The sequence below is a fragment of the Nicotiana sylvestris genome, chromosome 3 (assembly GCF_000393655.2).
Source record: "Nicotiana sylvestris chromosome 3, ASM39365v2, whole genome shotgun sequence".
Classification (NCBI taxonomy): Eukaryota; Viridiplantae; Streptophyta; class Magnoliopsida; order Solanales; family Solanaceae; genus Nicotiana; species Nicotiana sylvestris.
In genome coordinates, this window is record NC_091059.1 from 164,027,476 (window position 1) to 164,099,564 (window position 72,089).

At 39.8% G+C, this 72,089-nt stretch overlaps 2 protein-coding genes and 2 long non-coding RNA genes across 8 annotated transcripts; 2 read left to right on the forward strand and 2 right to left on the reverse strand.

The window, feature by feature from the left end:
• Window positions 1-13,108: 13,108 nt before the first annotated feature.
• LOC104219854 (uncharacterized) lies at window positions 13,109-16,526 on the forward strand. The gene is made up of 2 exons (XR_709384.2): window positions 13,109-14,926; window positions 15,937-16,526. It is a non-coding gene; the product is annotated as an uncharacterized lncRNA (long non-coding RNA).
• An 8,642-nt stretch (window positions 16,527-25,168) lies between these two features.
• Window positions 25,169-36,464, forward strand: LOC104219850 (uncharacterized). 3 transcript variants are annotated; one of them, XR_011406233.1, is made up of 4 exons: window positions 25,169-25,504; window positions 26,309-26,425; window positions 26,516-26,585; window positions 27,999-28,214. It is a non-coding gene; the product is annotated as an uncharacterized lncRNA (long non-coding RNA). The 3 variants fall into 3 exon arrangements; XR_709383.2 differs by lacking the exons at window positions 26,516-26,585; window positions 27,999-28,214 and adding an exon at window positions 36,313-36,464; XR_011406232.1 differs by lacking the exon at window positions 26,516-26,585.
• On the reverse strand, window positions 28,640-32,511 carry LOC104219851 (protein REVEILLE 7-like). Of its 3 annotated transcripts, none has more exons than XM_009770602.2 (7): window positions 32,282-32,511; window positions 31,602-31,667; window positions 30,722-30,835; window positions 30,502-30,613; window positions 30,314-30,375; window positions 29,773-30,198; window positions 28,640-29,692 (listed from the first exon to the last, which is right to left on the reverse strand). In XM_009770602.2, exons 3-7 carry the CDS (start codon window positions 30,797-30,799, stop codon window positions 29,018-29,020), a joined length of 1,353 nt encoding a protein of 450 aa, XP_009768904.1. In that variant the 5' UTR covers window positions 30,800-30,835; window positions 31,602-31,667; window positions 32,282-32,511; the 3' UTR covers window positions 28,640-29,017. The 3 variants fall into 3 exon arrangements, with proteins under 3 accessions (XP_009768904.1, XP_070027236.1, XP_009768903.1); XM_070171135.1 differs by having other exon boundaries at window positions 31,602-31,708; XM_009770601.2 differs by lacking the exon at window positions 31,602-31,667.
• A 2,183-nt stretch (window positions 36,465-38,647) lies between the features above and the next one.
• On the reverse strand, window positions 38,648-40,319 carry LOC104219856 (zinc finger BED domain-containing protein RICESLEEPER 1-like). Its single transcript, XM_009770605.1, has 2 exons — window positions 38,975-40,319; window positions 38,648-38,703 (listed from the first exon to the last, which is right to left on the reverse strand). The coding sequence occupies exons 1-2, from the start codon at window positions 40,317-40,319 to the stop codon at window positions 38,648-38,650; spliced, it is 1,401 nt and encodes a 466-aa protein (XP_009768907.1).
• Between the last annotated feature and the right edge of the window lie 31,770 nt (window positions 40,320-72,089).

Here is a 72,089-nt window from a genome sequence, read left to right on the forward strand (position 1 = left end):
TTTCACTGAGAACATGAATCTTTGCCAAATCATAGATTATTGACCTCTGAAATAGCAGTCTTTTCTCCCTCTAGTTAGTTGATCTTTGTTTCTATTCTATTGTGGCTATAAGTAACTTTGATTGAAGCTAAGTTCACACTCTGTTTCTTATAATCACTTGAAGACGTGTGGGTAAAGCAGTCTTAATTAGTCTATTCACAGTTGTCGTATTGGTTCTTCTCTGCTACTATGTTTCTCGGAGGAACTCAACTTGCGGAAATGCCTTTCATTGGGACCCGAAATATATATAGGCGGCAAGGGATGTGTCGTCGACTGTTGTCAGCTATTGAGACAGTATGAGAATTATACTTTCTTTGTGCTTCTAATTTTTTCTTTCTAAGTTGATGCATATTATCAGACTCACTGACGAAGTATCCCATGTTCCTTTATATGCATGCGTCTGCTATTGTAACTTTTTTGGTTGTTCATACAAAAGAACTTATAGGAGGGTGAAGTGTCCAAATTACTTTTTAGGGCTGAGGGTTTCACTCTTCACAAGTTGCAAATGACGATTGATACAATTTATCTACGACTCATCTACAATTTATCTATAACTTTCACATATTATTTCTACCCAGTTAAATACAACTACAATAATATACAACTTAAATACAAATTTTATACAAAATTTATATAATATATCTTTTGTATATTATGTATTTTATTTATGCATAGTAAAAATAAATTTCATATAACTAATTATATATTATACAACTTATCTACAATTTTCATACATTATTTCTACTTAGTTATATACAACTACAATATCATACAACTTAAATATAATTTTAATATAATGTTGTTCAACTTTCATACAATAGTTAAATAAATAAAAGAAAAATATATAAACAACATAATACAATTTTTCTACAATTTTACTATAATTTCGTAAATATAATGTATATCATGTCTTCTTCTTCTTCTTCTTCGAGTTTCAATCTGAAATTCAGCCAAAACCAAGTCTAATTTTCACCAAAATCCCTCAAAATTGAGATATAAACTCCAAACCATATTCCCAATTGTTTGCAACAACACTCAATCCAAACAAATAATAATTTGTGAAAACCCAAATTCGAATTCAAAGCTTCAAACCTTTTTAATGGCTGTCAATGGTGGAATTGCTGCTCTCTTTTCCTTTGCTTTACATTACTGAAATTAGGGATTGAGAGATAGAGAGAGACGTAGAGAGGATTCCCAACTCTTCGCAACAACATCCAATTCAAACAACTAATGTTTTTTAAAAACCCAAATTCAAATTCAAGGCTTTAAAGCTTTTTAATGGTTGTCAATGGTGGAATCGTGGATGGGTGCAAGATACGTGGGGGAGGGGGATGTGATGTGGAGAGAAAAACGTGGGGGAGTGGAAGATATGTTAGAATAATTTTAGGACACTAATAGCCTGTTTGGCTAAGATTCTTTTGAGGCAAAAGCACTTTTTTGGTCAAAAGTGTTTTTTTCTAAAATTAAGTTGTTTGGTCAAGCTTTTGAAAAGAAAAAAAGTGTTTTTAAGGAGAAGCAGAAGCAGTTTTGGAGAATTAAAAAAAAATAGTTTCTCTCCAAAAGCACTTTTCTGAAAAGCACTTTTGAGAAAAATACACTTAGAAGAAATTTTAAAACTTTGGCCGAACACTAATTACTGCTCAGAAGTGCTTTTCAAAGTAATTATAGCCTGTTTGGACAAGCTTTTTTTTGGGTCAAAAGTGTTTTTTTTTTTTTTGCCAAAAGCACTTTTGGCCAAAAATTAAGGTGTTTGGCCAAGCTTTTGGAAGAAAAAAGTGATTTTGAGGAGAAGCAGAAAAAAATAGTTTCTCTCCAAAAGCACTTTTCTAAGAAACAGTTTTCAAAAAGTTGGTCAAACACTAATTACTGCTCAAAAGTGATTTTCTAATTAATTAGCCAAACACAAACTACTTCTCACTAAAAGCACTTTTTTTTAAAAGTACTTTTGAGAAAAGCACTTCTCAAAATAAGCTAATTTTAGAAGTTTGGCCAAACGGGCTATAATTATTATCATTAATTCCCTTAAAATGTACATAAATGGTAATTGGGTATATAAAATGTAATTACAATAAAACTTGAGTAGGGGAGGGTAATATAATTTCATATAGTGTTTAGGAATATAAAAATCTCATATGAAAACCGGCCATTATCACGATTCATTTTACAAGAGGATTTGGTCTAAAATTGTGGTAGTTTTAAAATTTTACTCACTGTCACCCTATGGTATACATAAATATCACTTTTTCTGTCCAATTTACATAGCATAGTTCAAATTTCAAGAGTCAAACTTCTTAATTTTGATCATAAATTTTGAATATACAGTCTTTAAATTTTTGAAAATAAAATTTACGTATTTGAAAAGTAGTAAAATATGTTATAAATCACAATTATTAACAATATAAAATATTTAAAAGGCATAGAAAAAATTGCGGTAAAAAAAACTCGTTTAACTCTCGGGCATTCGAACACTACAACATAAATTGAGTTGAAGAGAGTGTTTTTGAAAAATATTATCGATATACCTTTGTAAGAAATATTTGCTGGCTGTGTCAGATGGCACACTCCTCAATTAAGAGTATCTTTATCCCTGCTCATGGCTAGTATTTGAAAAGGTGAATTTGTATCTCATACAAAGTAACTCGAACATGACAATAAACGCAAAAGTATCTCGAAAGAAATAGCTAAGCTGCAAATGTAATGAGTTTATGAACATGACAAGAAATACAAGGCAAATTTGTGTTGTGCCAAAGTTGACCGAAGCGCCCAACTGACCCATGATATTGACCAAAATTCAACCGTAAAGCTTTCCAAAGTTAGAGAAACCGAAAAGGTTGAAACACTCAACAATCTGTAGCTGAAAGTTTTGTTTCAATTTATGTAAGGAAATTTGTGTACAACCAATTCTGGGAAACACTCAACTCTAGGTGTATTATCAGATTTATCCAATTTTGCAACTTTTTTATACGTCTTGATCTCGGAATCATACTCGTATAAACATCGAGGATTTGCAGGCAAATCTCTTATCAGGAAATTAAAAGCAACTTTTTGCCATCAAACCATATTGGAAAACCATGATCAAGAAAGTCCAGATGCGGGCTAAAGTAGCGCAAAGTATGTGAAATTGTCCAATTAGTGCGTGCATAATCATAAGCAAAAATAACTATGAACTTTCTGAAGACGCAAACAAGGGAACGTACACCTAGCTCGTGCCAAACCCAAACTTACTGGGGACCCCACCCTCGCCGACCACCATGACTTCGTGGGGCCACCCTTACCTCTCTGTCCACGCCTGCCACGTCTACCATGTTCAGGCTTCACTAGTGGCCCATGATGGTACTCCTCGGGGCACATAATATCACACCCCAATTCTCGGAGAGCGCGACTGGCGCGCAACCGAGTGAACCCGGTCGAGCAAGCCTATCCAGCCTTTCCTACCCGACACATTCATAATCCGAAGAAGTAATGCATCACCAATTGTTAAACACGGGAGATATTAGTTATATAAATATATAAACGTTGCTAGTTCATTTTTACTTAAACACAATATTCCATAGTTAAGTCTCAAAAATTACATACAGTTGACAATCTAGTAGCGAAAAGTTTCGAAATACAACGTGATCCAATGACCACCCCGACACCCATACATGACTCACATAACTATCTATGGAGCCTCTAAGGATACAAAAGACCCATATGACAATGCCGGCAACAAGGCCTCAGCTATACCTTAAAATATAGAAATTTACACAAAAGAACTACATAACCCCCGGAGGAATGGGGGCTCATCAAGACTGCTATGAGGAGAGAAAGAGGGCACCACTATCTACGATCAGCACTATCTGCGATGGACCCACCTATATCCATTCAAATATGTAGCGCCCCTGGAAAAAGGGACGTTAGTACTGTCGAATAGTACTAGTATGTAAGGCAAACACAAATCTTAATAGGATGAACAGTGAACAAATAGAAGGCAACTATGAGATCAACAAGTACTTCACGGAATTACAAGGGAACAACAAATAAGATTCACATAGTTCCGGTTAAAACTTTCCATCTCTTTAGGTTAATGATCTTTAGTGCCAAGTACCACAACCCATAATGCCACCGTATTTTTACACAGAGTCCGGTCTCGGACCGACCGGCTAAGCCATCCCAAGTGAGACATATCTAAATCCACAATGATAATCAGAAATCCAACGTAAATGCTACCATGTGTACAGCATAGCGTCTGATCTCGGTCCGATCGGCTAAGTCATCTCACTTGGGACATAACCTCTTTCAATTATTCCTTAATTCACATTTGTTTCCATTTTTCCATTACATGGCAAAACACCCCCATTTATTAAGTAATTCTTGGCACTTGGACACATTTTTATAATTCAAGTCTTCCCCTTTTATTGTTCGTTCAAATAACTTCATCATCCATGACGACAAGTGCTATCATATAAGGCATGCGCACGTAAGGAAAGAAAAAAAATGTTTGGGGAATATAATCACATTTTCAACTACCATGATTTCATGGTAAATACTTAGAACAAATTTGGAACAAAATCTTTCAACCTAAAACATTAAGGCAATCTATCTAGTATGGTCAACTCGGAACACACGCCAATTATTCGGACCCCAAGAATTCAACACTAAGAAGAGGGTTAGCCATACATACCTTAATTGAGTCTTTCCCTAATTCTTACGACAAGTTCCAGAACCTTTAGCACCTTCAACCTATTTAACAATGTAGCACAATTTAACTCATTATTAGGAAATTGATCATAGCCCTAGCTCATTTGAGCATTATATCAAACATTATGTGTTAGAGTCTCATAGACCCTTTTTAGTGGAAGACTCCCCCAACTCATTCCCCATTCTTTCCTATCTTTGTTTTAGCACTCCCCCACATACCTTAGGATGACATGCATGCAAGTCAACCACCCTAATCCCAATGAATTACCTCACTAATGGTCCCTTTTTTGCTACAATATGCAATTGAGAGTTTGGGGGATAGAGGATCACCTCTTGGAAGGGAGACCTAGGTGCCTTGATTGTTAATCTTCAAGATGTTTAGGCCAAGATTTGATGAACCGTTGATGGAGACCCCTTCCCCTCTCTTTGATCCTCCTCCCTCACTCTAATTATCAGAGAAAATGTGTTGAAAATGGCCTAAGGAGATGTTTTAACGGGATGGGGGTCGAGTTTTAAATTAAGAAAATGGGTGCCCCAATGCAGGTTTTGCGGTCGCATATGCGACTGCATAATGGTTATGTTGCCCGCAAAGTGACCGCAGAAAGGGACTTAGGAAGTTGCGTTTTCTGCTATGTATACGACCGGTATGCGGTCTGCATACCTGTTCTGCGGTCGCATAATGTACCGCAGAACTTCCCTTCACAAAAGTTCAGGGCAGATATGCGATCAACATGCGGGCCGCATAGCGATTATGCGATCGCATAATTGGGCTGCATAACTGGCCTCAAAATTGGCCAACTTTCTATTGCACTCTGCGGCCATTATGCAATCCGCAGAGTGATTATGTCGCATAACGGGCCGTAGAAATTCCTTCTTTTGGGAAACATTTTCCTCTAAGTCTGAAGGGTACACTTCAATCCAAAAGGTCCGAATGCGAACAACTTCTACAATAATAACGCAGGAACCAACTCGGCACCACGAAATCCCGAGTTTTGGCTAAGAATTTTACGGGTCTTTACATATAAGCAACCTCGTATCCTAAGAGCCCATCCTCTCGGGCACATCTCAATGTGTCGGCAGCAAGATCAGTAACCTGATGGCCAAACATTTGCAAAGTTGCCACTCCCTCGCCTGTATGCCGCAACATCTCCAGTCCCAGCTAGTAGAACTAATGTAAGTTAATAGCCTGCATAACATGTAAAATATTAATTACAAAAGGATAATGTTACGTTATAAGTATAAAAAATAACATACCAGTGCCTCATGCCTCCCGACATATGGAATGTACCGACCACCAGCGCGATGAATTGGATTCCCGATGAGAAGTCGGATAATGCTGCAATACCAACCCATGTACTCATGCTCGCCCTCCATACGGTTAGGTGGAGGGTATGGCGGAATCAGATCATACCTCTGTCCCAAACCTCAATCTGACCCTCTAGCCAAGTATGTCTGGTAAACCTTGCAACGATCATCCCACTGGTAATGTGTCCAGTTCTAAGTGGGCAAAATAGGTACAAGCTGCGGGCGACCAAACTGGCGAAGGACTCGCTCGGTGGCATGATGAGCTCCACAGAGCTCAGCCGCGGGAGCAATAATCGGGTAAACCAGCTATGAGTGCATCGATGTATGGCCTCCATACGAACTATTTATTAAGCACAAGAATCGTGAGTAAACGCACACATATCAAGCTAGGCCAAGTAAATTTAAGTATATATGTACCTGCACGCCTTCAAGTGAATCCAAGAAATCCCTATAATAAAGGAGATGATGTCGAACCTCGACCTCGCGTGTGTAGCCTCGCCTATCAACCCATCTCCAAGATAAAAAGAGAAATGGTTGAGGTGGTATATCCAGCGCGATCAGTGGTAGAGGGGGCTGGAACTACAGTAACCGCTCCCAGGCCTAAATCTAATATAGATTGAGGATGTAAAATTTAAGGTATTTTTTTACTATGTATGTTATAATTATGAAAATAATTGACTATATTTTCACCTGCAGAGTCGGTAAAAATACGGCAACGTCACTCTGGGTGCCCATGCACGCCGACACATCTGCCTATACTAGTAACCTAGAAAAGTTGCACCCTAGCTGTAACCAAATAAATCATCTACCCGGTCCAGATGATGTAGAAATCTTAAGCTGACTAGGTTTTCCAAAGTGTTCGGGAACAGTGTACCACCAAACATCAGCAACAACAACAATCTCGTGTGTCGGTCAGTATCCTCTGGCGGTGAATCATCTGTAATCTCTGCATCCATCGCCACTAGAAGTTGTCGAACGGGCATCAGCTACAATCGACTGGCCCCACTCAATGCAGTCGGCTCTGCTGGCTGGAAACCGGTGAGCCGATGCAACATATGAAGGTAATCCACTCCCCTATAGTCTCTAAGAGCATGCAGGTAAGCTACAGGTATCCCATGAACAGGCAGCCCGAAAAGAACCTCCACGTCCTCAAGCGTGATGGTAGCCTCGTCGATGGGTAGATGAAATGTGTGCATCTCCGGTCGCCATCTCTCTATCATAGCCGTGATCAACACCCAATCGAACTACAACCAACTGATCTCTATGATCCTATAGAAATCCGTATCCTGAAGGCATCTAACTATACGGGGATGTAGCGGATGGTCCCTAATGAACTCCCACATATCGTCTATACGTCTGGGCGGAATGTCTGGAACAGACAATGCCCATCTCAGATGTTCGAAGGCCTATGGTTGCCCTGTAGCAACAGTAGCTCTTGAGATGCAGGTCCGGGATGCACAGGGGGAACCTCCTTGATGATTGACGATGTTTGTAAATTGAACAATATTAATTAAAGTATTTTTCTGTTTATTTGTTTAGCATCTTTAAATATATTGTAATATCTTTTATATTAATATTTAATCAATATTTTTTCTATATTATTAATTAGGTTGATACATTTTACATATTATTATTTATATGTTAGTTATTACATTATTTTATATGTTAGTTTAGCATTTTATATGTTAGCTTATTATTTTATATGTTTGTTTCTTACTCAGCTATTTTTGGTTAAATTAGAATTAAATATTTAATTTCCATAACTATCATGATATAATTAATAGTATTCATATAAAAATATTGAGTTTGACAAATTTTCTATATTGTTGTTTTTCATGTTATTTTCTTACATTTGTTGATTAAAATTCGAGAGGGTTTGTGTTTGAACTATCATCTTCTTTTATATATATCTTTGGGGTTTATACATTTTCTATATTATTATTTTATATGTTAGTTTATTACATTATTTTATATGTTTGTTTCCTACTCAGCTATTTTGGGTATAATAGAATTAAATAATTAATTCTCATAAATATACATGATATAATTAATAAGTATTCATATAAAAATACTTAGTTTGACAAATTTTCTATATCATGTGTTTGAACTATCATCTTTTTCAGATATTTTGTGGGATTAAAAGATAATTAAATAATTAATTTCAATAAGTACAAAGTTAATTTAGTAATTATTCATATAACAAATACTTAGGTTGATAAATTTTCTATTATGCTAGTTTCTAACATTTTTCTACTAAAGTAACACTACTTTAAATGGCCATGAACAAAGTTAACTACTATAAGTTAAAATTTAATATCAGTTTTACTACGCTAAAAGATACTATATTGCAATTAAAGGCACAACATAACACTAAAGGTATTAAACAACAATAAAGTACATTAATATAACAACAATAAAATCACATATAACATTAATAATTCATAATATAATGATTTATCTTTTTTACTAATTTTTTAGCACATAAATAATCTAATTCGGATAAAAAATAATAAATTTAAATAAATCACAAAACGATCATAAAAAAACATAGACACAGTAAAAAAAACTAATAAGCATTTTATATACATGAGTTTTACCAAAAAGTAAGTCGGAATAAATCTATTTAAAAAAATTTATGATGTGAAAATTTGATGGTTTGGGGGCCGAAACGAGCAATAGACGAGATCCACCACATCACAACGCCTTAGATCCGGTGTTAGCTTGCTACAATACGGAGAAGATACATGTTTTGTGGGACGGGTGGGCTCCAATGGAGTTTCTTTGCTTAAAAAAAGATTGAGGAGGGGGACCGATTTTTCCATTTCTGCTGGTTTCTGGTCGGGGAAGGAGATGTACCACTTTTTTAAGTAGGTATAATGCATATATAGAACCTATTATAGCACCTCCTGCATATGCGCTATACCTCTAGCCAATTTTGAGTTCAAATAAAGCAGACAGGAAGAGTTTGATTCTTTAAACAAGCAGGTTTTGGCTTCTTTTTTAGCACCCTAATTCTCTTGTTGGCTTTGATACCATGAAATAAAATAGAGAAAAAGACCTTCAAGAGAATAAATAAATAAAACCATTTTCAAGAGACAAACTCCAGTGAACCCCTTTCCTCCCATTCATTGCCCTTTGAAAGAAGTCGTCCAGAAGGCTAAAAGGTGGGGGAGAAGGAAGCCGAACCTCTAATCGACCTGGACACATAAATAATTCTCGGCGTCGAGAGAGATTTGAGATTCCGTAAGTAACTCATGCGGTTATTCACCGCGCTATACCTTAACGGACAAATGTGCCGTTAAGGTATAGCACGGTGAATAACCGCTCTATATATAAAATGATAGTTAGTTTTTTTTCCACCTATTTTTGTCGTTTGAGTCCAAAAGAATCACACTTTGGTTCCGGACTTCGAAGGGCCTGCATGTCTCCCTCCTCATCAAGTCGCCGACGAAGTTTCTAGTGCTTGCGCCAGTACTCAAAGTATTTGTTTTGAAATCTCACAAAAATTGCCCTCTCGATCTCTAATATCATCGTCTGCGACCAGAAAAAGAAAAGAAATGAGTCAGAAATAAAAGCAAGGGTAAAAGGAAGAGAAAACAGAATTCCAGAAACTCACTCTAAGGGCGAGACCAGCAATGCTCCTCGACAGAGCAATGTCGTCCAATTCTTTAAGGGTCTTGCCCTCCATCTTGGAACAAAAGGGGTTGAGGCTGGGGACCACGTCCTCCTTGTTCTTTAACAAGTCACGATCCATAGGGATCGCGATGGTCCTCGTAGACCCCTCTAACCTTATCTCAAGTTTGGTAAAACCTTCCTCCATCATTCGCAGATCGCCGGTAACAATATCTGAGCCGGTCTCGTAGCCTTCCTCAGCAACACCTTTGCCCCTCTCAAATCTCAATGGTTGGCAAAGAAGTATCATCAGCCGGTTATTAAGTCAACGGCTTATCTTGCCGCAAAGTGTCTAAGACCTAGGTGACTGGCCCTTCTGTCTCAATCATCACGGGGGGAGGGGGAAGACGCGTCTCCATCGACCTCTTCCAACCTTGAAATCTCTAATACTAGTTCATCCTTATCTCCAATAACGATAGTCGCCATCTTACGCAGCGAAAAATCACCTTCCATGATGTCGGCGACCCGAGCAACCCCGTCACTAGTATCCACAGACCTCCTTTTGTGAGGCATCAAATCTTCGTCGCCAGGTGCCGAATCCTCGACGTCTTCATCTATGAGACGATATAATGAAGAGGCCGAAGAGGGAGTCGACCGAGACACACCAAGAGGAGAAGAGAGGCACGAGCAGCGGCAGCAACGGTCGAAGGAGGGATCAGGGCACGAGCCAAAAATGACACCAGCAAGGAAGTAGCGGAAGTAGAGTCCTTTGCGTTCTTCCTTTTTTTGAACGTGGGGGAGGGAGCTTTCGATCTCTTCGAAGACCTCCTGGCTGAAGTTAGAGAAAATGCATAAGAGAGAGAAATCAGTCAAAGAGAACCCAAAAAAGGGAAATAGCCAAGAAGCCGATAATAAAGATAAATTACTAGTCGGTGGAGGATGGGGGACAAACCTTTTGACGAAGACCAGCCACTCGCGTATCCCCACAATGTGAAGAAGAAGAAGCCAACCCATTCAATCAAAAATATCATCGACCAAAGGAAAAGGTGAGGGTGTAGATGCACAAAAACGGGCAGAAGGTTAGAATCATGGACAAACACGGTAAGAAATCAGATGGTCATAAATGAAGAAGTCATGGACTTACTAGTATGATTCCATGCCTCAGAAAAACTGTCGGCATCAGCCACCACGTCCTCATCTTTCACAATGAAGTAGTTAAGCCACAATTGACAGTTAGCCTTGTCGTCCATTTTCACCACCAAACATTTACCTCATCGGTGGCGAAGATTCAACATCGCCCCCTATAAAAACTGGGGGCGAACAAGTGTATCACATCGCGAAGCGTGAGCTCGACCCTGGCCAGCTCCACGAACTTGGTAAGCATTCTCAGGAGTTTGAAAACATACGGCGCGAGCTAAGTCGGGCAAATGCCATAATAGCGACAAAACCCCTATGCCAACGGAAGGATAGGAAGAGTATAGCCGATATGGAAGGGGTATGCATAGAAAGAGCAATATCCAGGACGGTGAAACTTTACCTCATCCCACCTAGCAGAGATCAACTCGACATGGTTAGGAATGCTGTATTTAGCCCTAAGCTTTGTCAAATCATCTTATTTCATTGCCAATTTATAGGTTCCAGGGTCAGCTTCGGGCAATTTCGAGAAGTCAGACCTATATCGGGATTATGAGGAATTATCTCCTCTACCGTTGGGAAGCCTTCATCCTCGGCGGTGGTGGTAGAGAAGTTCTCCACATGAGGAGGAAAATAAAAAGGAAAAACTATTGATAAAGGGACCGCATCGCTCCCCTCACTAGATTCAGAAGGTACATTAGACATATTTCCACAAAAAAGAAAGAGGCACCGAATAAAGAAAGATTGGAAACAGCGAGAATCGCTAGAATAGAAAAGAAGGTTGCACAGCAATGGGAGAAAGAGGAGGATATAGGGTTTCGATACGAGAATTCTGTAAACTTTGAAGTCACACCCTTATACCTCTATTTATAAAGATTCAAGCATCGAAATCGGAAAGTCGGCCCATCATTATCTGGCACCAAAATCGAAGTGGCAGGTCTAATCAGGAGTCGCACGCAAAACGAAGCAACGCATCGGGATGTGTGTCATGATGACGCATGATATCATGGCATCATCCTGAGTCATGGATAGTATAATGCCAAAGATTTGCGGCCTGTGAAGGGCCACGTCGGTCACTTTGCCTCAATCAGCTCGCCAAATCATTTTGATCGCAATGAACATAATCTGCTCATCAAGCCCGCCCGAGGCCGGTCTCAATAAGCGGAGGAACTAACTGTATGGGTCAAAATCTACCTTTAGGATATTCAGGTCAAAATAACACTATGAGAACTCAAATCATCATTTAATATAATCCTAGAAGCCACCTTAGACGTGGTCAAGGAGTCTAAGAAAGACGATGTCAAGACACCAATGAGGATCAAGGTCGAGGAGTTGAGGAGATCCGCGATCAAGATACCGATGAGGATCAACGTCAAGGAGTCGAGGAGAGCCGCGGTTAGTGTTATCCATGAGGGTTATGGTCGGGAACGGGCGATAGAACTGTAACGGCTAGTTTTCATAATAGAATCGGGGAGGGAATATTCTTGTGAATATTCCTTATATTTGTACTATTAGGATTTTTTGGAAAGAGAATCCCATATAAATAGAAAAAAGAGAGAGAAGAGAGGCGCGTGAAACTCATTCTTGTAAGAATAATACTTAGAAAAAGATTTTATTCTTCATTCAATACAAGACTTTACTTTTCATCAAGATTCTTGGCAGATCCAAGATCCGAGGAATTTTCAACTGTTTGAGAATCTATTGTTCAATCATTGTCAAGTGGAAGATTCTTTTGTTCCATCTCTTACTTGTCAAATTATTCCTCTAAATTACATGAATACCATTATGTTGTCATTTATTGAATATCATACATATTGCTATAGTTTTTGGTAGTAAAAGGATATTTATTATATAGCATCATTATTGTCTTCATAAAATGCCTTTCAACCACCCTTTCTAATATCAAGATATGAAGAAATTATTTTTAACTAAGATTAATCTATGTTCAACTGAAATTAATTATTTGAGCTAAGATTTATGTTTTTGGGTCAAACATGTTGTTTTCTTAAAAAATTGATCATATTAATATTATAGTAAAAATTATATTTGATTTATTATAAATAAAAGTGTATGTTCCTAAAATTGAGAAATATTAATCCTATATACCTAATTTATAAAGGAAGAAATTACCACATAAAAATAAAAATATCAGTCAATATATAAATAGTGAAAAGGTTTAAAAGAAATAAAAAGGTCATTCAATATTTTTATATAAATATATGTACACAAAATTCAACTACTAATACAAAAAAAATAAAAAATAAAACCCCAAAGAAAGAGAACCTAGAACCGTTATTTTTCTATAGATTAGATTAGATTAGATTAGATTAGATTAGAAGAGCCAATGTTTCGACGTGTTTGCTTAATGGAATTAAATTCGTACCCGAGGGCATTTTGGTCTTTTGACAATCTAATGAAAACTCCGCTGTCCTCTTGGATGGTTCTCGATCGGTCTCTCTGTGATTATGTGTATACACACCAGAAGCAACGATTCTCTTCCTCATGGATGCTGTTGCTGCGTAAGCGATTCTGCCGCTTCAATCTCTATACTGTGTATCCTCTTATTTAATTTCTCTATGTGTTTTATCATAATCTCTTTACTTTGGTTTCAAATTTGTCTTGGGTTACTGCTGTACCCTCTTATGTTTCTCCATTTAGGTTTTGTCCATCCTTTTTTGTTTCAAGGTAAAGTGAGAGTTAAGTAACCCAAGTAGCTTTTTGCTTTAAGTGTAAGTGGCATAATAGTAGTGGCCGAAGAACAAAATTCACCTTTTAAACAATTGCAAATATTGTACACGCATATTATCTTTTTGCGTTCTGCTATAAGAAATGGTATGAGCATATGAAATGATCGGTTGTATTTTTATCTAATTTTACTTCATATGCATATTACTTTCAAATCGTCAAGAGTATGACAAGGACTTTAGGACATTCATTGACTTCATTCGGAAAATCTTTTAGGAGGACTTGAAGATTGGGCTTATCGATTTGGATACAGTAAGTTTATAGTTACTTTTAGTATTTACGACTTATTTATGAGTAATTATTTTCAAAAGCATTATAGTGTTCTCCTTTTAAAATTTAAAGGCATATCTTCGCATTATCATGCTCCTATTCAAAATATTTTTTTTTAAAGAAACTGGAATATTGATCATAACTGGGTGTTTACTTTTGCCTGTTCTCTTTGCTTTTCCAAATTGCAAATTGTCATGCTTTCTTTGGATTGATTTTGTTCCTTTCAGATACTGTTAATGACGGAAGATCTGAATATGAACAATAAACATGTCCGTTATCATATATATATATATATATATATATATATATATATATATATATATATATATATATATATTGTCATTTCAAAACTTACCAAGTTCTTTTGTTATCGCTTCCTTTCAAGTCCATAAAAGCAGCTTTGTTACTGCACTTGAATGCTTATTATTTTGTAAAAGTATCCAGCTGAAGTACAAACTCCCTAATACTTCTGAGTTGAAGAGGAAATTATCATTAAGTCCTAAGGTAGTGACCTTTCCTATACTAGAAGTTTGAGGAGCAAACGAGTATTTCATAGCTTCTATGGAAATCTTGGTTTGTCTTACAAGTTGTGATCAAAGAATCTCAAGATGATTCACCTTGAATTTTGGTCTTTTTGGATGAAACGTAATTCATTAGTTAATTCTTCATTGGAAATTATTCCCCTTATCCAACTTCAAATAATTCTGAAATGTTATTGGTTCTGTTGTTGATGATGCTCTTCAAGTAGAGTTTACTTTGGGTCATCTCTGACCTACTGGTTCCTTCTACAATCAACTGTTGGTGATGCTCTTCAACTAGAGTTTACCAACACTTTGAGTCATCTCTTGCACTCTGGTGATGGTTATGCTTTGCTCAATGCCATTCTTCGACCAAAATGATAACTTTATCATGATTCTCAGTTGTATGAAAATGTAAAATCTCCTCCTTCTAGAAGAAGAAGTTGTGCTCTACAGGGTAGTAGTTCTGGACAATCTACTTCTACGAACGTTTTTGGAGTACTTTCATGTGATACCTCATTAGTGGAGCAACTAAGGAGAGGGGGTTATAAAAGAATGAAAGGAATGTTCGATCTGGCTCTTGTTCTCCCCAGGTTTATAGCACGCTAGGCTAGCTAAGAAAGGTACTATATCTTTTTTTCTAAAGGTAACGATTTTTTGTTCTCCTTTCTGCTAATCTTTGACTTTCAATTCTGGAAATTGAGGTGCATGACCTTGCAATATTTTCATTTTGCCATTTGTTGATGATCTATATTGCTCGAAGCCTCGAACTTGGGTGCGAGTATGCAATCCGGGTGCGGATCGAGACGTCGGATTTTTCATCTTACAAATTTTAGGATTCGGGGTATGGATCCGAGCGCGGATACGGATGCTGAGATATTGCCAATAAATGTATACTACGAGTATATATTTCAATCAGTGAAGTTATTGAACTAAAACTAATAAACTTTATTCTTCATAACACCAATATTTTATTTATAAGATATTTCGCGTAATAGAATAGGATTCTTACACTTTATATAATTATATATGTATGACATAAACCCAAAATCAAATACCATTCGATACATCCTTCTCAGTCATTGATTGTAGTTAAAGTACCCGAGGTAAGCTGACCAAATCCGATATGGATCCCACGCCCATGTCGCGTCGGCATAGGTGCGGCAGGAATTTTAAAGAGTCCGCCCAACCTAGCTGATGGTTACACCTCGAGTAGCAGTGAACTTTTGTAAATTAGTCTAACCAACAATTACCTATGCACATTAGTAATAACATAAAGTTATTTATTGTTATAGAATCTTTAGATCTACTGAATGTTATATTAGTTTAAATGCTTAAATGACAATCATTTAGCAATTGCAACTGTGAGAATGCAATATTTTCTACGACTTGCATTCCTGTCAGGTTTATAGTATTTTTTTCAACTCTTCTGTTGAAGTATTAAATTATATGCTACAACAACATTGTTCCATAATATTAGGATCACCAATGTTTATATTAGAAGGAAATGAGACAACATTCCATAAGTATTACTAAAAGGCTAAAACAGAAAAATAATTAACATTGTGGGTTGCAGTTTTAAAGTATTATGTTATACAATACTATCAGTTAGTAATGATTCCATTGTTTGCAGGATTCAAGTGAGTGGCTTCTTAATGGAGTGAGAGCCAAAAAGGACTACAAGATCTTTGACTGAGAGATTAAATGTGAGTGCATGTCAATGTCACACTTACCAGTACATGTTTGTTTGGCATCTGAACTCCTATATCTTGCAATGTACTGTGAGTTTGGGTAGAGGAAGAAAACCTGAATGGCTACCAACCGATTATCAGACTTTCATGCAGGGCGTGCTAATTTAATTTGAAACAGGGAAGTCTTGAACCGGAAAGAATCAAAATTGATAAGTATGTCCCCAAATTCCAAATACAGGAGGCAATTCATTAGAAGAGTGTTGAGCACCAAATACCATTTGTAGTTGTTTTGTCAAATTAACTCAGGTGGACATCGGTTCTATTTTTGGTCCGATGGAGAGGATACAATGCAAAGACAATCCAGCTAACAAATGTATGATTCTATTAGAAGACCACCTATTAGGGAATGGCCTATAGTGCGCCTTCATAGCGGTATTGCTTTAGTAAGCATTATTTGGATTCATAACAGGTTTATCTTGCTACCGTACTATAACAAATTTGTTCAAAGACAGATAAAAGAATGCGTCAGCTACATACTAGGTGCTGGCACGAGCTATCCCCACCTAGTATACTATAAAAATTAGTTTGTCATAACTTTCCTAATATGTGAGCTTTCCTACGAAACTTTACTTGTTTGTGTGAATTAGGCCAAATTTTATAAACTAAAACACTCCTAAACTTAAAAGAAAATTAAATATAAATGGAGTTTAACGAAAAGCTCTCCTAATGTGTAAGAGTTTGAATGAAACCATTTCCTAGTATAGAAGTAATTAAGTGACTATTTTGAAATATTAGAAAAATAATTATATGACTATTTTGTGCCGTATGAACTCTAATTTATAAGGTTAAAAAGACAAGGGCCTTCGTGTAGAGATGAAAGTGGCTTAATTAGAGAGTTAAACACTGAGAAGAGTTTACAAGTATAATACAGACCAACACGAGTTGAAAGAAAAAAAATCTCTACACATCTTCTGGCTACGAACTCAGTTGTGCACAGTTTCGTGTCCAACTGAAAAATTATGGTAGGAAGCCAAAAGAATGTTGAAAATGTTAAAAAGTATTTGACAATGTTGGATGTAAAAACTTGAGTCTGAAACCAAAATGTGGTTCTTTTAGACAAGTAGCACCTTAATAGGTGTAAAAAAAAAAGATGACATTTTTATATATAGCGCCTAACATACTGGGCGCTATATATTAACGTTAACTGTGCCGTTAATGTATAGCGCCCAGTATTTGGGCGCTATACATAGAAAGCTGACACTAACAGGTATAGCGCCCAAATACTGGACGCTATACATAAAGTTTTATGTATAGCGTCCAGTATTTGGGCGCTATACATCTTTTTCCTGGCCCCACCAATAATTCCTGACTTCAATAATTCAAAAGCGTATAGTGCCCACTTTTTGGGCGTTATATATAAAAAAAAAATCTGGCTAGCCATTTCCTATATAAAGAGGTTGGGATTGTATAGAAATTCATTCAAAAGGTGTATAGCGTAGAAATTTTCCAGCTAGCCATTTCCATACTCTTGTTGAAACGTTTATTGTTGTTAAATTCTCCAGCATTTTTTCATTATGTTTGAAGAGCGTAGAATAAAAGTTTCATTATATTGGGGGGTGAGGTTGTGATGGAGAATAACTCAGTGGGCTACAGTTTACCTGCTCAGTGTCATGTTAAATTGCCACTTACAATGGAGTACGATAAATTGATATCTCGGTGTTATGCAAAAAAATGAGTGTGAGAAAACGTTCAGTGATACTTAAAGTAACCTGAAGATATCCGTATTCCGTCACTCCGCAAGGGGTTGCTTTTTACTCGGAGTTTAACATCAACAATGATGAAACTTTGAGTGATTTTCTGAGGACTCCGGATGAATGCCGAGAATTTCTTGTAATCACAATGTTGGAGATGTACGTGAAGGTCGAAGACGTTCCAAAAAACGAGGTTGTGCGTAGTAGAGATAACCCCCAGTCATCGGGTGGTTATTCTGGAGCATTTTTTGCCGGACAGGTTCCAGATGAAAGAGTTTTCCTTGATTTAAAATTATCACCGCCGGCGAATGAGCATCGAGAAAATAATTTATACCCTGCTTTCCATAATTCACAAGACGAGTGGTAAACTTCAATTTTCATTTGTGTTAATTATGTATATTTTTGGTGTATTGAATTTGTATTAATGCTCATATATTTAATAGGGGGTACCGGCCGGATATGAATTTTACAAGTGGCCCATCCGATAGTTATCACCTAATTGAAAACGTCCATCATGGAATTTCATCACGTTATGACTTGTAAGTGAAGTGATATAGCCATATGGAAAGCATTTATTAATTCAGTAGCTTATATTTTTGTTGGTTGTGCAGTGAAAACGAGCAAGTTGAACCACCCGTACTCACTCAATTGCTCGAAAACGACATATTCCATCGGGATTTGACAGATGCACAGAGTGAGGAACAGAACAGTGATTATGATAACAATGCCGATGAATCCGGAGACGAGACACCCTTTCCTCGTGAGGATGGTGATGTGCAGGATGAGGAGGAAGGACCTGATTTGAAGAGAGACCCCCTAGACGAAGAGTGTACGAGTCCGAAGTGTCGTTTCATTCAAGGGAGATTCCTTACATTGATAACTTGCCAACCGTCCGGATGTGGAAGATCTCACAAGGGATTTTGATGAAATCCGGACAACAATGTGGGATGAGTCTAGACCGCAGTGCTTGCAAAGGGGATGCTTTTTCCTGATAAAGCGCGCGTAAGCAGGGCTTGTAAAATGCACAACGTAAAAGAGTGTCGTGAGATGCAGGTATGGGAGTCAAGTCCGATGGTATACAAGGTTGTTTGTCGCAGGTGGTTTTGGCCATGTAATTAGATGTTGCGTGCGACCAAGAAGAAGACAGGTATGTGGAAAGTGGGTAAATCTATTCCCACCCACACATGCAAAATGGACACATTCAACGGGAATCACTTCAACTTGGATATTGACTTGATTTCTCTTGTACTTATTCCGCACCTCGAAGCGACCATAAGGTATAAAATCAAAGAGTGCATTACATCAGTCCACTAGGAACATAGCCATACCATTACGAAAAAGAAAGGCATTTCTCGGGCGCAAACGAGCTTTTGAAATTGTCTATAGTAATTGGGATAAGTCATTTGCATCTCTGCCAAAATATAGCGCTATTAAATAGTACGTTATGTATTTAGCGCGGTTGAACACTACGTTATGTGTATGTTGTCTTGTCGAACTGAAAAAGCTGACCAGCTGACATAAAGTTGTCCTGTCGACATCATGATATTTAACACGGAAAATATAGCGCCATTACATAGTACGTTATGTATTTACCGTGGTTAAACACTACATTATGTGGGTGTTGTCTCACCTATAAATAACGGGCTCATTGTAGTTATTTTATGTGCTCAAAATTTACTAAAAGCAAATATTTCATTAAAAGTAAGGTTTTTTTACTAAAAGTAAATATTTCACAAATGGCTCAACCTCTTCGTCCACCAAAGTGCAAGTGTGGAAAACCATGTTTGATGCAAAATTGTTGGGACGGTGGTGAAGTTGGACGCCGCTACTGGCATTGTATGAACCAGTTTTACAAGGTTCCCGGCGAACCTATTTGTGATTTTGAAGAATGAGTTGATGAACCATGTTATCAGGAATGCTATAGAGAACAACTGCAGTATCTTCATAATGTGTGTTTAAGACAACGGGAACATGAAAAAGAAAGCAATAGAATTATTGCAGACTTGAGGGCGAACTGAAGGAGGTGGGAGAGAAAAATGGAAAACACAATGGAATTGTGAAGCATAAAAGGAACATAAAAAAAATATAAACGGGAACTTGCGGAGGTGAAGGCGAAACTGAAAGAGGTAGAAGAAGAAAAAGAACAACTGGAAGAACGATTTAAGTGGTTGGAGCGGAGAATAAATGGCAACCGGGCCTAAACATTGGCATGTATGTGTTTAGTGTATTTTTCATATTTCATGTATTTTTATTATGTTGGCCTGATATATTTGTGTTTGTGCTTGTGTTTGTGCTTGTAGTAATGTTTTCCTTGTGTGTTGTACTAAATTTTATTTTAATTGAAGTGAAAGTTAAGTTTAAGTGCTTATGTTGTTCTATGAAACTATCAAACGAATGGGGAACTAAAAAAAGTAATGGGCATATTCGATTAAATATTGTTGTTAATGTATACAAAAATATTATTTACACCAAATAAAAAAAGGAAGGCCGAATCAATGTGTCCCGCATCCGGTGTGTCTCAATGCAGCCGCTGGCCTAAGGCGCATCCCCTCCTGCCCGGGTGCGCTATCAGGATCATCTTCATCAAGTCATCTCCTTATAGCCGGATGCGGCGCAGGATGACATGTATCGGTGGTGCTGTCAGGTCCAGTAGAAGGCTACATAATAATATGAAACTTAGTATAGAAAACTACATAACAATTCACAACAATTTATATTGTCTTATCATTATCGTGTCTGGATCCTGAATGTAGTCATCTGTCGCAGCATCGCATGAAGCCTTAAAAAGGAAATTAATAAAATTAAAGAAAATAAATAAGTTACAGTTAAAACAAATTCAAATTCAATACTAATAAACTCATACTTGCGCATGTGATGTTGGAGCCATAACTCAGTCGGCGCCCACTATAAAATTCTCGGGTCGATCCTCATCAGTGGTAGACGGGTCTGGGAAGTATCTACCCCAATCCACTCCTTGAATATCCGAGTCCGTGATCAATAATTGACCCGATGGGTCACCTGCGATGGCACTGGAGTGCGATAAATCCCAAGGCTGTAAGACGGCATGTCCGTCTCATGCATGCCACCTGCCATATCAGCAGCAACATCATCAGCAGGAGCCTCAACGCCCCCTTGCTGGAGACCACCTCCTCTCCGCCCACGACCACGTCGTTCGGCACCACCAGCTTGTCGGGCACGTCCATCTCGTGGGATACCATGACCTCGATGGTACTGCGTTGGGTCCATATAATCAGCTTCGTATGCCAAACGCTGATCCGATCGGGCTCGCTGCAGTGTCTGGGCAGCCACATCCATGAATCGACGACTATACTCCTGCATGGCCACAGGATCGTGGACATGACTCTGCATCTGCGGCCCCATATGATAGATGGTATGCAATCCAATCGCCTGCACAAAGTAAAAAATATAAACTACATATTTAGCACTAAATTACAGGTATATAATTAATAATAACATAAAACATACCAGGGTCTCATGTCTCCTGGCGTATGGGATGTACCGACCGTGTTCCTGATGAACTGGGTTCCCGATAAAAAGTCGGAAAACAGTGCGGTACCATGCCATATAACGTTGAATAAGAAAGTGTTGCGGAGGTGGGGTCAATTCCCCTCGCATGTCCCAAGTACCCAACTGCTCATCAAGCCATGCCATAAATGTGTCGTCTGCCCTGGACCGATCATCCCTCTCATAATGTAAAGCAAGCCATGCAGGCGAACTCGCTGCGGCAGGCCAAACTGACGAAATATCCGGTCAGAGGCATGATGCTCGACAATATCGAGGCATATGAGCGGGACAGAAGCCCTCCAAATATGTCGGCCGAACGTGCAATACGCTGGCAGGGTACCTATCACCTCATCGTTGTACGGTGTCCAGATGAACTATCAAATAAGAACACAAACTGTTAGTATGCGCAACACTAAGTTAATCTATAACAGGTAAGTTTAGTTAGATATTCACCTGTGCGTCCTCCAGCAGATCCAACACATCCCTGTATAGGGGGAGATTATGATGTGCATCATACTCTCGTGCAAGAGTACGACGCATAACCCACCTACAGGCTAGAGGGAGATGCGGAATTTCTACATTAGCCGGTAGTTGTGATAGAGGTGGCTGAAACTGCAGAAATCGCTCCCAGACCCAAACCTAATATACAAAGTTGACGTAAAGTATAAGATTAACTATAACTAGGTAGAATTGTAACTAATGGACATATTATTTGAATATGTTGTCACCTGTAGAAGCGGCAGAAATCCACCAACGTCTCTCTGTGTGCCGATGCAAGCCCGGCACATCTGCCTGTACAAATATGAGATGATAGCACCACCCCAGCTGTAGATGGTTGTATCCTCGAACTGGCCAATATGATGCAGAAAACGGAGGCTCACTAGGTTCCCCGAAGTGTTCGGGAACAAGACCCCCCCCTCCACGTAGAAGGAGCAACAACAGCCTCGTATATCGTTGTACATCCACCTCCGCTGACTCGTCGGTGATAGTATAGTGGATCTTCTCTAGGTGGTCTCTAATGGGGACCAACTGCATACGACTGGACCCAAACGCTACAGTCTCGTCCTCCGGCATGAAACCCGTGAGCATGTGCAGCATATTCCAATAAGACTGTCGCGAATAATATCTCATGGTCGTAAGCAGTAAAACTAGCAAGCCATCAGCGGACAGGCCATATAAAATCTCAGTGTCCTGGAGTGTGATGGTAGCCTCGCCGGTGGGCAGATGGAAAGTGTGCATTTTCGGTCGCCACCGCTCAATCAAAGTCTTGATCAAAGCCCAGTCGAGCTGTATCCGACCAATCATAATAATCCTATATAATCTCATTTCCTCCAGGTAATGCACCACGCGGGGATGTAGAACTCTATGACTCAAAAAGTCCCATAATAGATCCATTCTCCTGGCCCGGAAAGTCTGCGTAAGCAACTGTCCGTCTCATATATATTCGGATCTATGCTGGGGCTGTAGGGCTAATAGATCCAACGTCCGAGGGCCGGGATGTATAGTCGTGTCCATGTCGTCAACTGTAAATTAAAACAACATTAATTGTATTTTATTCTGTATATTAAATATTAATTTTTTGAGATACACAATTTTTAGCGTTATACAAAAATTATACCTAGGGGTTCCAGGCTCGATATTTGAGTCCCAGTAGCACCAAACTATCATTAATAATTATTGTTTGTTTTATAATTTAAATTCATATTTTTTAATAACTTAATTGTACAAATTATATATATATATATATATATATATATATATATATATATATATATATATATATATATATATTCGGGCTCGATATTTTGAGGCCCAGTGGCACCAAACTATCATTAATAATTATGTGTTTGTTTTATAATTTAAATTCATATTTTTTAATAACTTAATTGTACAAATTATATATATATATATATATACCTATGGGTTTCCGGGATCGATATTTTGAGGCCCAGTGGCATCAAATTAACATTAGTAATTATGTGTGTTGATACAATTTTTAACTTAATTTTATAAAGTTTGCATTTTTAACTACCAGTATAAGATACTTAAACAAAAGGAATTCTAAGCTAAAATACTACACATTACTATGCTACAAGGCTCTAAATTTTACTGCGCTAAAAGGGTCTACATTTTACTACGCTAAAAAAGTCTAGATTTTACTACGCTAAAAAATAATCTAAACTAAACATAAACAACAAATAAATTTAATTGCAAATAAAACACAAAACGGCATGAAAACACATATATATAAATCAGGATATTAACAAACAAATTTATTTGACAAATTTATATTTTTTTATAGAACACTAATATTAAATCCGGATAAATTTAACATATTAGTTTGAAAAAAAATAACACAAACCGAAATAGAACACATACATAATCAAATAATATGCATTATTATAAAAGTTTCACCGAAATACCTCGATTTAGAATTTTCAGAAAACAAATAGATTGAAATTTTGACTCCGGAAGTGTGAATCAACAATAATACGAAACTCTACTCGAATGTGGGACCTACGTTCTTCAACTTTTATGTGACGGAGGACCCAAAAAAAAAATTAAAATAGTGGGGCAGCGGGTATGGGAGTGGGGGACCAAGAAGAAAAAAGTATAAAATATTGAAGAAGAAGAAGCAGAATCGTCGTCTCGAAGAAGATGGCTCGTTTTTTAAAAAAGGGGTATAACGCCGGGTATTTGAGCGCTATACCTGTTACTGTCAGCTTTTTATATATAGCGCCAAGTATTTGAGCGCTATATATAAAAATGTCATCTTTTTTTTCCACATATTAAAGCGTTACTTGTTCAAAAGAACCACATTTTGGTTCAAGACTCTAAAAACTTGACCTCCTGAATCTGCAGACCCAAGACTCCTTAACAGGCATTGGTTAATAAAACTGTGCAGAACAACAGAACTTCTGACTGGTCAGGAGGATTTGTTAACACAGGAAACTGTACCGAATGCTATGAACCCACTCGGACCCTTTGTGATTCTCTCTCTTCTAATTCAACCCCTGATGACATGTCATCCCTCTCTGCTAAACATCTTTTATATGGTACAAATCCCTTAATGTTGTTCCATTTGTCGCTCTTGGTCGTATATTTTGACTCAACAGTCTCGGAACTCCTGTTCCCATCGTCAACTTCACTAGCTGAGCCAACGCTTAAACCAGATGATGATCCCTCTCTTTGTGGTTCTTCATCTTCCGGTCGCCGACAAAGAGTAGTAGTCTCTGCAGCTGTTTGGCTGCACGATGAGATATACCGATATACAAGATCTTGGTACCAGGACAACCAAGGAATTGTAGTAGGGAAGGCAGCAACACCCTCGGGATTGTTTTCAAGCATATCTTGCGATAACCAACAAGCTGGTAGAATCATATTACCAGGGACCACAGGAAGAATAAACTGTGAATTTGCTTGGAATCCATGAATCACATTGCCATTGTTGGTCTCGATTTCGTTTTCTGTGGTTTGGTCGCATCTGGTACAAGAACCATCTGCCCGAACAGCTTGATACTTGCCAAAGGTGCCAAAATATCATTGCAAGAAAGATTTATCAACAAACTTTAAGAGGAACTTTCTTTTTCAGTTTTATTTTCTTTCTGTCTTTATAATATATATATATATATATAAAGGAGGAAAAAAAGAAGGTGACGTTGCACTTCTTAGAGACTAGGATTACTATTTATCTATTTTCTCTTTTTCTTCTAATTATTTTGCTTTATCTTATTTATTAAAAGCCTAAAAGTCCTTTTAGGGGGAAAACGTCTCCATATTGAAGAAGCGTCCGTTTGGGAGAATCAAGGGTCACCTTAAGAAGCATCCATTCAAGCAGTCCAACAATTTAACTTATTAATGGGGAAGAGAAAGTCTTACTATAAAATTTCTAACGGAAATCAAATCATAATACGCATTGAGTATCTCAAAAATAGCTTTATTGCTACAAAGCATTATTTTGCCCCTCCAACTCCAAATCAGTTACAACTTTTAATAGTTATAAATGTTATATAGAAATAACCACGTTGAAACTTTCTTTTCTTCACCATTGCCACTTCTTCATATATCGTTCATATCCACACCTCACAAATCTAAATTCTTAAAAAACTTTTTTGTTGTTGATATATTTGGTATTGGGTTTGGAGTCATAAATAACAACATTAAGCATTCGGAAATTCATGGGCATGGTAAAACAAAGTTGTGTGTTCACTTGGAATTTCAAATAAGGATTTGGGTGAGTTTCTTTTTATCTTTTTCTTTTCCTTATGTAGTCTCTCCTCTCAATTCATAAAAGATTTGATGAGTGTCTTGAGATGGTAAAAGTAGATATTAGGAGAAAGAAGCAGACTTCTCGAAAATTTTGTACTATTTTTTTCTTGTGGTCCTCTCAATTTATAAAAGAGCTTATGGTGTAAAGAGATGAACAAGTATATATTAGGAGAAAGAAGCGAATTTTTTGAAAGTTTCGTAATAAAAATTTGCATGAGAAGACTCTGGGATGGACGGTATAAAAAGAAACAATCAAAAGGAACAACAAACAACAACCCAGTATAATCTCACTTAGTGGGGTCTGGGGAGGGTAGTGTGTACGCAGACCTTACCCCTACCTTAGGGTAGAGAGACTGTTTCCAAATAGACCCCCGACATCCTTCCCTCCAAGAACTTCTCACCTTGCTCTTAGGGAGACTCGAACTCACAATCAGTTGGAAATGGGGTTGCTTAGCATCAGAGCAACCCCTCTTGTCTAAAAGGAACAACAAACAAAAAGATTAAAAAGTCGTTATGGAAAGAGGAATGGGAAAAACTCTTATCAACCACTCTGTCTTCCCTTTTCTCCTTTTCTCATAAAACTCTTTTTCTAATATTGTCATCTTTTATGGACCTGCCTTAAAATTTATACAGTTTCGGAAGTTTTAAATTTTATTTGAAAATAAATGAATGCATGATCTTTTGTTCTAATTAATCATTCTTCAGTCATCAGTCACCTTTTATCGATAGTCATCTTCTGTTCTTATTAATTTTTCTTCTGTTGGCCTAGGCAAGCCTGGTGGACATTGCGTCAAGAAAGTTGTGCTCTATGCACGAAGACTCGAGGCGTGTTTGTTTATGCACATGCCAGTTAGGAAACATATAGAATATGATTGTTTAGTTAAAGGTACCACTATTAACCTTTTTTTAATTATTTTCATGTTAAAGGTAAACTGATTAATATGGTCTTACAAATGCTTATATCTTCATAATACAGTTATCTTTTATCATATGGGGTTTTTGCAATGGATAAAAAATTCATATCAATTCTATGAATAATTGTCAAGGTAAATTGTTTATACTATATGTAACACTTTTGTTACGTTGTTTTTCGTTGCACATTAACAGTATATTTATCTTTTCTTACATATTCAACTAAAACATGTATTAAGTTTCCAAAGATGTGACATATACAAAAATCTCACAAATACGGATTGAGTATTTAAAAAGTGAGCAAGTTGAATGGAGAACCCAACTATATTAAAGAGTTTTACCATATCATTCATGTAAAGAATGCTTGCTGATATATTTGTATATGTAAAATAATATGTTATTGCATTTACAGATTTTGAATCATATTGTTTAAAATTAATGGTTTTAAATATACCATGAATTTTTACATGTCATCGTTAACACAGAATGAAAAAGGTGCAAATTTATTTGTTTTGTACTTTTTTGCCCCTCATATTTCTTTGTTTTGGAAATTCTTAAATAAGAATATAAAATTATAACAGTAATTATTACGGTCAAAGAATAGACAAGATAAAATCATTAAAGAGTAATGTCTAATTCCTTTAATCATAAAAATTATATAACTATTAAAAACATATTTTAATTTTTATTAATGACCGCGTGTAGCGCGGGTAGATTAACTAGTGTAAATATAAGATCTGCGTACTCAATATCCTTCCCATATCCCACTTGTCGAATATCACCGGATTTGTTGTTGTGCAAATTATGAACTTTCTTTTTCAGCTTTATTTTCTTTTTTCCTAACTCTGTTTTTGCAAATTAGTGAGTTTGATCTGATGAAAACTTAGGGTCCACCAAACTATATAGAGAATCGGGTTCTCTATCAGTTTCCACAGAACACACACAATAAATAAATGACACAACAGAGTTTTACGTGGAAAACTCCTAATTCACGGGATTAAAAACCACGACCTACACTCGTAGGATTTCAACTTCAATAACCGAGCAACTTTAGATTACAACCTATTGTAACCTAGGAATTAAACTCTTAATCTCTCACTCACTTGTAATAACTTTATTTCAAGCCTCTTTGTAATAACTCTATTGCAAAGCTCACAACTCGACTAACTCTAGTCAAGACACAAACACAAGGTTTATAGTTTTACAGATGATTTCCTACACAATGCTTCTAGCTAAGCTAAGTAGGAATAAGTAATTCACTCTAACAAAGGTGCAACACAACTAAGGACGTATAATAAGACAATGCTGGAAACTGGTCCTTCGTTATGTTGTTCTTTGTTCTTGAAGCATGGAAGTCACTTGCAAGATGGCAACACACTTGAGAGGAAACTTGATTAATTCTCGGATGTGCAAGTTTGTGTTTTTCTTTTGCTTCATGTTAATAATACCCAAGTGATGTCACTTGGATAATGCAAGCAGATATCCGGTACAAGACATTCCCCATAAAGTGATTGTTGTGTTGTTTGCATTGTTGCATATGTGTGCAGAGGAACAATTGCAGCGACTTTACAGCTGTGGGGAGTTGACTGGTACAGTCAGCAAGGGACTCTTTGACTCTGATTGTTGGAACTTATGCCCGACTTAAGATTTGTTGTTCTTGAACACTTTGAAGATGTGTAATATCTGATTCTTATTATTAAATTTGTTAGATCATCAAAACATAACAGGGCACATAACCTATCATGATCAAACAACTATTACAATTCGCCTCAGTTCTCAATAGTGGTTATCACCTTACTCTTTGGCCTTTCCAATGTGTTCCCTAATCCTTATATAGTACACAATCACTCAAAGAACGCAAGAGAATAGAATACAGGCCATGCTTCATCCTCCCAAGAGGTGAATATAACAATACTTTAAAGCTTAGTGACTTGGATAACTTAAGCTCACTAAACATAAGGAATGTATTTATAAATATACATTTAGCCGTTTGATTAGAATAGAAAATACTTGGCGCATGTCCAGAAATTTACATGTACTTTTGGTTGACAAGAGTACATGAAAGGTTTTCCATACTGGAATAACAGCAAATTCTAGGCTGATCCAACTCAGCTGCCTAGGAAACATTTTTCAAGTATAGAGAAGAACGATACCCGCATCGAAAACAAGAAGCCTGGTGCACAAGAAAAACAAAACGAAGCTAGCTGCATTTAGATAGCATAAAAGTGACTTAATTAGAGAGTTAAACAATGTGAAGAGTTACGAGTATAATACAGAAAAACTGCTACACGAGTTGAAAGGAAAAAAAAAAATCTTAGCTGCACATATTTTGTTTTCCCACTCAGTTGTGCACAGTTTCGTGTCCAACTGAAAAATTAGGGTGGGAAGCCAAAAGTAACATGTTAAAAGTATTTGACAATGTTGGATGTAAAGACTTAGACCTCCTGAATCTGCAGACCTACGGTTCCTTAACAGGCATTGGTTAATAAAACAGAAATACTGTGCAGAACAACAGAACTTCTGGCTGGTCAGGAGGATTTGTTAACACCGGAAACTGTACCGAATGCTATGAACACACTCGGACCCTTTGTGATTCTCTCTCTTCTAATTCAACCCCTGATGACATGCCATCCCTCTCTGCTAAACATCTTTTATATGGTACAAATCCCTTAATGTTGTTCCATTTGTCGCTCTTGGTTGTATATTTTGACTCAACAGTCTCGGAACTCCTGTTCCCATCGTCAACTTCACTAGCTGAGCCAACGCTTAAACCAGATGATGATCCCTCTCTTTGTGGTTCTTCATCTTCCGGTCGCCGACAAAGAGTAGTAGTCTCTGCAGCTGTTTGGCTGCACAATGAGATATACCGATATACAAGATCTTGGTACCAAGACAACCAAGGAATTGTAGTAGGGAAGGCAGCAACACCCTCGGGATTGTTTTCAAGCATATCTTGCGACAACCAACAAGCTGATGGAATCATATTGCCAGGGACCACAGGAAGAATAAACTGTGAATTTGCTTGGAAGCCATGAATCACATTGCCATTGTTGGTCTCGATTTCGTTTTCTGTGGTTTTAGATGGCAATGAGTTGCAGCTACCTGCTGGAGATTGCAAAGCAAGTTTGGTGGCATCTGGTACAAGAACCATCTGCCCAAACAGCTTGATACTTGCCAAAGGTGCCTCAACAGCTAGCTTTTCGCCAGGAAATGAAGTTTCCCTAGGAACGAAATCACATTCCTGCAAAGGCATATTGTACACATAACGGGTAAGTATACATTGCAAGACAGATTTATCAACAAACTTAAGAGGAATTATACCATGCCAGAATTGAAAATTGAGCTGGAACTAGCAGCCACTGGTTTTGATGCAACAGGAATTTCCTTTACTATATTGGACTTTGACGTCATACTTTCATCACCATTCTGTCCAGAAATTATATTTGCAGCGTGTGCATCCGTAGTACAAGAGTATGGCGAAAAGCGAGAGCTTTGCTGCTCAGCGACTAGATATTCAGAAACATCTGATCCAATTTCTGACAATACTGAATCTGGAGAACAACTATCTCTTCCAGATGCATTTGGAGGAGAGGACCTTTCAGGCTGACCTGAAACTGACTTGTTAGTTACAGGGGAATCGGCCATCTTACGAGGGTATGGATGGAGAGGTTTCTTCTTTGGTCGAGGAGGAGGTATATCAATTGCATTTAGGGATTCATCACCATCAGTACCTGAATCCCGGGCAACCTAAAATGGAGATTAAAACTTCAATGACCGTAGCTGTTGATTACCCGCGCAGAGACAGGATCGTGAATCAATGAGCAAACTTCGTAATAATTCATCGAAATCTAGGGGCACCAACCTTGGCAAAAAATTTCTGTGCATGACTACGAATCTGAATTGCAGTCTTGGTGCCAACATGTTCTGCAAGATTAAAGAGAAATGTTAGAAACTAAAATCTAGATTGAACCACATAAACAGGAAAAAGGAGAAGACTCGGAAGAAGAATAGACCTTTTACCAGCAATGAACAACCTTATACCATACTCACCTTCTATTTGGCGCCAAGCACGGCCATACAGCTTTAAGGCTTCAACAAATCTCTGGTGTTCTTCCTCTGTCCATTTCTCTCTCTGTTTGGTAATGGTATAAGGCTTCCTAACCTGTTGCATATAGGAAAATAAGAATCAAATTAAGCGCAGATCAAGCCTATGCCAAATGATATGAAGGGGAAAAAAAACTTGGAATACATTCATAGGAGGGATAACGACCTTTAGAGTAATTTCATTGGCAAGACATGTTAAGGCCTTTCCCTGAGTAGCCACAGTTTCCAACTTTGAGCTAATCATAGATGAGCCGCCACGCCGAGCCCCCTCATCTTGATTCTATGGTATTTCAAAGAGAGCATACTTCATAAGAATTGAATCTTCCGAGTAATTTCAACTAAAAAGAAATAAAATGCCACAAAGGAAACCCTTCCACACCCACCCAAACTGCGCTCCACCCTTTTTTGCAGCAGACAAACTTCTAGATCAAGTTAATATAATAGAATATGATTCCAACTAGCATCCACTGTGCTATAGCCAGGGGTGGATGGAGAGTAGCAGAGCGGGGTTCATCTGAACCCGGTACTGTCGACGTGAAGCTTAAATTTATGCATAAAAGTTACAAAATTTTGCCACAAATGATAGTTATGGACCCATAAGTTTATAAATACAATGGGTTCAATGCTAAGAACCTTTAATGTTGAACCGACAGAGTTTACATTCTGGATCCGCCTCTAGTTATGGTGCTAACAATCTACATTTTCACCCCATTTCTATTAGCCATACGGATTTGCACAACTATGGATCTAACTTATTTTCCTACATATAATTGTATTCTTTTAACACCAGCCAAAGAGATCAAAGATTAACTACTACTACCATGCCTCAATCCCAAACTAGCTAGGTTATAAAGCATCATATGTAGAATCTTGTCATGGTTATCCACTAGTACCCAAAGATAAAAGAACGCATATTGGCAGCAATTTACAACCCATCATCAAACAATTTAATATAGCCTTTATCAACATTAACTCAACTACATGTCCAAAGTCAATATAGAGCCATTTACAGCCAGAACAAAACCCAAGAACAGAAATCCGCATACCAGAATCTAGGGGGACATCTCGCCGAGCCTGTGGTGGACGTCAGTTGGTTTGTCGATGATTAAGACCTTTCAAAGGCATTTTTCCATTAGCTGGAGTAGGAAGGGAGCTGACGTCGATAAGTTACATTAAATATGTGATTAGTGATAGTATTGTCCCCTCTTCAGCTCAAAAAAAAAGTGTTGTCCCCTCTTTCTGTCTAAAGAAAGTTTAATTCATAGTGCAACATTTAGATTGCCTAGCCTCCCTATAAATTAAGCAGTTTTCTAGGATCATTGTCTAATCTACAACTTCCCCTGGCTAGGGAAGTGACTTTTTGGCATGCTAATGGGATCATACTATAATAAACAACTTTCCATTGTCATCTAACTTAAGCTTACAGTTCTAGAAACATAATAAGCGCCACTTAAAGCAACAGCAAACTCAACCAAAATAAGCACCCATTTAACAGTAAAAAGCATCATTTACTCATAATAACAACTAACAAGTGTAGCTTGATGGACCGTATCAGGTGTACACTTAAATCTAACAGATAAAAAAGGAAGTTATTAAAACTTCATTTGCTTCATATATACAACAAACAAAGCCCACTTCTCAGATATAGTAAGAGAACGTCAAATTAAGAAATACCCATATTCTAAAAAATGGATCTTAAGAATAAATAGAAATAATTAACACATACCAGTGCCTCAGCAACCATAGCTTCAAGAATCTCAACAAATCAAAGTTAGATTGGTCAAAAAAGAAGAAGAAGAAGAAGAAAAGGTGGGTATTTTAGCTTCACTTCTCTTGTTACCAAAAAAAAAAAATTACTTTGAGAAGTGAAAAAAACCAAAATAAAATATACAGAGAAGGAGATCTCAGAATAGAAAAAGAAAAAATGGTGAAATATACACAGTAGGGAGGAAAAAATGAACTGAATGAAGGGAAAATATAAGAACAGAAGAACAGAGAATGACAGGGCAGAAAACTGTGGGGTGGTGGGGGTGGGGAAGGGGTATGCCATGTCGGATAGGATTTGAGATTTTTTAATAAATAAAAATAGGTGGAATCGAAAACTCGAGAAGGTTGTAGGGTTGGAAGAAGGATCTTGTGGCTGAGAATGGAAGCTTAAGACATGACACGTGTCGATGTCAGGCTGTATCCCAATCTTTTTCCGAAGCTACTGCTTATTTGGGCTGGGCCCATTTATGAGACCAACCATATCTCTATCTCTTTCATGAGCAAATGACACCCAACAAAAGTCCAAATTGTGATTGCTGTATGTGGAAGATATTGAACCAACCAATCATACACCTACAATAGGAAAGAGCATACATTATTATTTTAATAATATTTAAAGATATTACTATCTTATCCATCACTTATTTTTTCGGGTAACGTTCTTTCATTGATTCCACGCGAGACATTTGTGGTTCTCATTCCTTCCCCTTTCTCGGTGGCTGTTTTTTATTTGAAGAATTTTCAAAAATTACTATTATCTAGTAGTTATTAATTTCTTATAGCCATCATATATATAATTATTTTTTATAGCTATTATTTAGTTGTTACGCAATTATATTTATTGTATTCGCATTATTGTATTCATGAATATAATAACGAAATTCGCTTAAAAATAGGGAAGTACAGCTATACGACTGTATTCGCGCTACTGTATTCATGAATACAATAGCGGAATTCGCCTAAAAATAGGAGAATCCAGCTGTTTAGTGACGGAAAGAGAATCAATTAGCGTGTATCGCTCCTAATTTGACTCAACAAAATCAATTCTACATAAATTTCGCTGCTACTCTGTTGTGTTCCATGTATTCGCGCGATTGTATTTATAAATACGGTAAGGTAATCAAGAATGGGATGTATACCATTCTATTCGATTTGACTTTATACATTATATTCAATTCACATATATTTATTACTCGCTATTATCCATTGTATTCAATTCGACTGTATTCAAACAACAAAAATCACAAAATACAGTGATATTCGGTTGTTTCAAAAAATACAGACCTTTGAAATACATTAATAGTCGAAAAATAATATATTTATACAAAAATACAATGTATTTGAGTGTATTTATATAGAGTATAATGCATTTGTATCATTGTATGTGACTAAATAGCAAAGAAGAGAAGAAAGTTCACCTAAGATGGCGTTTCCGGCCAAGCAAAATACAGTATCCATTGTATAAAACTAAAAAAAGAGATGAACAAAAACTCGGTTGTGATGACCCAAATGGTCATCTCTTATTTTAAAAGTCAAATATGTGTTTCGAGACCTTAAAAACCTTATTTTATCTTACCTCGATTTGCGTGTGCAGTCCGGACGTATATTCGAAAAGCCTTTATGTGAAAATTTGAGAAAAATGCTAATTTTACCTTTAAAATTGAATTTAAGTTGACTTCGGTCAATATTTTGGGTAAACGGATCCGGACCCGTGATTCCACGGTCTCGGAGGGTCCGTAGGAAAATATGGGACTTAGGCATATGCTCGGAATTGAATTTTGATGTCCCTAGCCCGAGAAATGAATTTTTGAAGAAAATTGTTTAACTGAAAATATAAGAGTTTTTGCAAATTTAATGATGTTTGATTTTGATGGTATCAGGCCCATATTTTGGTTCCGAAGCCCGGTACAGGTTTAATATGGTATTTAAGTTGTGCTTGTAAAATTTAGACCCTCGATTGTGAAAATAGTAACTTAAAGAGTTCTTGGGATTTTCACTGATTTTGATGCTAAATTCGTTGTTTTAGATGTTATTTGGGCGATTTGATCGCACGAACAAGTCCGTATGATGTTTTTAGGTTGGTGTGCATGTTTGGTTTGGAGCCTCGAGGGCTCGCGTGAGTTTCGAATAGGTTTCGGGATATTTTGGACTTAAGAACTTCTGCTGTATTACTGCTTCTGGTGTCCTGATATTTTGTTCTTCGCATTCCCGATGCAGCTCACGCGAACGCAAAGTACAAGTTGGGCTGGGGAGGGGTTTTTTCTACGCGAACGCGAGGCCTTGGTTGCGAACGCGAAGCACTGGGGGGTTTGCTCTTCGCGAACGCGACTGGACACACGCGAACGCGTAGTGTAATGGAGGTGGGTTGGGAATCGATCATTTCTTCTATGCGAACGCGTACAGTGGTCCGCAAACGCGAAGGCCAGGGGGATATACCCTTCGCGAACTCGTGGAAGATCTCGTGATCACATAAGCCTAAGGAAGGATGCTCTTTGCGAACGTGACAGTGCTCACGCGAACGTGATGAACACTGTCGCCCAGCAGTTAAAATAGAATCAGAACGGGAATAAGGCCATAATTTCATATTTTCAAAAACTAGAAGGCATAGAGGCGATTTTCAAGAGACAAGTTCTTCCCCAAAGTGTTGGTATATCATTCTAAACCACTTTCTTTCAATTACGCAATGCATTTCATCAATTTTCATCCAAAAATCTAGAGTTTTCATGGTAGAAATTAGGGATTTGGGTAGAGTTAGGGCTTTTTGTATAATTGGAATTAAGACCTCGATTTGGGGTCGGATTTTAAAACTAATTATATATTCGGGCTCGTGAGTGAATGGGTATTCAGGTTTTGGTTCGAACCTCGAGTTTTGACCGAGCCGTTCCGGGATCGATTTTTGGCTTTTTGGGGAAAATGATAGAAAACCTATAATTAAGCATTGGAGTTGAATTCTTTAGCATTTATTGATGTTGTTAAGTTAGTTATGATTAGATACAAGTGAATTGGAGGCGAAATCTAGAGGGAAAGCGGTATTTGAGGCGTGAGTTTGGTTGTGGAATCCGAGATAAGTGTTTGGTCTAACCTTAACTTGAGGGAATAGGTGTTGTGTTTTATTTGTTATATGTTAGTGTCGAGTACGACGTATAGGTGAGGCGACGAGTATCTATACGTTGGTGTCAAGCATGCCCGTGAGTCTTATATTAAGATTGATATGATTTTATTATGTATTATTCATGCTTAAATTGATGATTAGCACTGTGGAACAAAACTTATGATAAATTCTTGGTAATTGACCATTGTCGAGTATTGGCTCAAATTGAGGTTTATTTTGTGAAGTAACTGTTGAAACTAGATTGGTTATAGCTGATTCCCTTGCCGGGATGATATTGTTTTTATTGTTGACTCCCTTGCCGAGACGGTATTATTTCTATTGATGTTTCTATTGTTAATTCCCTTGCCGGGATGTTATCATTTCATTTGTTTAGGTGAGGAAGAGTGTAAAGCACGAAGGGTGATATCGTGCATGATATTGTGAGTGGGTGTTAATGCACGAAGGGTGATGTCGTGCTATATTATTGAAAGTAAAAGCATGAAGGGTGATGTCGTGCCATGATTATGAGAGAGTAAAAGCACGAAGGGAGATGTCGCGCTGTTTCTATTCATTTCTATGGTAAGGATGAGAGTAAAAGCACGAAGGGTGATGTCGTGCACTTACTGTGTTATTATTTCCGTTACTTCTAGCTTGATATTTGCTTGTCGCTTTACTTTATCATTGTGATAACCTGATATCCCCCCTCAGCATGTTTCCCCATTTTCCCGTCTTATTCTGTTTAATTCTTGTTATTATTTCTTCTCGTATATGATTTAATTGCACAGGTTTATACGGTTGTACTGTGCTAGCCTCGTCACTACTTCACCGAGGTTAGGCTCTACACTTACCAGTACATGGGGTCGGTTGTACTGATACTACACTCTACACTTTTTGTGCAGATCCCGGTACTGAACCCTACGGACCGTAGTTCGAGGTTGTTGCCTTCAGTCCAGACCCGAGGTAGTCCTGCAGGCATCCGCAGGCCTTGATGTCCCTTTCTATCATATTTCCATTCTGTTTTTATCTATTTCTGAGACATATGTGTATTTTTCTTGTTCATACCACTATTTGTAGTATTCTTAGACAGTTCGTGAGATTGTGACACTAGTTTTGGGTGGAGTTTTATTATGGATTCGTATTTGTATTAAGTTAAATTGTTAAATTCCGTTCTTCCGCATTTTATTCCGCTTTTTTCTTATGTTAACTTGTAAATTGTTAAAAGATAAAGTAAAAAGGTAAAATAATCAGTAACGCTGGCTTGCCTAGCAGGTTCAATATTAGGCGCCATCACGGTCCCTATAGTGGGAAATTCGGGTCATGACAAATTGGTATCAGAGCTCTAGATTGCTTAGGTATTACAATTCACGGACAAGCTTAGTAGAGTTTGAGGGATCGGTACGGAGACGTCTGTATTTATCCCCCAGAGGCTACGGAGTTAGGAACAGTTTCACTTCTGTTCATCTCTATCGTACGGTTTAATTTCTTAATGCTAATTGAACATCTACTATGTTCTTTCTTCATCCGCTGATCAGCAGCCCGAGCCCCCAGTGGTAGCTCTTACGAGGGGCAGAAGACAAGGTTGAGGTCGTGCTAGAGGCCGAAGCAGGGGCAGGGATTAGCCCAGAGCAACAGCACCAGCGGCGGGCCTCAGGTAGAGTTTGAGGAAGAGGCTCTAGCCCAGACCGTTCTAGCAGGACCAGTTCAGGTTTCAGAGGGGTTCATCGCTACCCCGGTACTCCAAGATGCTCTGGTCCGTCTAGTGGGCCTTATGGAGAGTGTCACCCAGGCAGGCTTACTTCCTGTAGCACTAGCCGTCTCTCAGGTTGGGGAAGGAGCACAAACTCATGCTACTCGCACTCCGGAGCAGATGGCTCCTCAGTTTCAGATTCTATCAGCTCAGCTAGTTGGGGTAGTTCAGCCGGGTGTTGTAGCTCAGACCAATGATGGAGCATCTATGTTTGTTGATGCTCTATGGAGGTTGGACAGGTTCACCAAGCTTTTTAATACTACCTATGGTGGTACATCTTCAGAGGATCCCCGAGACTATTTGGACATCTCTCATGAGGTTCTGCGGAACATGGGGATAATGGAGACCAATGGGGGTCGACTTCACTGCTTTTCGTTTGTCAGATTCTGCCAAGACTTGGTGGAGGGATTATTGTTTGGCTAGACCAACCAGATCGCCTACTTTGACTTGGGGCCAGTTCTCTCAGTTATTTTTGGAGAAGTTTCTTCCTATCACTAAGAGGGAGGACTTTCGGAGGCAGTTTGAGCGTCTCCAGCAGGGTTCTATGACTGTCACTCAGTACGAGACCAGATTTATTGCCTTGGCCCATTATGCTCTTATTATACTTCCCACCGAGAGAGAGAGAGAGGGTGAGGAGGTTTATTGAGGGACTTTAGGGTATGCATTCCATTTATCGATTCGATTTGATCCTTATCGATTATTACTTATCGTACATATGCTTATCGTTATCGTTTCAATAAGGTTTTTTTCGATTTATCGATTTTTGGGTCTTATCGATTCGGTTATCGATTACACCAATAAGAAAATTTGCGGGATTCAACGGAAAGTATATCGCTATGATGACTACAGAAGAATACACAAATAAAGAAAAATACTCGTTTCTACATCAAATAAAAAAAGGTAACTGACTAAACTTGCATCATGAAATTATTCCTCACCTAAATATACATAGCAAACAAAACAAAAGTCAAGATTATCGATTTTCTTGTAACATAATCGATAGTACGGAAGGACCCAATTAGACAACAGCAATCACGAGACTGCTAAGATTTCAACTGGAATCTCATACTGCTATGTTAATTTTGGCTTCTTAATAACTGGAATATCTCCATAAAGGTAGATTATATGTCTCAGATGATGATGAACTATCTTGTTCTTCTAGAGTATTTTTGAACTTTAAAGTATGCATACACTTTAAAACTATAACTAAGTTCTCAGATAGTTAGCACATGCAAATTTGGAGCTTACCCAACACAAAGTGTGCCATCAGTAATACTAGCCATATTCATATGGGACAGAAGTATCCAACGTAAGACAAAATTAAAAGCTAGCTACTACCGTTGTTTTTCAACTTCTATAATAGTAATACAAAAGCATATAGGAGTATAACAACAACCCATTTTCCAGAAAAATAGGAACGTTATTGAGAACAAGTTCTCTACATTAATGGAATCCATAAGATGGAGAAAATCGAGTCTGAAACCAATTCAAACTAAGGCAAAATTAGCCATGGAAGCAGCTGAAGAAGATCCATTGAGTCCATCTGCAAATGGGCAGCAAATCAAGAATCAACCCTCAAGTTATTAAAGAGAAAAATATTAAGAACTTTGTGATACATCACATTCTTTTACAAGTATATTATTTAAAATGAAGAACTTACATAACAGCTAACAAACTCTAGCAAACATCGTCGGTGGAAGCTTCTTTGCCAAGATTAGTAAAATCTAATAAGAATATATATTAATAAGTCAAGCAATTAATATATTATTTAACTATCTTAAGCAATACAATAAAATTAATTAAAATATACATACCTTCCTCGAGTATCTCGAGAAAATTTAAATCTTCCTCAACATTTACAGGAAGCGATTCACTCTGTAGCCAATCTTGAAGGCACACTAGAGTTTCAACCAATTTAGGAGTTAATGAACTCCTAAATTGGTCAAGAATATGCCCTCCGGTACTAAATGAACTTTCATATGCCACACTTAAAATAGGAATAGCAAGCACATCTCGAGCCATCTTAGCAAGAATAGGAAATCTAGGTGAGTTCACCTTCCACCAAGCCAAGATATCAAAGTCCGGTCTTTCATTTTCAGGATCTTCTGCAAGATACTTTTCCAATTTTGTTTTAGAATCTACACCTCCACTTGCAGCTTTATGTTTCCTTATTTCATCTAAAAGTTCACCTAAACCAGGAGTTGAAGTTTCCATTGTGCTGAATGAAGAGCTTGGCAAAGAGGTAGAAACTTTACCACCAGTATCTTTTGAAACCGACTTAGAGACATACTTATTAAACAATGAACTCATATAAGTATGAACCTCTTTTTCAATAATTGTCCCTTCATCTCCAAATATCTTCTTAAGTACAAAACTAACAGTAGTAAACTTGTAATGAGGATCCAAAACACAAGCAATGAAAATCACTTTGTTCATTTTTGTTGGTTCACCCCAATACTTCTCAAAAAATTTCCACATACTTGATGTCATCTCACTCAAAAGTTCATCTTCAGTTGTTATTAATCGATTTAAGTAAACAGCAACTTGACCAATTTCAAGAAAATGGGCATTTGATGTTACATAAAGTGATCTGGACACCTTCAAGGTGAGATTATAAAATATTTCAAGAAATTGTGAAATTCTCTTTACATCATCCCAATCAGTTCTTGTAAGCATACCTACAGGCTGTCTATCTGAAATAGCATCAAACATAAGATAACCTGACAAGTCGGTATCACGATCAAAATATTCTTTAATTGCACGCTCATATTCAATAGCCCTGCTCAACATCAAGTAGGTGGAATTACACCTTGTAGGAACATCTAAGCATAAAGACTTCTTGACAATATTTATACTTTCACAACATTCCTGAAACTTCCTCAACCTAGCAGGAGACTGTCTAATATATTTGACTGCATATCTAACACAAGCAATAGAAATACCTGACTCTTTTAAACCATCTTTCACAATAAGATTTACAATATGAGACATGCATCTCATTTGAAGGTGTTGACCATTCATGGAATTGGTTCCCCAATCATCTAATTTGTCAGACAACTTCTCCACGGTCACATCATTTGAACTAGCATTGTCAACTGTGACAGTGAAAATCTTTTGCAAACCCCACTCACGCAAAAAATTGATAATACACCTTGTCATATCTTCACCTTTATGACTAATAATTGGACAAAAGTTAATAATTCTTTTATGCATAATCCATTCACTATCAATCCAATGAGTTGTGATGCACATATAGTTAATTTTTTGAATAGAAGTCCATGTATCAGTGGTGAGACTTACTCTTTGACTTTAAGAAACTTCATTAATTTATTTTTTTCCACATTAAAAAGAGCAAAACAATCCCGTGTAACAATAGTACGGGAAGGGATATGAAAACAAGGTTGTGTCACTTTCATAAAGTTCTAAAGCCTTTCTTCTCAACAAAACTAAATGGAAATTCATCAACAATTACCATACGACACAAAGCCATCCTACACTCTTCTTGATCAAATTTCCATGGAATAAGATCACCTTTATTACCCCCCCCCCGTACTGTTTGATATTGTAATTGTTTTTGACCTTTTTCAACTTTATAAGGATTCCTTGGACATTTACTGATATGATTATTCATTTGTGTCGTACTTTTGCCTTTTGTCTAAAGATATTCTTGTCCACAAACTCTACATGCATATTTATTATTTCCTTTAGTATCAACTTTTTCTTCAAAAATATCCCATGCCCGAGATCGTTTTTTCCTTTGTTTTGTAACTGTCGAGTGAGTAGTTGCAGCAGCAGACTCAGAACCTCTACTTTCATCAACCACTTGATCAATTTTATCATTTTAGCCATATGAAGTGAATAAATAATGTAACTTACAGTCTTAAACGGGTTGAATGAAGCAAAACAAGACGAAGTCAGCACTCCTTGCAGTAGAAACCAATATAATTACATATATTTGGACCAACCCAAGATTTTGTGACACCTAAAGGATCAGAAATGATGATATTCTTGAATTTCTGGATAATGGGATATATTACAACCAGTCTTTGATCTGCAAATACCAATTGGCTCTGTCCCTTTGATGGTTGTACCGTTGTAACACTGAAGAAAAATATTAGAAATTTGATACTATTCATCATATCTCAAAACCAAGAACATCAAGTGAGAACGAATACAGAGAACAAACAAGCAGAGTTCACTATGCATTGAAGGCAAATCATCAGTATTTTTATAGTTTTAATTGATTAGTTTTTGTGGATTGGTAAAACCAATTTTTAAAGAGAAAGGTTTTGAAATGAAATTTAAATAGTAGGAAAGCAATCAACTTGATTAACCAACCAATCTTGAGTGTTTTAAAAATTTGAGACCGTGCAAAAAGAAGCAATAATGCTGCAAAGGCTCCAGCGTAAGCAATTTAGCTTTACTATATGTGAAAACATTAACATAGGATCATGAAAATGAAACCTTAAGCAATCTAAGTTCATCTTTAAATCAAGAACTCAGACAATCATGTTGTGGCCATATAAATCACTGTATTTACTACCAATAATAACGAAATAGAAAGATTTACACAGAAAGCATTCCTTCAAATAGAAGAGAAAAGAAAAAGTTGAAGAAAGAAATTAGGAGCACCGGAAACGGCGATAATCAACGGCGACTAACTTTCCGACAGAATAGATCTCGATTTGACAGTGGCAAGCGGCAATAGAACAGAGTTAGGTTTGTACTTTATAAGCAGAAAGTGAATACTGAAGACTAAAGAGAAAGCGGCACTGAAGAAGGGAGGAAATAATAGGGTTAGTCAGTTAGGGACTTAGGTGGAGGAAAGGGTAGTATTATAGAATAAGGGTATATTTGTCTTTTTTATATATCTTATCGGTTTATCGATAATCAAAGAAGAAAAAATCGAAATTGAAATCGATAACTCGATAAGAAAAATTTCGAAATCAAAATCGATAAATTAATAAATCAATAACAAATAATCGATTCGATTTATCGATAAACCGATTCGAATGCACACCCCTAGAGAGACTAGCTCAGCCTATTAGATTGTAGATGGCTAAGGAGACAGGGAGTGATATTTCTTTCCAGGATGCAGCCAATGTGGCCAGGCGAGTTGAGATGGTTCTATTATAGAGGAGTGGTCAGGGGTCTGACAAGAGGCCCGATCATTTTGGCAGGTTTAGTGGTGCCTTATCTGGAGGCAGAGATTCTTTTGGTAGGGGCCATCCTCCCATGCCGTTTCATTTAGCACTTCAGACTTCTCACAGTGCTCCAAGTGGTCGTGGTTCTCACATGCAGTATTCTAATCAGTTGCCCTACAGTGCACCACCAGCTCCTATTAGTGCACCTTCGCTCCAGAGTTATCATGGTGGTTACTCAGTCCGTCAAGGTCAGTTTTAGGGTCATCAATCTTAGCAGTCGAGGTCTTGTTATACATGTGGTGATTCGAGGCACATTGCTAGGTTTTGCCCTCGAGCCTCGAGCGGTTCTCAGCATCAGGTTTCTCATGCTATGGCTCCAGCACCGGGTATTCCACCACCCGCTCAGCCAGCTAGAGGTAGGGGTCGAGGTGTTAGAGGTGGAGGTCAGGCCGTTAGAGGTGGAACTCAGGCTGCTAGAGGTGGAGGTCAGCCAACAGGAGGTCGTCCCAGGGATGTAGTTCAGACTGGTGGGGCCTAGCCCCGATGTCATGCTTTCCTAGCCAGGTTTGAGGCTGAGTCTTCTGATGCGGTTATTACAGGTACTGTTCTAGTTTGTAGTAGAGATGCTTCAGTTCTATTTGATCCAGGGTCTACATACTCCTATGTGACATCTTATTTTGCTTTATATTTGGTTGTACCTCGTGATTCTTTGAGTGCTCCTATTTATGTGTCTACATCGGTGGATGATTCTATTATGATAGATCATGTCTATCGTTCATATATGGTCGTTATTGGGGGGTTTTGAGACCCGTGTGGATCTCCTAGTTCTCGATATAGTGAATTTCGATGTCATTTTGGGGATGGAATGGTTATCCCTTTATCATGTTATATTGGACAGTCATGCCAAGACCGTGACCTTAGCATTGCCGGGGTTGCCTCGCTTGGAGTGGAGAGGGACTCCTGGTCATTCTACCAACAGGGTTATCTCATATATGAAGGCTCGGCGTATGGTTGATAAGGGATGTTTGGCCTATTTGGCATATATTCGTGATTCTAGTGCTAAGGTTCCTTCTATGGATTCGGTGCCCATCGTTCGTGAGTTTCCAGAGGTATTTCTTTCATACCTACCGGGGATGCCACCCGATAGGGATATTGACTTTTGCATTGATTTGGTTCGGGTACCATTTCTATTCCGCCATATTGTATGGCCCCGCCAGAGTTGAAAAAATTAAAATAACAATTGTAGGACTTGATGGTTAAAGGCTTTATTAGACCTAGTATCTTGCCTTGGGGTGTGCTGGTGTTATTTGTTAAGAAGAAGGATGGATCGATGAGGATGTACATTGATTATCGGTAGTTGAACAAAGTCACCATCAAGAACAAGTATCCATTGCCGAGGATTGATGATTTGTTTGATCAGCTTCAGGGTGCCAAGGTATTTTCAAAGATTTATTTGAGGTTTGGCTACCATTATTTGAGGATTTGGGCATCTGATGTCCCTAAGATAGCTTTTCTCACTCGGTACGGGCATTATGAGTTCTTAGTGATGTCATTCGGGTTGATAAATGCCCCAACAACTTTCATGGATTTGATTAACCGAGTGTTCAAGCCTTATTTGGATTCCTTCATGATTATTTTCGTTGATGATATTTTGATCTATTCCTGTAGCTGGGAGGAGCACGAGCAGCATCTTCGAGTCATTCTTCAGACTCTGAGAGACAGTCAGTTGTATGCAAAGTTTTCGAAATGTGAGTTTTGGTTGAGTTTAGTAGCATTCTTGGGTCACGTTGTATCAGTAGAGGGTATTCAAGTGGATCTAAGAAGATTGTGACAGTCAAGGACTGGCCTAGACCCACATCAGCCACAGAGATCTATAGTTTCTTGGGTTTGGCAGGCTATTACCATCGGTTTGTGTAGGGGTTTTCATCTATTTGCAGCCCCGATGACCAGGTTGACCCAGAAGGGTGCCCAGTTCATGTGGTCGGATGAGTGTGAGGCGAGCTTTCAGAAGCTCAAGGTAGCTTTGACTACAGTGCCGATGTTGGTTTTGCCTACAGGTTCAGGGCCATATATAGTATATTGTGATGCATCTCGTATTGGACTTGGTGCGGTATTGATGCAGAATGGCAAGGTTATTGCATATGCTCCGCAACAGTTGAAGAGTCATGAGAAGAATTATCCAGTTCATGATTTGGAGCTAGCAGCCATTGTTCACGCGCTGAAGATTTGGAGGCATTATTTATATGGCGTGTCGTGTAAGGTGTTCACGGATCACAAGAGTTTGCAATACTTGTTCAAGCAGAAGGAGCTAAATTTGAGGCAGAGGAGGTGGTTGGAGCTATTGAAAGACTATGATATCACCATCTTGTATCATCCGAGAAAGGCCAATGTAGTGGTCAATGCTTTAAGTAGGAAGTCAACCAGTATGGGCAGCCTTGCGTATATTCCAGTCGGTGAGAGACTGCTTGCTTTGGATGTTTAGGATTTAGCCAATCAGTTCGTGAGGTTAGATGTTTCTGAGCCCAACCGTGTGCTAGCTTGCACAGTCGCTCCTTCTTTATTATTTAAACGCATAAGAGATCAGCAGTATGATGATCCTCATTTGCTTGTCCTTAGGGATACAGTTGGCATGAGGGTGCCAAGCAGTTTACAGTTGGAAATGATGGAGTTTTGAGGATGCAAGGTCGTATTTATGTGCCTAATATGGATGGACTTCGTGTGTTGATTCTAGATTAGCCCATAGTTCCCGGTATTCTATTCATCCAGGCGCCGCTAAGATGTATCAGGAATTGCGATAGTATTATTGGTGGAGGAGGATGAAGAAAGATATTGTGGCATATGTAGCTCGGTGTTTGAATTGTCAGCAGGTAAAGTACGAGCATCAGAGACCTGGTGGTTTGCTTCAGAAGATTGAGATTCCTGAGTGGAAGTGGGAGCGTATCACTATGTATTTCATTGTTGGACTTCCACGGACTCAGAGGAAGTTCGACGTAGTATGGTTTATTGTGGATAAGATGACCAAGTCAGCACATTTTATTCATGTGGTAGTTTCTTATTCTTCTGAGCGGTTGGTAGAGATTTTTATTCGGAAGATTGTTCGTTTTCATGGTGTGCCCGTTTCTATCATTTTTGACCGAGGTACACAGTTTACCTCGCATTTTTGGAGGGCAGTACATCATGAGTTGGGTACACGGGTCGAGTTGAGCACAGCATTTCATTCTCAGACAGACGGACAGTCCGAGCGTACTATTCAGATTTTGGAGGATATGCTCCGAGCATGTGTTATTGACTTTGGAGATTCTTGGGATCGATTTTTGTCATTAGCAGAGTTTTCCTACAACAACAGTTACCAGTCGAGCATCCAGATGGCTCCCTATGAAGCATTATATGGTAGGCAGTGTCGGTCACCGGTTGGGTGGTTTGAGCTGGGAGAGGCTCGGTTGTTGGGTACAGATTTAGTTTAGGATGCCTTGGACAAGGTTAAGGTCATTCAAGATAGGCTTCGTATAGCTCAGTCCAGGCAAAAGAGTTATGCCAACCGTAAGGTTCGCGATGTGGCATTCATGGTCGGAGAGCCGGTGTTGCTTCGGGTGTCGCCCATGAAGGGCATGATGAGATTTGGAAAGAAGGGAAAGCTAATCCCTAGGTTCATCGGACCTTTTGAGATCCTTGATAGAGTGGGAGAGGTGGCTTACAAACTTGCATTGCCGCCGAGTTTATCAGTTGTGCATCCAGTGTTTCATGTGTCCATGCTTCGGAAGTATCACGGCGATCCATCCCACGTGTTAGACTTCGTCACTGTCCAGTTGGACAAGGATTTGACCTATGAGGAGGATCCGATAGCTATTCTAGACCGGCAGGTTCGTCAGTTGAGATCGAAGAGTTATCCTTCATCTCGTGTTCAGTGGAGAGGTCAGCCTATCGAGGCAGCTACCTGGGAGTCTGAGTTCGACATGCGGAGCCGATATCCCCATCTTTTCCCCAACTCAGGTACTTTTCTATGTCCGTTCGAGGACGAATGCTTGATTTAGAGGTGGAGAATGTGATGACCCAAAAGGTCATCTCTTGTTTTAAAAGTCAAATCTGTGTTCCGAGGCCTTAAAACCCTCCTTTTGTCTCACCTCGATTTGCCTGCACAGTCCAGACGTATATCCGGAAAGCCTTTATGTGAAAATTTGAGAAAAATGCTAATTTTGCCTTTAAAATTAAATTTAAGTTGACTTCGGTCAATATTTTGGGTAAATGGAACCGGACCCATGATTCGATAGTCCTAGAGGGTTCGTGGGAAAATATGGGGCTTAGGCATGTGCCCGGAATTGAATTCTGAGGTCCCTAGCCCGAGAAATGAATTTTTGAAGAATATTATTTAGTTGAAAATATAAGAGTTTTTGGAAATTTACCGATGTTGAATTTGATGGTATCGGGACCATATTTTAGTTCTGGAGTCCGGTATAGGTTTAATATGGTATTTAAGTTGTGCCTGTAAAATTTGATAAGAAACGGAATTCATATGATGTGATTCGGACCCTTGGTTGTAAAAATAGTAACTTAAAGAGTTCTTGAGATTTTCATTGATTTTGATGCTAAATTCGTTGTTTAAGATGTTATTTGGACGATTTGATTGCACGAGCAAGTTCGTATGATGTTTTTAGGTTGGTGTGCATGTTTGGTTTAGAGCCCCGAGGGCTCGGGTGAGTTTCGGATAGGTTTCGGGATCTTTTGGACTTAAGAACTTCTGTTGTATTGCTCCTTCTGGTGTCCTGATATTTTGTTCTTTGCGTTCGCGATGCAGCTCACGCGAATGCGAAGTACAAGCTGGGCTGGGGAGGGGTTTCTTCTACACGAACGCGAGGTCGGGGTCGCGAACGTGGTACACTGGGGTTTGTGTGACGACTCGTCCAGTCGTCTCATGAGTTACCGCTTTGTTTCCCTCATTTCTGCTTCTTACTACTTTGTCTAGCGGTTCTATGAGTGATCGGGTTGGTTGGCTCGGGTTCGGAAAGGTTTTGAGAGGGTTTGAGACACTTAGTCTCTTTTGAAGAAGCTTAAGTTGGAAAAGCCAATTGGATGTTGACTTTTGTGTTAGAGGTCTCGAATGTGAGTTCCGATGGTTCATTTAGCTTCGGGAGGTGATTTGGGACTTAGGAGTGTGATCGGAATGAGTTTTGGAGGTTCGGAGTAGATTTAGGCTTGAATTGGCGAAGTTGAGATTTTGGCGATTTCAGGTTGCTAGGCGAGATTTTGATATAGGGGTCAGAATGGAATCCTGAGAGTTGCAGTAGTTCCGTTGTGTCATTTGGGATGTGTGTGCAAAATTTTAGGTCATCTGGACGTGGTTTGGTTGGGTTTTTTATCAAAAGTGGAATTCAAAAGATTTTGGGAATTTAGGCTTGAATCTGATGTGTTTTTGGTTGATTTGATGTTGTTTGAGGTGTTTTGAGGATTAGTACAAGTTTGAATAAGGTTTTGGGATATGTTGGTGCTTTTGGTTGAGGTCCCGGGGGCCTCGGTGTGATTTCGGATGGTTGACGGAGGAGTTTGAGACTTTGTGAAGTTTCAGATTTTTTTTGCTGCTTCTGGTATTTTTGCACCTGCGGATTTGGGACCGCAGGTGCGATGCCACATATGCGGGAGAAGGGTCGCAAAAGCAGAAGCTGGATAGTTGGCAGGAACCGTAGAAGCGGTCTAGGGGCCGCACCTGCGATGATGCAGGTGCGGATATTTCATCGCAGATGCGGTTTGGGCAGTTTAAGTGATTTCTGTAGAAGCAGTAAAGTGGCCGCAGATGCGTAAATGCCTGGACCAGAAAGTATAAATTGTGTCCTTCGCAATTTTGAGCTATTTTTACCATTTCTAATCCGGCTTGGAAACTTTTTGGACGATTTTGAAGAGGGATTTCAAGGGAACTTCATTGAGGTAAGGAATTTGGACCTAAAACTCGTTCATATGCTATTATTTCATGAATTAGAGCTATAATTAATGGAATCTAAGGTTAAAATTGTGGAAACTAGGGCTTGAAAACATAGACCTTTGCTTGAGAATTTGAGGGACCTATTGTGGTCGGATTTTGGTACTTTTGATATGTATGAACTCGTGGGGAGATAAGGAATCTATTGATGTAAAAATTATCGAATTCCGAGGCATGGGCCCGGGGTCTGGTTTTGGTAATTTTGGGATTTGTGTCATATATTGATTGTTTTTGCTTGGGCTTCATTCCCTTAGCCTGTTTTGACGTCCTCAGTCTGATTTTGGATAGATACGACGCGAGTGCAGGCCGATTCGAGGGGCAAAGGCATCCCGAGCTAGAGATTTGACCAGTTTGAGGTGAGTAATGATTATAAATGACGTTCTGAGGGTTCGAAACCTCGGATTACGTATCGTTGTGCTATATTGAGGTGACTCACATGCTTGATGACGAGCGTGGGGTCGTGCACTATTGGGGATTGTGACTTAGTCTGACCCGATTGACTATTTGACCGCGTAGTTGACTGAAATCTATTGCTATCATCATTATTTGGGCTAAATGCCATATTTGGGCCTCGTGCCAACTATTTGAACCCTTCGGGGATTTATATTGATATTTCCTCATTGTTTTGACTTTACACTTGAACTCAGTCATGTTATCTTCCACTATTTTCATACTCAGCCATGTTTACTCTATTTTTAATACTTAAATGATCTTTTAAATGATAATTGGGCTGAGAATCACTGTTTTACTATTGCCCGAGTGGCTTGTGAGGATTTTGACTTAGTAAGGCCGAGGACCTAGGTTGTAAGGAAACATTTAATATTGATTATGAGGTCGAGGGCCTGAGATATGTACGACACGAGGTGGCTTGATTGATATGAGGCCGAGAGCCTAGTGATGATGCCACGAGATGGCTTGATATTGTGCTTGGGTCGTAAGGGGACCCTCTAGGAGTTTGCACACCCCCAGTGAGCGCGGGTACCCATTGTGATGTGAGATATAGCCTGAGGGGCTGGTATTATTGTGAGATATTGCCCGAGGGGCGGATTTGTTGATATTGTGCCCGAGGGGCGGACCTTTATGTGTTTATCTTTCTTAATTGCCTGTCATTATCTGTTTAATTGATGAAAGGTTATTTTTTGAAGTTTAAACTGAACTTAAAGGATTATTCGTCTCTTTACTGATTCACCGTTTTTAATGGTTTTACTGCTTCAGTATAGCATGTTTTGCGCCTTACGTGATTTCCTACTTTCAGTATTTATTTATGAATATTACTCACTTAGTTAGAGTACTCACTTTACTCCCTGCACCTCGTGTGCAGATTCAGGCATTGTGGATCCTGCCAGTGCGAGTTAAGAGCTCCCAACAGATTTCGGAGTCCACGAGGTAGCTGCTTGGCGTCCGCAGTCCCGTGTTTCTCCCCCTTATCATTTCCATCTCTTTATTAGACAGTTTGTAATAGTTTATAGACTTCTCAGACTTGTATTAGAACTTGTAGATGCTCATGACTAGTGACACCCCGGTATCGGGCTGTGTTGGGTTGTTCTTCCGCATATTTATATTGTTGACTGCTTGAACCTTGGGTTATTTATCATGCTTTAGACTTGAAGCTTATTGTTTAATTGCTTAAAATCGAAATGGGAAGTGTCGGTTGGCCTTGTCTTCACAAGAGGCGCCATCACGATCGGGTTTAGGTTTAGGGTTGTGACAAGTTGGTATAAGAGCCTAGCTTATATAGGTTTCACGAGTCATGAGCAGGTTTAGTAGAGTCTCGCTGATCGGTACGCAGACGTCCGTATTTATCCTCGAGAGGCTGCAGAACCTTTTGGAAAAACTTCATATTCTTGAAATTCTTGTCGTGCGACTTTGTTGATCCAAGTACTAAACTTCTGTTGTTATATTCTCTCACAGATGGTGAGGACACGCGTTACCGGTCAGGATGGACGACCACCAGTACCACCAACTATGGCCACCAGAGGCCGAGGACGCGGTCGTGGTCACGGTAGGGGCAGAGGTGTGGCCCGTACAACAGTTAGGGCAGCACTTGCAGATCCACCAGCAGCCCAGTTCAGGATCAGGTCCCAGTTATAAGCGCTCCAGCAGCACTAGCTCAGGCACCAGCTGTGCCCATTGTGATTCCGAGTCTTCAGGAGGCCTTGGCACAGATCTTATCAGTTTGCACTAGCCTAGCTCAGGCGGTTTCAGCCACTGCAGCTGCAGCTACTTCTCAGGCTGGGGGAGGCAATTGACTCCCGCGACTCGCACACCCGAGCAGGTAGTGCAGGGACTTCAGATGCCGGGGGCACATCCAGCCTAGCCGGTTGCAACTGCTCAGGACTATGTAGTTCCTGCCATGCCAGAGGACGAGCAGCGTAGGTTGGAGAGGTTTGGTAGACTTCAACCTACGACCTTCAGTGGTGTAGAGGGCGAGGATGCCCAGGGCTTCTTGGATAAGTGTCGGAGGATACTTCGTACAATGGGTATTCTAGACACCAGTGGGGTCGCTTTCACTACTTATCAATTTTATGAAGCCGCCTTCACTTGGTGGGAGTCTTTTGAAAGGCGTAGGCCTGTTGGTGCAGCACCCCTTACCTGGAAGCAGTTCTTCGTTCTCTTTCTGGAGAAGTATGTGCTGCAGTCCTGCAGAGAGGAGCTACGTAGGGAGTTTGAGTGATTGCGTCAAGGAGAGATGACTATGATGCAGTATGAGATGAGGTTCTCCGAGTTAGCTCGTCATGCTTTTTGGTTGGTTCCGACAGATAGAAAGAGGATTAGGAGGTTTGTGGATGGCCTCACTTATCAACTTCGTATTTCCATTACCAGAGAGACAGTGACTGGTGCTACTTTCGAGGAGGTTGTGGATATCTCCTGTGAGATTGAGTCGGTTCATCGCCAGGAGCGAGAGGAGAGAGAGGCTAAGAGGCCTTGAGGATTTGGTAGTTATAGTGGTGCTCCTTGGAGAGGTCAGTTTCAGCACGGCAAAGGCTATCTATTCAGGCATGCTCAGCCAGCTCGCCTAGGTTATCGTGAGGCATCATCGGGTCATGGTTCTCACATTTCTCATCAGGGCCAGTCATCACTTAGTGCCCTTCCAGCTCAGAGTTCATCCTGTGCTCCATCAGTTCAGGGTTCTTCTACGCCAGGTGCATCTGCTAGTTACTCCGGTGCGAGGGTTTCCCTTCAGTCCCCTTCTCCAGCACCTGGGAGTTGTTATGAGTGTGGTGAGATGGGTCATATGTGGAGCCAGCGCCCTCGTCATCTTGCGAGTTAATCTCAGCAGAGGGGTCAGTCATCGGCTTCAGTGCCAGTTATTTCACCACTACCCGCCCAGCCAGTTAGGGGTGGAGGTCAGTCAGCTAGGGGTTGCCCTAGAGGGGGAGGTCGATCAGGTGGCGGTCATTCCCATTTCTATGCACTTCCAGGTAGACCCGATGTTATTGCTTCAGATGCTTTTATCACAGGTATTGTCTCAGTCTGCCACAAAGATGCCTCTATATTATTTGATCCTGGTTCCACCTTTTCTTATGTGTCATCATACTTTGCTCGTTATTTGGGTACGCCCAGTATGTTTCTTGCTTCTCCTATTCATGTATCTACCCCGGTGGGCGATACTGTTATTGTAGACCGTGTGTACCGATCGTGTGTGGTGACTATTGGGGGTTTGTAGACCCGTGTGGATCTTTTATTATTGGGTATGGTATATTTCGATGTCATTTTGGGCATGGATTGGCTATCTCCGTGTCGTGCTATTCTGGATTGTCATGCTAAGACAGTCACATTGGCTATACCGGGTGTGCCACAGATTTAGTGGCGAGGTATGACTGATTATGTTCCCAGTAGAGTGATCTCATTCTTGAAAGCTTAGTGTATGGTTGGAAGGGTTGTCTTTCGTATCTAGCCTTTATGAGGGATGTCGGTGCTAAGGCTCCCAGTATTGATTCTGTTCTAGTTGTAAGGGATTTTCCCGATGTATTTCCTGCAGACCTGCCTGGCATGCCACCGGACAGGGATATTGATTTTGGTATTGACCTAGTGCCGGGAACTCAGCCCATTTCTATTCCGTCGTATCGTGTGGCACCAATGGAGTTGAAGGAATTAAAGGAGCAGCTTCAGGAACTCCTTGATAAAGGGTTCATTCGGCCTAGTGTGTCACCTTGGGGGTGTGCCGGTTCTATTTGTGAAGAAGAAGGATGGCACTATGAGGATGTGCATTGATTATAGGCAATTGAACAAGGTAACAATTAAGAACAAGTATCCTTTGCCTCTCATTGATAATTTATTCGACCAACTTCAGGGAGAGAGAGTGTTCTCCAAGATTGATCTCCATTCAGGTTATCATCAGTTAAATATCAGGGACTCGGATATTCTTAAGACAGCTTTCAAGACCCGATATGGTCATTATGAGTTCTTGGTGATGTCTTTTGGGCTGACCAATGCCCCAACAGCGTTCATGCATTTGATGAACAGTGTGTTTCGGCCTTATCTCGACTCGTTTGTCATAGTTTTCATTGATGATATTCTGGTGTATTCGCGTAGTCAGGAGGAGCACGAGGAGCATTTGAGAGTTATGTTGTAGAGATTGAGCGAGGAGAAGCTTTATGCAAAATTCTCCAAGTGTGAGTTTTGGCTCAGTTCAGTGGCTTTCTTGGGGCACGTGGTGTCCAGCGAGGGTATTCAGGTTGATCAGAAGAATATAGAGGCGGTTCAAAGTTGGCCTCGACCGTCCTCAGCCATAGAGATTTGCAGCTTTCTTGGTTTGACAGGCTATTATCACGGTTCGTTTAGGGATTCTCATCTATCGCATCGCCCTTGACCAAGTTGACTCAGAAGGGTGCTTCATTTGTATGGTCGGACGAGTGCGAGGAGAGCTTTTAGAAGCTCAAGACAGCTTTGACCACAACTCCAGTGTTAGTTTTGCCATCAGCTTCAGGTTCATATACCATGTATTGTGATGCTTCGAGAGTTGGTATTGGTTATGTATTGATGCAGGAGGGTAGAGTTATTGCTTATGCTTCTTGTCAGTTGAAGCCCCATGAGAAGAACTACCCCGTTCATGATTTGGAGTTGGCTGTCATAGTTCACACGTTGAAGAATTGGAGGCATTACTTGTATGGTATGTCTTGTGAGGTATTTACTGATTATCGTAGCCTTCAGCACTTGTTCAAAAATAAGGATCTCAATTTGAGGAAGCGGAGATGGTTGGAGTTGCTAAAGGATTATGATATCACTATATTGTACCATCCGGGAAAGGCCAATGTGGTGGCCGATGCCTTGAGCCGAAAGGCGGTGAGTATGGGGAGTTTGACATATATTCCAGTTGGGGAGAGACCTCTTGCAGTTGATGATCAATCCTTGGCCAATCGGTTCGTGAGATTGGATATTTTGGAGCCCAGTCAGGTATTGGCTGTAGTTTCTTGGTCTTCCTTATATGATCGCATCAGAGAGCACTAGTATGATGATCCGCATTTGCTTGTCCTTAGGGATAGAGTTCAGCACGATGATGCCAGAGATGTGACCATTGGTGATGATGGGGTGTTGAGCATGCAGGGCCGGATATGTGTTCCCAATGTAGATAGGCTTCGAGAGTTGATTCTGGAGGAGGCACATATCTCGCGGTATTTCATTCATTCGGGTGCCACGAAGATGTATCAGGATCTGAGATAACATTATTGATGGAGAAGAATGAAGAAGGACATTGTGGGATTTGTAGCTCAGTATCTCAATTGTTAGCAGGTGAAATATGAGCATCAGAGACTGGGTGGCTTGCTTCAGCGGATGGATATTCTAGAGTGAAAGTGGGAGAGGATTACTATGGATTTTATAGTTGGACTTCCACGGACTTTGAAGAAGTTCGATGCTATTTGGGTGATTGTGGATCAGCTGACCAAGTCCGCGCACTTCATTCTTGTGTGTACTACCTATTCTGCAGAGCGGTTGATAGAGATCTATATCCAGGAGATTGTTCGCTTGCATGGTGTCCCAGTTTCCATCATTTCAGATAGGTGCACTTAGTTTACATCGCAGTTTTGGAGGTCTATACAGCGAGAGTTGGGTACTCAGGTTGAGTTGAGCACAGCTTTTCACCCTCAGACGGACGGGAAGTTCGAGTGCACTATTCAGGTATTGGAAGACATGTTGTGTGCTTGTGTTATTGATTTCGGAGGGTTATGGGATCGGTTTATACTGCTTGCAGAGTTTGCTTATAATAACAGCTACCAGTCGAGTATTCAGATGGCTCCATATGAGGCTTTGTATGGGAGGCAGTGTAGATCTCCAGTTAGTTGGTTCGAACCAGGTGAGGCTAGGCTATTAGGGATAGACTTGGTGCAGGATGCCTTAGACAAGGTGAATGTGATTCAGGAGAGGCTTCGTACAACGCAGTCGAGGCAAAAGAGTTATGCTGACAAGAAGGTTCCGGATGTGTCCTACATGGTTGGTGAGAAGGTTCTGTTGAAGGTTTAGCCCATGAAGAGTGTCATGAGATTCGGGAAGAAAGGTAAATTGAGTCCTCGGTTCATTGGGCCTTTTGAGGTGCTTCGGAGGATTGGGGAGGTGGCTTATGAGCATGCTTTGCCACCCAGCTTGTCGAATGTGCATCCAGTATTGCATGTTTCTATGCTCCGGAAGTATATTGGGGATCCATCTCATGTTTTGGATTTCAGCACAGTTCAGTTGCATGATGATTTGACTTATGATGTGGAGCCAGTAGCTATTTTGGGTCGTCAGGTTCGAAAGTTGAGGTCAAAGGATATAGTTTCACTGAAAGTGTAGTAGAGAGGTCGGCCCGTGAAAGAGGCTATCTGGGAGGTCGAGCGGGAGATGCGGAGCGTATATCTTTACCTGTTTGAGGCTTCAGGTATGTTTCTTGACTCGTTCGAGGACGAACGTTTGTTTAAGTTGGGGAGGATGTGACGACCCGGCCAGTCGTCTCATGAGTTACCGCTCTGTTTCCCCCATTTCTACTTCTTACTGCTTTGTCTATCTGTTCTATGAGTGATCGAGTTGGTTGGCTCGGGTAAAGGTTTTGAGAGGGTTTGAGACACTTAGTCTCTTTTGAAGAAGCTTAAGTTGGAAAAGTCATCCGGATGTTGACTTATGTGTTAGAGGGCTCGGATGTGAGTTCTGATGGTTCGGTTAGCTTCGGAAGGTGATTTTGAACTTAGAAGCGTGATCGGAATAAGTTTTGGAGGTTTGGAGTAGATTTAGGCTTGAATTGGCGAAGTTGAGATTTTGGCGATTTCCGGTTTGTAGGCGATATTTTGATATAGGGGTCGGACGTGGTTTGGTTTGATTTTTGTTCAAAAGCGGAATTCGGAAGATTTTGAGAATTTAGGCTTGAATCCGATGTGTTTTTGGTTGATTTGATATTGTTTGAGGTGTTTTGAGGATTGGTACAAGTTTGAATAATGTTTTGGGATATGTTGGTGCTTTTGGTTGAAGTCCCGTAGGCCACAGAGGAGTTTGAGACTTTGTGAAATTTTAGATTTTTTTTGCTACTTCTGGTATTTCTGCACCTGTGGATTGGGGACCGCAGGTGCGACGCCGCATATGCGGGAGAAGGGCCGTAGAAGCGGAAACTAGGTAGTTGGCAGGAACCGCAGAAGCGGTCTAGGGGCCGCACCTGCGATGACACAGGTGTGGATATTTCATCGCAGATGCGGTTTGGGCAGTTTAAGTGATTTTCATAGAAGCGGTAAAGTGGTCGCGGATGCGAAAATGACTGGGCCAGAAAGTATAAATTGTGTCTTTCGTGATTTTGAGTTATTTTCACCATTTATAATTCGGCTTGGGAGCTTTTTGGACGATTTTTAAGAGGGATTTCAAGGGAACATCATTGAGGTAAGAAATTTGGACCTAAAACTCATTCTTATGCTATTATTTCACAGATTAGAGCTATAATTAATAGAATCTAAGGTTAAAATTGGGGAAACTAGGGCTTGAAAACTTAGACCTTTGCTTGAGGATTTGAGGGACCTATTGTTGTCAGATTTTGGTACTTTTGATGTGTATAAACTCGTGGGGAGATAAGGAATCTATTAATGTAAAAATTATCGAATTCCGAGGCATGGGCCCGGGGGTCTGGTTTTGGTAATTTTGGGATTTGTCTCATATATTGATTGTTTTCGCTTGGGATTCGTTCCTTTAGCCTATTTTGACGTTCTTGTTCTGATATTGGATAGATTCGACGCAAGTGCAGGCCGATTAGAAGGGCAAGGGCATCGCGAGCTAGAGATTTGACCGGTTTGAGGTGAGTAATGATTGTAAATGATGTTCTGAGGGTTCGAAACCCCGGATTGCGCATCGTTGTGCTATATTGAGGTGACGCACACGCTTGATGACGAGCGTGGGGCGTGCACTATTGGGGATTGTGACTTAGTCCGTCCTGATTAACTATTTGACCGTGTATTTGACTGAAATCTATTTGCTATCATCATTATTTGGGATGAATGCCATATTTGGGCCTCGTGCCAACTATTTGAATCCTTCGGGGATTTATGTTGATATTTCCTCACTATTTTGACTTTACACTTGAACTCAGTCATGTTATTTTCCACTGTTTTCATACTCAGCCATGTTTACTCTGTTTTTAATACTCAAATGATCTTTTAAATGATAATTGGGCTGAGAATCACTGTTTTACTGTTGCCCGAGTGGCTTGTGAGGATTTTGACTTAGTAAGGCCGAGAGCCTATGTTGTGAGAAAACATTTGATATTGATTATGAGGCAGAAGGCCTGAGATATGTACGCCATGAGGTGGCTTGATTGATATGAGGCTGAGAGACTAGTGATGATGCCACGAGATGGCTTGATATTATGCTTAGGCCGTAAGGGACCTCTCCTGGACCCAATGAGCGTGTCACGACCCAAACTGAAGGGCCATGACTAGCACCCGACCACACTTGCCGAGCACCAATGTACATTTCATCTAACCTTCATTATTATCTTTTAAGGCTGACGAGATCAATATAAATGGTAGACCTAGATCATGGACAACCAGCAATAAAATATGACGGCATGAACATACATAGCAGGGGATGACCAGACAATCAAGAAACTACGTATAAGGTATGAGCTACCTCGCTACTATGAAAGACTATACAACAAAAACTAGCCGACAAGGCATACCAAACTATACATGAGACGACACCTGTCTATGAGCCTCTAAAAGAACATAAGTGTTGCAACATAGCCGGAACCCGACATACCCAACCAAGGCAAGTCCGGAAAAGGGATCTCGCCAATCACCGCTGAACTGGACAGTCTACTGTGGTGGGGGAGCTGCACCTGCTTGTCTATCAGGACCTGCAGCACGACATGCAGCGTCCACAAATAAAAGGACGTCAGTACGAATAAAGTACTGAGTATGTAAGGCAAGGAACCATAAATGCGATCAGTAATGTAAGCAAGGATAGAGAATATACAACCTGTAACATCTTAGTACCTCTGAGGGCTACTTACATGAAATGCATGATACATATGTATAAATACATAAACCTTTAAAGCATTCGCCTCTGTGGGCATCATCATCATCATATCGTACCCGGCCATAATAGGCTCGGTAGAATCGTACCCGGCCACGTGGAGCTCGGTAAAACCCAACTGATCAGTGGTTGCACAATAGGTGCCGTACCCGGCCAACTATAGCGTGGCTCGGTAGAGTAAAATAGATACATATATATAATGCATGCTCGACTCATGGAATCACATTCTAAACCTTTCGGAGTGACGTAAGGTCGGTATCCTCTATACACGTTATTAGGACTAACTCTTCACTATGAACCTTATAAGATTTAGGAAGTACGAACAACATTGATAACATAAGAATAAGAGAAGTAACATTAACATCAATCGTTCCATAAGAGGGAAAACAATGTAAGTACTGCTAGCTTCTAAGAGTAGAGTATCTTGGAAGCTCGTTCATTACATTATGTACAATCGGAGTCGTGAAAAAGAAGGAAAGGGATAGCCTCACATACCTTGTATATACTGCCCCAATCTCAAGCTATGCAATTGTCAAAACTCCTTAGTCTACAATAAGAGAAACGATACTATCGTTATCATTTAAGCGTCATAACTATTATGTATCGACCACAACCTATTTTACGATGAAACGGACATCACCTCCCCTATATATATGACCTCACACCATTCAAAACAGTCACCAAACAGCCCAAACAACATCAATAATAAACATATTGAGCCTCCCAAAATAGTCCACACATAGCCTAATCACTCCATACATACGACGACCACCGTAGTCGTGTCAAACAACCTGGAAATGTTACGAATAACTATCAGCCCATAACCCTACATATATATGGTGTTTCTTCACACCCTTCCTCCTCCAAAACTCCACAAGATAGTAGTAAAATACGCAGCCCAACAACAACGCAAAACAGTCCACAAAACAATAACATTACTTCCAAGCCTTTCGATATATATTTCACAAGTTCTAGCTTCAATGGCTTAGCTGCAACTTGGATAATCTTAAATACATATAGAGTAAGAGGTTCCTTACCTTTATACAGAAAGAACAACTCCAATTTGACCTTAAATTTCCATGAAATATCCCTCCAATGCTGCCACAACAACAAAAAAGCGAAACTAGCGATCAATTAGTGTTTTTCGGCACTAGAATCACTTTAGAAGGCTTGAAATCACCTAGGATTGATATTAAGAACATGAGGGAGTATTTACAGAACATAAACCCTTTAAAACAACCTCCCACACGAGCTGAAACGACACAAAAATGAGCAACAACAAGAAGAACAAGAGACTTACTAGCGCCACGGAATTCCCGACACTTGATTTGTGTTGTTTGCCCTTTTTTGGGTCTTGAATCTTGAGAGAACCTTGAGAGGATGTTCCTAGGGTTCTAAGGTCTGAAAATAGTGAAAAGAAATGACTTAAAATGGGTTGGAGTCATCCTATATAGGTCCAAATATCTTAAACCGACTTAGTGGGCCCCATAGAGAGGTGCTTGGCGCAGTCTCGCAAAAACGCGAATATATCTATACTCCGAGATCGTATCGATGAACGGTTTAATGCGTTGGAAACTAGTCCTAGATCTTTAATTTGGTTGGTAGATCACCCCGTAATTCCTTGTAAATTATGAGAAAAGATTAGAAACATTTGACCTAATGTTTAAGTAAAATTATGAACCTAAGTTGCGACAACTTTTGTCGACTTTTGTTTCATAACTCGTTTGACTTCAAGACTTATGATACGGATATTATATGATTAAAATACCTTAATAAATGACCTCTTGAGTGTATTAAGCACCGCTAGATTACCTGAAAATACGAGTTACAACATCCTTGATTCATTTAACTTCTAATACTGGTTAATCACCCTTATACACTCTTGTATCACTTAAGACCAATAGGATTGACTTCTTATCATCTAAAAGATAATTCCTTCTTGGATTTATGTTAACTAATATATGGCATGAACTAACACATGTGGATATGGGTTGTAACACCCTCCCCCCCTTAGGAACATTCGTCCTCGAATGTAAGGGTTTATGGGGAGTTTAAATCATCGTGGATTCCAATGGAAATTTCCGATCAATTTTCCCCTATAAAATGGTCACTAGCAAAACTTGCATGTAATTAAGCCCAACATATGGCTTCACAAGGCTACACAAAGCATTATGCGTATTTACATTATCTACATATCACCATTTTGTATTAAGGAGGAGTATTCTCAAATTATTGCTTACCTCATAGAGCCGTTTCTTCTTCCAATGTATCCTGTCTTCCACCAGCATCCTTGTTATCTTCATTCTGGAATAAGTAAGGGTATTTAGACTTCATCTCCTCTTCTGCTTCCCATGTCATTTCTTCCATATTTTTGTTCCTCCACAATACTTTGACGGAAGCTACATCTTTTGTTCTCAGCTTGCGGACTTGCCGATCTAATATCGCCACTGGCACTTCTTCATATGATAGGTCCTCTGTAACTTGTACATCTTTGATAGGGATGACTCGAGAAGGGTCTCCAATACATTTTCTCAACATAGATACATGGAATACCGGGTGGACAAATTCCAATTCGGATGGCAATTCTAACTCATAAGCAACCTGTCCAATCCGTCGAAGAATTTTATACGGCCCGATATACCTTGGACTCAGCTTACCTTTCTTCCCAAAACGCATAATACCCTTCATTGGTGAGATCCTCAGGAAAACCCAATCACCAACCTCAAACTCTAGATCACGACGTCGGACATCAGAATAAGATTTTTGCCTGCTTTGTGCCGTCCTCAATCGCTCCTGTATCACTTTCACCTTCTCAATAGCTTGGTGAATCAAATCTGGCCCATATAATTCTGTTTCACCGACTTCGAACCATCCAACTGGTGATCTACATCTCCTCCCGTATAGTGCCTCATATGGGGCCATTTTAATACTGGAATGGTAGCTATTGTTATAGGCGAATTCTATGAGTGGAAGATGATCATCCCAATTCCCCTTAAAATCTAGAACACATGCTCGTAGCATATCTTCCAGTGTCTGAATGGTACGTTCAGCCTGTCCGTCAGTCTGCGGATGAAATGCAGTGCTGAGATTTACTTGTGTGCCTAAACCCTTCTGGAAAGACCTCCAAAAGTTAGCCGTAAATTGAGCTCCTCGGTCTGATATAATAGATATGGGCACACCATGAAGCCTAACAATCTCCTTGATATACAACTTTGCATAATCTTCAGCCGCGTAAGTTGTCTTCACTGGCAGAAAATGGGCACATTTTGTAAGTCGATCAATTATCACCCAGATGGAGTCAAACTTATGATAAGAGCGAGGTAATCCAATAATGAAGTCCATATTAATCACCTCCCACTTCCAGGTCGGAATCTCTATATTTTGAAGCAATCCACCGGGTTTCTGATGTTCTATCTTTACTTGTTGACAATTGGGACACTGGGCTACAAATTCTGCAATAGACTTCTTCATATTATCCCACCAATATTGCTCCTTGACATCATGATACATCTTTGTCGAGCCGGGATGGATGGAATATCGGGATTGATGAATCTCATTCATAATCTTCTCTCGCAACCCTGCCACATTAGGCACACACAATCGGCTCTGGTATCTCAGTGCCCCATCTTTTCCGATCCCAAAAGCCATACTTTTACACTGTTGAATGCTTTCTCTTAATCGTACTAAGATAGGATCTTCATATTGTCGTGCTTTTACCTCTGCTACCAAAGATGATTCTGATGTATTCTGTACAGTAACACCTCCATCATCAGAGTCTAACAATCTGATTCTCATATTGGCTAGCTGATGAAGCTCTTTAATCAACCCCCATCTACCTGCCTCAATATGTACTAAGCTTCCCATTGATTTACGGCTGAGAGCATCTGCCACAACATTGGCTTTACCGGGATGATACAATATCTCGACGTCGTAGTCTTTCAATAATTCAAGCCACCTACGCTGCCTCAAATTCAACTCTTTCTGCTTGAAGATGTATTGTAAACTCTTGTGATCTGTGTAGATGTCAACATGGACGCCGTATAAGTAGTGCCGCCATATCTTCAAAGCATATATTACTGCAGCCAATTCCAAATCATGGGTTGGATAATTCTTTTCATGCTTCTTCAATTGTCTTGATGCATAAGCAATCACATTCCCACGCTGCATCAATACGCACCCCAAACCTATACCTGAGGCATCACAATATACCACATAACCTTCTGTTCCTTCAGGAAGAGTGAGCACTGGTGCAGATGTCAATCGATTCTTCAACTCCTGAAAACTACGTTCACAAGTGTCAGACCACTGGAATTTGGTAGCTTTTTGTGTTAACTTAGTCAATGGTGATGATATAGAGGAAAATCCTTCTACAAACCGCCTATAATATCCTGCTAGCCCTAGGAAGCTGCGGACTTCTGATGGTGTTGTAGGTCTCGGCCAATTCTTTACTGCATCGATCTTCTGAGTGTCGACACTAATACCCTCATCAGATATCACATGGCCAAGGAATGCTACTGAGTTCAGCCAGAATTCACATTTGGAGAGCTTAGCATATAACTTACGATCCTGAAGCGTCTGTAATACTATCCGCAAGTGGCCCGCATGTTCCGCCTCCGAACGAGAATACACTAGAATGTCATCAATGAATACAATCACGAACACATCAAGATAGGGCCTGAATATAGTATTCATGAGATCCATAAAAGCTGTTGGGGCATTTGTTAGCCCGAACGACATCACCAAGAACTCAAAGTGCCCATATCTTGTCCGGAAGGCCGTCTTTGGAATATCCTTCTCCCTAACCCTCACCTGATGATACCCTGAACGTAAATCAATCTTAGAGAAATACTTGGCACCCTGGAGTTGGTCAAACAGGTCATCAATTCTTGGAAGTGGATACTTGTTCTTTATAGTAGACTTATTCAACTGTCGATAGTCGATACACATCCGTAACGACCCATCTTTCTTCCGCACGAATAGGACTGGTGCACCCCAAGGTGAAGTGCTAGGCCTAATAAAGCCCTTATCCAGCAAGTCCTTCAACTGCACCTTCAACTCTCGCAACTCTACCGGGGCCATTCTGTATGGAGGAATAGAGATCGGTTGAGTGTCAGGCAACACATCAATGCTAAACTCAATCTCCCTTTCAGGAGGAAGGCCCGGGAGTTCATCTGGGAAAACATCTGGGAATTCGTTGACCATAGGGATTGATTGTAAAGTAGGCGGTTTCGCCTCCGCATCCCTAACGCGAACGAGATGATAAATGTAACCTTTTGAGATCATTTTCCTTGCCTTAAGATAGGAAATAAACCTACCTTTCGGTGTAGCAATGTTCCCTTTCCATTCAATGACGGGTTCACCCGGAAATTGGAACCTAACCATCTTCGTACGACAGTCAACATTTGCATAGCATGAGGCCAACCAGTCCATTCCCATTATCACATCAAAATCAACCATTTCTAACTCAAATAAATTTGCCGAGGTTTGACGACTACAAATCATCACAGTGCAACCTCTATATACCCTTCTAGCAATCACAGAATCTCCTATCGGAGTAGATACCGCGAGGGGTTTACTTATCAATTCAGGTTCAATGCCAAACTTATTAGCCACAAAGGGTGTAACATATGATAATGTAGATCCCGGATCAATCAGCGCATATACATCATAAGAAAACACAGATATAATACCTGTAACAACATCTGGAGACGACTCGAGATCCTGTCGACCTACTAGAGCATAGGTTCGATTTTGAGCACCACTCGAACTCGGCACTGCACCTCTACCCCTACCACGACCTGTCGACTGCTGAAAACCCCGTGCTGGAGGTCGAACTGATGAGGAAGAACCAGACACAGATCCAGTCGGCTGAGCCATACCATCACCTCCTCTATTAGGACAATCCCGCATCATATGGCCAGGCTGCCCGCACGAATAGCATGCATCAGAACCTCGACGACACAGTCCAAAGTGGGCCTTGCCGCACTGATCACAATGTGGTGTTGGGGGTCTCATCTGACTAGTATCCCTGTGATGTTGCGAGCCAGATGCCCGCGAACTCTGACCTGGACCAGAATAGGATCGATCATATCGAGGCCTCTGAAACTGTGGAGGAGCACTAGCTACAGGTGGCGCCGAACTCCTCGAAAACTGTGGCCTGATGCGGCCTCTGAAGTCATCAGAATACCCTGCAAATCTCGCCCTCTTATGCTGGCCTCTATCCTGCTCCCTAACTGCCCTCTGCTGGCGCTTACGATCCTCTAGGGTCTGGGCATAAGCTTGAATACGGGAAATATCCATGCCCTCCACCAAGGAGGCTGTCGTACACTCATTTATTAGATGTGGTCCCAACCCATTCACGAACATATGCACCCTATCACTCATCTCGGCCACCATATGGGGAGCATACCTTGCCAAAGAATCAAACTGCATACTGTACTCTCGCACACTCATATTACCTTGTCTAAGGTTCAAGAACTTATCAGCTCTAGCTCGTCGTATCTCAACTGGCAAGTAGTGACGAAGAAAGGCCTCAGAAAATTCCTTCCACACAGCTGGAGGAGGGTTCGGACCCCTGGATCTCTCCCAACTATCATACCAGAGAACCGCTAAATCCCGTAACCGATAAGAAGCCAACTCTACTGCCTCTGTATCACTAACATGCATAACCCGAAGTGTACGATGAACCTGGTCAATAAAAGTCTGTGGGTCCTCCTTGGGGTCTGATCCGGTAAACACTGGAGGGTCTAAATTAATAAAATCACGAACTCTTGTACTAACTGGTTTCTCAGCAGCACCTGTATTCTGCCTCTGAGCCTGAGCAGCTACCAAGCTAGTCAATAACTGCAAAGCACTCTGCATATCCTGGTCTGGAGTGCCAGACGGAGGAACTGGAGGCGCTGGGTGCCTTCTAATATCCTCTGGAGGAGATGGAGTAGATGAGGTATGAGAGGGCATCTCACTTTGAGCCTCACTTTGTCCTGCTCTGACTTGGGGCACCTGACTGGTACCCTCTCCCGCTGCTGTATCAAGCCGTCTACTAATCGTTTGCTTCCTAGTCGAAGGCATCACTGAAAAAAACAAGGTGAATATTAGAGACAAACACTTACGACTCAACTCTACGCACGATCTAGATTCAGGAAGAAGGTAACAACCCTAGATGTCATGTAGCCTCCTGATTATAAATGTGGTGCGCTACACATCCATAATCAAGACTCTACTAGACACGGCTCATAGACAACCCCTAGGACAGACTTGCTCTGATACCAAGTTTGTCACGACCCAAACTGAAGGGCCATGACTAGCACCCGACCACACTTGCCGAGCACCAACGTACATTTCATCTAACCTTCATTATTATCTTTTAAGGCTGACGAGATCAATATAAATGGTAGACCTAGATCATGGACAACCAGCAATAAAATATGACGGCATGAACATACATAGCAGGGGATGACCAGACAATCAAGAAACTACGTATAAGGTATGAGCTACCTCGCTACTATGAAAGACTATACAACAAAAACTAGCCGACAAGGCATACCAAACTATACATGAGACGACACCTGTCTATGAGCCTCTAAAAGAACATAAGTGTTGCAACATAGCCGGAACAGGGCCCCGACATACCCATAATGTCTATAACAAAAATTGCATACCAAGACCAAGGCAAGTCAGGAGAAGGGATCTCGCCAATCACCGCTGAACTGGACAGTCTACTGTGGTGGGGGAGCTGCACCTGCTTGTCTATCAGGACCTGCAGCACGACATGCAGCGTCCACAAATAAAAGGACGTCAGTACGAATAAAGTACTGAGTATGTAAGGCAAGGAACCATAAATGCGATCAGTAATGTAAGCAAGGATAGAGAATATACAACCTGTAACATCTTAGTACCTCTGAGGGCTACTTACATGAAATGCATGATACATATGTATAAATACATAAACCTTTAAAGCATTCGCCTCTGTGGGCATCATCATCATCATATCGTACCCGGCCATAATAGGCTCGGTAGAATCGTACCCGGCCACGTGGAGCTCGGTAAAACCCAACTGATCAGTGGTTGCACAATAGGTGTCGTACCCGGCCAACTATAGCGTGGCTCGGTAGAGTAAAATAGATACATATATATAATGCATGCTCGACTCATGGAATCACATTCTAAACCTTTCGGAGTGACGTAAGGTCGGTATCCTCTATACACGTTATTAGGACTAACTCTTCACTATGAACCTTATAAGATTTAGGAAGTACGAACAACATTGATAACATAAGAATAAGAGAAGCAACATTAACATCAATTATTCCATAAGAGGGAAAAACAATGTAAGTACTGCTAGCTTCTAAGAGTAGAGTATCTTGGAAGATCGTTCATTACATTATGTACAATCGGAGTCGTGCAAAAGAAGGAAAGGGATAGCCTCACATACCTTGTATATACTGCCCCAATCTCAAGCTATGCAATTGTCAAAACTCCTTAGTCTACAATAAGAGAAACGATACTATCGTTATCATTTAAGCGTCATAACTATTATGTATCGACCACAACCTATTTTACGATGAAACGGACATCACCTCCCCTATATATATGACCTCACACCATTCAAAACAGTCACCAAACAGCCCAAACAACATCAATAATAAACATATTGAGCCTCCCAAAATAGTCCACACATAGCCTAATCACTCCATACATACGACGACCACCGTAGTCGTGTCAAACAACCTGGAAATGTTACGAATAACTATCAGCCCATAACCCTACATATATATGGTGTTTCTCCACACCCTTCCTCCTCCAAAACTCCACAAGATAGTAGTAAAATACGCAGCCCAACAACAACGCAAAACAGTCCACAAAACAATAACATTACTTCCAAGCCTTTCGATATATATTTCACAAGTTCTAGCTTCAATGGCTTAGCTGCAACTTGGATAATCTTAAATACATATAGAGTAAGAGGTTCCTTACCTTTATACAGAAAGAACAACTCCAATTTGACCTTAAATTTCCATGAAATATCCCTCCAATGCTGCCACAACAACAAAAAAGCGAAACTAGCGATCAATTAGTATTTTTCGGCACTAGAATCACTTTAGAAGGCTTGAAATCACCTAGGATTGATATTAAGAACATGAGGGAGTATTTACAGAACATAAACCCTTTAAAACAACCTCCCACACGAGCTGAAACGACACAAAAATGAGCAACAACAAGAAGAACAAGAGACTTACTAGCGCCACGGAATTCCCGACACTTGATTTGTGTTGTTTGCCCTTTTTTGGGTCTTGAATCTTGAGAGAACCTTGAGAGGATGTTCCTAGGGTTCTAAGGTCTGAAAATAGTGAAAAGAAATGACTTAAAACGGGTTGGAGTCATCCTATATAGGTCCAAATATCTTAAACCGACTTAGTGGGCCCCATAGAGAGGTGCTTGGCGCAGTCTCGCGAAAACGCGAATATCTCTCTACTCCGAGATCGTATCGATGAACGGTTTAATGCGTTGGAAACTAGACTCCTAGATCTTTAATTTTGTTGGTAGATCACCCCGTAATTCCTTGTAAATTATGAGAAAAGATTAGAAACATTTGACCCAATGTTTAAGTAAAATTATGAACCTAAGTTGCGACAACTTTTGTCGACTTTTGTTTCATAACTCGTTTGACTTCAAGACTTATGATACGGATATTATATGATTAAAATACCTTAATAAATGACCTCTTGAGTGTATTAAGCACCGCTAGATTACCTGAAAATACGAGTTACAACATCCTTGATTCGTTTAACTTCTAATACTGGTTAATCACCCTTATACACTCTTGTATCACTTAAGACCAATAGGATTGACTTCTTATCATCTAAAAGATAATTCCTTCTTGGATTTATGTTAACTAATATATGGCATGAACTAACACATGTGGATATGGGTTGTAACAGAGCGCGGGTACCCATTGTGATGTGAGAGATAGCCCGAGGGGCGGACTTGTTGATATTGTGCCCGAGGGGCGGACCTTTATGAGTTTATCTTTCTTAATTGCCTGTCATTATCCGTTTAATTGTTGAAAGGGTATTTTTCGAAGTTTAAACTAAACTTAAAGGATTATTCGTATCTTTACTGATTCACTATTTTTATAGGTTTTACTACTTCAGTATAGCATGTTTTGAGCCTTACGTGATTTCCTGCTTTCAGTCTTTATTTATGATTATTACTCACTGAGTTGGAGTACTCACTTTACTCCCTGATTTAGGCGTTGCGGATCTTGCCAGTGCGAGTTGAGAGCTCCCGGCAGATTTTGGAGTCCACGAGGTTGTTGCTTGGCGTCCGCAGTCCTGTGTTTCTCCCCCTTATCATTTCTATATCTTTATCAGACAGTTTGTAATTGTTTATAGACTTCTCAGACTTGTATTAGAACTTGTAGATTCTCATGACTAGTGATACCCCGGTATCAGGCTATGTTGGGTTGTTCTTTCGCATATTTTTATTGGTGATTGCTTGAACCTTTGGTTATTTATCATGCTTTAGAATTGAATCTTATTGTTTAATTGCTTAAAATCGAAATGGGAAGTGTCGGTTGGCCTTATCCCAAAAGAGGCGCCATCACGACCGGGTTTGGGTTTAGGGTCGTGATAGGTTGCTCTTCGCGAACACGACTGCCCACACGCAAACGCGTAGTGTAATGGAGGTGTGCTAGTAATTGATCATTTCTTATATGCGAATGCGTACAGTGGTCCGTGAATGCGAAGGCCAGGGGGTATACCCTTCGCGAACGCGTGGAAGATCTCGCTATCGTTAAAGCCTAAGGAAGGCTGCTCTTAGCGAATGTGACAGTGCTTACGCGAACGTGATGAACACTATTGCCCAACACTTAAAACAGAACCAGAACGGGAATAAGGCCATAATTTCATATTTTCAAAAACAAGAAGGCATAGAGGCGATTTCAAGAGACAAGTTCTTCCCCAAAGTGTTCGTATATGATTCTAAACCACTTTCTTTCAATTACCCAATGCATTTCATCAATTTTCATCCAAAAATCTTAGGTTTTTATGGTAGAAATTGGGGATTTGGGTAGAGTTAGGGCTTTTTGTATAATTGGAATTTAGACCTCGATTTGAGGTTGGATTTCAAAACTAATTGCATATTCGGGCTCGTGGGTGAATGGGTATTCGGTTTTTGGTCCAAACCTCGAGTTTTGACCAAGCGGGACCGAGGTTGATTTTTGGCTTTTTGGAGAAAGTGATAGAAAACCTATAATTAAGTATTGGAGTTGAATTCTTTAGCGTTTATTGATGTTGTTAAGTTAATTATGACTAGATACAAGTGAATTGGAGGAAAAATCTAGAGGGAAAGAGGTATTTGAGGCGTGAGTTTGGCCGTGGAATCTGAGGTAAGTGTTTGGTCTAATCTTAGCTGGAGGAAATAGGTGTTGTGTTTTATTTGCTATGTGTTAGTGTCGAGTACGACGTATAGGTGAGGTGATGAGTATCTATACATCGGTGTCAAGCATGCCCGTGAGTCTTATAATAAGATTGTTGTGGTTTTATTATGTATTGTTCATGCTTAAATTGATGATTAGTTGTGACGACCCAACCGGTCGTTTTGAGCTCTAACGCATAGTTCAGCAGTTTGATACCACGAGCAGCTTCACTTCAGGTATTATGACTTGTGCGCACGGTCAGAATTGAATTTCGGAAAGTTCGGAGTTGATTTGGAAAGAGAATTCTCAATTCGGAAGCTTTAAGTTGAAAAAATTGACTAAGGTTGGATTTTTGAGTAAACGACCTCGAAATCGGGATTCGAAGGTTCCAGCAGGTTAGTATGATGATTTCGAACTTTGGCGTATGTCCGGACTGGGTTTTGGAAAACCCAAAAACGTTTCGGCGCCTACTGTGGAAGTTAGCATTTTTGGAAGATCTCATAAGTTTGGATGGAAGCGTATTTCAGGATTATCAATGTCCGTTTGAGATTCCAAGTCTGGGAATAGCTCCATATGGTGATTCTGGTATTGGGAGCGCGATCGGAAGTGAATTCGGAGGTCCGTAGGTCATTTTGGAGTCATTTGGATAAATATAAAAATTTGAAGGTTTTTGAGAAGTTTGACTGGAAGTGGACTTTTTGATATCGGGGTCAGAATCCAATTCCGGAAGTTGGAGTAGGTCTGTAATGTCAAATATGACTTGTGTGCAAAATTTGAGTTCAATCAGACGTAATTTGATAGGTTTCGTCATCGAATGTAGAAGTTTGAAATTCTAAACTTCCTTAAGCTTGGATTGGGGATCGATTCATGATTTTAGCGTTGTTTGATATGATTTGAGGCCTCGAGAAAGTCCGTATTGTGGTTTGGGACTGTTGGTATGATTGATTGGGGTCCTGGGGGCCTCGGGTGGATTTTGGGTGGCTAAAGGATCGAAAATGGAATTTTGGAGAAGGCTGAAGATGTTGGTTGATGGTGTAACCGCACCTGCGAAACTAGGGCCGCAGGTGTGCAGCCGCAGAAGCGGAAATGGACGGCTAGGCTGGGACCGCAGATGCGGTCAATTTTGTCGCAAAGGAGAAGCGCAGATGCGGTAGTTGAAGGCTTGGGGGAAGACCGCAGAAGCGGCAATTGGTCCGCACCTGCGGGACCGCAGAAGCGGTCAATAGACCGCAGGTGCGAAAGGACTAGAGGCAGTGAGTATTTTAAAAATCGAATTTGTCCATTTTCTCTCATTTTTCTCTTGGCTTGGGCGATCCTTAGAGGGTTTCAAAAGGGGTTTTTCATCATCAACAATAAGGTAACCAATCCCACCTATCTTGAGTTAAATACACTGATTATGTACGGAGTTGAGCATGAAATTTTTAGAAACTTGGGGTTTGAGGGAAAACCTAGAAAATTTATATTCTTGGAATTTGACCACGATTTTGGGCATGAAATTGAGAGTAAATTATATATTTAGGTTCGTGAGGTTATAGGTAAACTTTATCTTCCAAAGATTTCGAAATCTGGGCACGTGGGCCCGAGGGCAATTTTGTCAACTCTTCGATCGGGGTTAAGAATTGTTATAAATTGGATTGTAATGAGTAATTGAGCTTATATTAATGGATTTGCATAATTATTGGCTAGTTTTGGAGCATTGTGCATCGATTTGAGTCTTCGGAAAGGCGTGGAAGGCCGGTTATGGATCTTCGGAGTGAGGTGAGTCTCCTTTCTAACCTTGTAAGAGGGAATTGTCCCCATATGTGAATTAATTGGTTATGTGCTACTATTTGTGGGGGCTACGTACGCACGAGGTGACGAGAGTCCGTGCGTAGCTACTATTATGTGTAAGTCCGGGTAGTTTAGGACCCAAAAGCATGTTATACTTGGAATATATGTAATCTTGTTGGTAGTTTGAATTGCTTAAATCACGTCGAATTAGTAAATGAATTTCTAAAAAGATTAAACTTCATTTTCTTAAATTGTTAAAAGAGAATTTGCTTTCTTTGGTTAATTGTTCCATGTTGACTCCTTGGTTGACTGTCTTTGTATGTTTAATTTCGGAGCGGGCCGAACACCTCGGCATATTAAATAGATGCATCTATGGTTCGCGCCATTCGACCCTCTGGCAGTGCACAGTTTAAATATTGTTGGATCGGGTCGTATGACCTTGGCATTATTTGCGCATGCTTGTATTTCTTGCCTTGAAACTTATTGAAGTTCTTATTGCCTCTTCCCGGTTTGAGAATATTTGTATAAACGATGAAAAGGAATTTGGAAATTTTCTATAAAAAAAAGAAAGAAATGCTTACTTAATTCATCCCAATGAATTACAATCATGTTTATAAAAGTCTCTGATTTACTATATTATTGAGATAACATCATTAGAACACTAGTAAGTGTCGAAGTCGGCCTCTCGTCTCTGCTTCTTCGAGATTAGACGGGATACTCATTGGGTACACGTTGTTTTCGTACTCATACTACACTTCTGTGCATTTTTGTTGCACAGGAACATGCATCTCTAGTGGCCTAGTGGGTGTAGCAGCATGGTTGACAGGGAGAATTAGGTGAGCTGCACTTCCCGAGATGACCCGCGACCAGCAAAGTCTCTTCCAGATTATTGTATTTATTTTTTGTCCAATTTGTATTTCGGACGGTTGTATTGTATTGCTTCCTAGAAATAGCTCATGTACTTGTGACACCGGGTTTTGGGATGTCTATGGAAATAGTCAGTATTTTGAAATTATTAAAGATATAATTATTCATTAAGTGGAAATTTATTCCTTATTATTTAAACGTATAAAAGAAGTGATTTCAGAAATATTTTAAACAAGAAGTTACTAGTTATTTGTTGTTAGCTTGCCTAACAATGGTGTTCG

Coding starts and splice junctions, on each gene's coding strand:
- LOC104219851 (XM_009770601.2), bottom strand. Junction 30,614..30,721: donor CCAATGAAATTACTCTAAAG/GTCGTTATCCCT, acceptor TATATGCAACAG/GTTAGGAAGCCTTATACCAT. Junction 30,376..30,501: donor TGCTTGGCGCCAAATAGAAG/GTGAGTATGGTA, acceptor TTAATCTTGCAG/AACATGTTGGCACCAAGACT.
- LOC104219856 (XM_009770605.1), bottom strand. CDS start 40,319: ATGACAAGGTGTATTATCAATTTTTTGCGTGAGTGGGGTTTGCAAAAG. Junction 38,704..38,974: donor TCTCGAGATACTCGAGGAAG/GTATGTATATTT, acceptor GCCCATTTGCAG/ATGGACTCAATGGATCTTCT.